At 48.2% G+C, this 71,350-nt stretch overlaps 1 protein-coding gene across 1 annotated transcript; it reads left to right on the top strand.

Moving 5' to 3' along the window:
* The first annotated feature begins 12,450 nt into the window (after window positions 1-12,450).
* Window positions 12,451-34,606, top strand: Edn3 (endothelin 3). The gene is made up of 5 exons (XM_027946452.2): window positions 12,451-12,568; window positions 13,071-13,353; window positions 29,518-29,694; window positions 30,696-30,773; window positions 33,044-34,606. Exons 1-5 carry the CDS (start codon window positions 12,508-12,510, stop codon window positions 33,078-33,080), a joined length of 636 nt encoding a protein of 211 aa, XP_027802253.1. The 5' UTR covers window positions 12,451-12,507; the 3' UTR covers window positions 33,081-34,606.
* Window positions 34,607-71,350: the final 36,744 nt, after the last annotated feature.

Genomic DNA, 71,350 nt, shown 5'->3' with positions numbered 1-71,350 from the left:
TTGGTTCCTTTGTCACACTGACACAGCCTGTGACTTTGTCATTCATGTCATTTGCAGGTCTGTTGTCTGTGCTCCCCACTAGAACTGAGAGCATCTTAAAAGCTGGGGCCCTGCTTCCTTGTAAGGCTGTGGGGCTGGGTTCATGGTGTTTTTGCTGAGTGAATGAGAAGCAGGGGATTGCTGTCCCTCCCTCGACTTGGTACACAGAGAAACAGATGGTTTGAGATGTCAGATCAATAATGGCAGAGCTCTCTGGGTGTCTGTAGTGCCCTTGGGGGCTGGCAGGGCCTCTGTCCCCCGCACTGGAATCTGTTCTTTCCTCTACTGTAGATTCCTTTTTAAAGGACCCGGGTGTCCCATTTTGCTTGCTGACTGGCTTTCCTGTGCCCCTGTCACCTGCAGGCTACCCTGGACTCTGGCTCTAGGGTCTGGTGAGTTCATGCACCTGCCATTTGCTTTCATCCCCACCCCCAGTTTCTTTGCTCTTCTATTATTTCTTCTGCTCTCCAGGGACAGGACCCCTTCCCTGCAATGCCAGGGGCTGATCACCTTGGTCATCCTCACAAATTTATGACAACCAATGGCCATTCTTTCCAAGGTCATGTAGCTCCATGTTGGGAGCTACACCGTTGCTAGTCTCCTGTGTTGAGCACACATGTGAGTGAATGAATGAGTCCAGAGTCCCCTCAGAACTTGACTGCCAAATCCGACAGCCATTTACCAAGGGGTGAATGTGCTTTTAAATAGTCTAGATTCATGTTTCACATTCCCCCATCTCCTGGGGAAGCCTCAGGCTGTTGGAGGTTGAGGAGCCCTCAGACCCCAGAGATACCAGCTGCACTGTAGCTGTACCCCTCAGCTCCCAGGATATATAGCTACCCTCTGGGAGGTCTGTCTTGCTTCTGAGCAAATGCATTTGGGGGCAGTAGCAGGGAGGATGACAAGAGACCTTCACATAGTCACAACATTGCCATGGGTCTTTATTGATCCCACCCAAATGATCTGACCTCTGCTCCCGAGATGGTGCCCATGATGAGTCAGCTCCAGGTAGAGTCAGATGCAGGTCCCCAAGGCCCGAGGTCTCCTACCTGCTGCTCCAGGAGGGGATGGAGTCCCTTCCGTTTAAGATGAACCCAGGCGTTAGAGTGCATCTTGCCAACAAACACTCCTGGTTCATGTCTGCAGATGTCAGCTCAGTTGAGCAAACTGGTTTGGTGAACTTCGTGCCAACACCTACCAGGTGCTGAAGATGCTGGGGACATGAAGATGACAGTGGCATGCACCTGGCACTCTTGGATCTCCCCTCCCATCAGAGGGGACATGGAAGGACAAAGCTGTGTGACCGTGGAGGAGGACACATGAGAAAGTCATGAAATGCCTGGATTTGGCATCAGGCAGACCTCACTCCTGGCCCCAGCGTCTCGTCTCTTTAGCTTTATGACCTAATTCCCCTGCTTCAGCTCCCCAGGCAGTGAAAGGGGACATAAGAGCCCCTACCCTGTGGGATACACATGAAGTGACATGGGATGAGGCACAGGAGTGCTCACTGGAATTACAGGCCATGACTCCTCTATGCCTTGGCAGAACTCACTTCCTCTGCCACACACCTGGCTTGAGAAGTTAAACTGCTGCTCCTGTGCTGATGTCACCCTTCATAGCTTCAGGTGGAAAGCTGCTCCTCAGAGCTCTGTTGGGAGCCAAAGTCCAGTTCTTTGAGGTGTTTTGGAGGTGAGTTATCTTCGAGGGCTGCCTGCAGACACCTCCAGTCTTCTTGAAACAGATTCTAACATTGTAAATAGTTCTTTGGCTTAGGCAAAAGGACTGATTTATTAAAATTAGTGTTGCTGTAGACGTGCTGGGTATCTGGTAGTGCCCAGCTACAGCTCTGGTCAGCAGGTCAGCAGGTTATCCAGGAGCTCTTGCTTGAGGAGCAATGTCCCTGGGTGATGGGAACAGGGCTGGTAGCAACTGCAAGGCACGCCCAGACAGCCCTTTGGAACCAGTATAAGACAGGCCTGCATGGCTACACCCTCACCTGGTGAGTCCAGCCTGGCCTTCGCCCAGAGTAGAGGGGCACTGGGTGGAGAGCCCAGGCCTGGGCCTGCCTGGAAGTAGCCCCATTGGAAAGCCACATGTCTGGGCTGATTTCCCATTGGCTGCTCAGCCCTGCTCATTTGCATGACAGAATGTTCCCTCTCTGTGGCTCTCTCCATCTCTACCCACCAGGTGAACTTGGAAGGGGCTTCTCTAAGTTGGGTTGTCCTATTCTAAGGCCCTAGACTTGGCCTTCCAGCCATGGGCACCTTTGGCATTTTGCTTTGACATTTTGCTGCCTTCCTGCTAAAGTCTAAGCTCTTAGAAGGCAGGGACAGTGTCTAATCACAGCTCAGACACCAAGGGGCAACTCTTCAGCATCTGTGGAGGAACACTGAGGAATCCCAGGCCTTCCACTTGATCATTATTAGCATTGTCACCATTGTCATTGTAGCAAAAATGACAGCTTATATTTGTAGAGTTATTTTGAGGTATATACTATTGTACATATGTCATTTCACTTAAAATCCCCCCACAATCCTGTGAACCAGCAAGGAGGTGTCATTATTGTGACCCTCTTCCAAGGAGGAAACTGACTTGGAGAGTGGTGCATGGCGTCTTTCCCCATGGCACCTGCACCTGACGCTGAACTGCAACCTGTGAGACAAGGCCGCTCTCTCTCCTGTTGTAGTCCTGGTCACCTCTGGGACAGTATCCCTCTATAAACACCGTGTCTCCAACTCCTCCCAGCAGAAAAAGGAGATTTCCAGCCAAGAGCTGAGGGTTTGGGGCACACAAAGTATCCAGTTAGATGGCTGATGAGGGTTTCTGTGTTTTCACTACATTTAATTTTATGATTGCTTTCTATTTACAGCACACAAGACTGGCTTCCATTTGGGTAACTGCTGCTGTCTCTTCTTATGGCAAAAACTTCAAAAAAATAATGTTACGGAGTAAAATATCAACAGTAAGTAAATGGTGGTGGGGGAATGCCCAGCTAGGGCAGGAGGCCTGGGGTGGGAGTTAGTGACTGCAGTGGAGGCCCCAGGGTCCCAGGACTTTCTTGAGCTTGGCCTTTCCCCCACTGAATGCCCAGCCTCTTCCACCACTCTCCTCTGGTTGCCTCTGTCTCACATTCTTCTCTAACAATTCCCTGGCTTTCCAAGTGCAAAGAGGACTGTCACACTTCAGTATGCCCTGGGCACCGAGCACAGTGCTGGGAGTTGCTGGTGATTGATGGATTCCTCTCTCCTGGGCTTGGCTGATCCCTGGCAGCATCTGGCAGGCAGGAGTCATGGTTCACAGCAGTGAGGAAAAGGCTTGGAACTTTCTTATCACTAGTGTCACCAGGCACCCCTCCCTTCTGGCTGATGGTCTATGGTGACCACAGCAGGGAGGTTGGCCAGGGGCATGGAGCTGCTGAGAGCTGTTGAGATGGCTGGAGAGTGAATGAAGGGAATGAACCCGTTCAGAAAATTTGATGGGCAGGAGCCTCTGGTAAAACGTATACATTTATAATTTAACTTACTTTGTAGCTTAACTTCTGTTAAAACAAAAACCCTAGGAATGGTGGCGGTCCACACAAGCATGTCACATTATTTCAAAAATGTTAATGTTGCAAGCATCCCTCCAAGACTGTGCCCCATGTACATTGGGGTGAATCCCCTGGTTTGGAAGCCTCTCTGGGAGAGGCCTTCTCTTTCACCTCTTGGGGTCTCCACTCACGTGGCATGGTGTCCTCCCCGCCTGCTGGGCTTCCTCAACATGTTTATTCCTGTCTTCTTCATGGCACTCACCCAGATCTGCCACCAATTCGATCCTTCATTTGTTTTGCCTTTTTGTCTTTGTGGCAATAGGCACAGAGGTGCCATCTTGCTCTCACTTTCAGCCAATCACCAGACAGGTGAGTGAACTCAGGTGAGTGAACTCAGTACCTAGAACAGTGCCCAGCTTCAGTAGGTGCTTAGTGAATAGTGAACAAATAAAGGGGCCACCGTAGAACCCCTTCCGATGTATTTTCATGGAGACTCCTCTTGATATCTCTGCAAACTAAGTCTAATCCTAAGATTTAAAGAAAAAAAAAAAAAGCCAAACCACTTCCATTTCCTCCCCAATCCATCACCGTGCTCAGGCAGGAGATTGCTGTCTCAGTGCTCCACGGCTCGGAGAAGGTATCAGGTCAAACCCTGCCCTCCCTGGATTTCTGAACTTGAGTTATGACTTCCAGACTTTTTTGCATGACTCCTTTGTTTAACTTGCGTCCTGCTGAGGCGGCTTCTCTTGCCTTTTTGAAGGAAATTGTTTTCACACGAGAAAATGTGGAGCTCATTAAAAACCCGATTGTGAAATTTCTTTCAGAAGAAAAAGTGTTTGTGCCACTGCTTGAGAAATTCTGCAGAGTCCGATGTCCAGTCCAGGTATTAGAAGTCCCAGGTCAGGCAGCCGCTTCCCGGTGAGTGCTCCCCCACCTTGCCTGCATCCAGATGGCTTTCCTGTCCCTGTCCCAATCCTTTCTCCTTACTTCTCTTCCAAGTCTGAGCTGTCCCCCAGGTGTGAGGGAGACCTAGGTGGGGAGGAAAAGAAGGAATGTGGGCAAGTTCAGTATCTTTTTACTCTGATCCTGGTAACAAAAGTTTGAGTGGTTCCAACATAAGGAAATGAAGCCAGATGTTTGGGGGAGGGAACCCACAAACTTCAACAACAATGTATCACCTATATACTCCATAAATGCCTCTATTTTAACCACAGACTCTGAAGTTTGATATCAGCAACTTAGGTGTGGAGTGCAAATTCACATTGGACTCAGCCAACCTTTGTTTACAAGTGGATTCCTCAAGCTCATGATATCATTTTAGGCCTGTTGTAGGACCTCATTTCCTACTCGTGGTAGATTGCAAGTGATTCTTCAAACCTTCCTTAGCATGCCCTTTACCTTGTGACCTGTGTGCCCTCCTGAGTCACAAGAGCTTGGTCAAATGATGGTCTCAGACAGGCTTGTAAAGGGCTGTCCATTGGGCTTTATGGCTCTGAAGTCCCTTCTATTGCCATGGGAAGGACATTCTGGCTGGTCTCCTGGAGATGAGAGATACGTGGAGCAGAGAATTCTTCTTTCTATCAAGGCCACCCTGAACCACCTATCAAGGCCAGCAGCCAATTACCAGACAGGTGAGTGAACTCAGTGACCATCACAAGGCTATCTAGCCAGTAGTGACATCACAGGGCTATCCAGCCAGCAGGGGCCTTGTGGAGCATCACTATGTTTTGAGGGTGTTTGCTATGCCCATGGTTGTGGCAATAGATAAGTTATGCACCACTCTGAAAGAACTTCCGATCTAGGGGGAGAAAAATGTTTACACACAACTAGGATTTCTGCATCTGCAGCCAGTGCTGGGTAACATTGATTAAATGTTTATTTTGTTTTGGGTCCTACATTCAATGCATTACCTACATTCTCTCATACCAACCCTCCTAGGTATATAACTATCATTATTTCTATTTTACAGATGAAAACACTGAGAGAGGTGAAGGGCTTGCCCAAGGTCACTCAGCTCAGCAAGTGGGGGAAGAGTGAAGATTTTAATCCAGGTCTGTTTAACTTCAAAGCCCACGAGCATTACCATTATGTTTTGCAGCAAGTCTTAAGTATTTGAGCAGCAATGAGGTTCACGACATATTCCTTTAAGACAGACAAATCAGGTGGAACTTGCTAGAAGGGATAGCATTTGAACTGGCCTCTGAAGTGGTTTTGGGCAGGATTCCATGCAATGTGGTAGGAATAGAGAAGTGCTTGAGTGCTTGAGTGGATATATATATATATATATATATATATATATATATATATATATTTTTTTTTTTTTTTTTTCCTGTAAACAGAGCAAGGTGTTCAACAGCTGCTGCAGTCAAGTTTCCAAATCCAGCGAATGGTCGCATTTGGTGACCTCAGGAACCCACTGCTGGACAAGACTTATAAAGATACAGTTAGTGAAAAATTCCCTTGATACTAGTCGAGGCTACTTCAAGGAGGTAAAACAGGCAGGTGTGTTTTGTGGCATGTTGACTTAACCTGTTCAAAAGCATCCTCCCTTTAATCTGCTGGGATGCCTGGAATTCCCACCTTGTGCTGAGGCACTAGCGGTGCCAGTTGAGTGCACACATGCTCTTTGAGATAAGTTGAGAGGAGGGCAGGCGCATGTGCCTGCGCAGGGATGCCTGTGATCTGGGAGCCTTTCACAGGGACGGGAAAGAGGAACTGGAAACATTGCCAAGGAAAATGGGCACCAAGCATGGGCTGAAAATTCCAAAAACAAATCTCAAGACATTTCCCCCAGGGCTGGTGCTGATGAGAATGGAATCTCTGTGCCCTTCCATCAGGAAGTAGCCCCCTGCAAGCCTGTTGCTCCGCTCCTGCCAGGTAGCCTCAAGGGTCTGGTCAGCTCTGCACCTGATGGGTACCGAAAACATGGCTTCAGGGCTGGGGGATCCCCTGCCCCCAACCCCCTGCAGAGTTTCTACCCCCCACAGGATGGGGTTTTGGACAAGCTTTCATGTCTCACCTGCTAGAATTGTCGCCCTGAGGATCGCCACCAGGGCAGCTGCTGCATGGCACCTGCACTCACATGGCTTTCTCTACAACCAACAACACCACGATAGGTTGAGATCAGCCATGTCAAGATGGTTTTGAGTGAAAGTGGGAGAAACTTAATTTGAGCAAAGACTGGCTAACAGTGACAGTCCGGCAGAGCCATGCCAGATCCAGGGATTCATGACGTAGTCCCACCTCACTCCCAACTTCTCCCTTCCAATTCTCCTTACTCTGATGGCTCCATTGGGAACCACAGCTCAATGGCTGCTGGCATCTCTGGATTTCCGCCTGGTCCTCCCAGCAACTCCATGGAGAGGCAGAAGGTCCCCTCTTCTAAGTCCCACAACCAAATCTCACTGGTTCTGGCTGGCAGGACTTTGGCTGTGTGGCTTTGGCCCATCCCTGGGCCACATTTGAGGTTGTGCTAATTTCCTGTTGCTGCTCTAACAAATGACCATCAACTGGTTTAAACAATACAATTGTATTTTCTTACAATCTGGAGGTCAGAAGTCTGGCAAAGCAGCTGGCAGGACCATGTTCCTTCTGGAGGCTATGGGGAACGACCCACTTCTGTGTCTTTTTCAGGTTCCAGAGGGCCCCTGCTCTCTTTGGCTAGGGGCCCCTGTCACTCTGACCTGTACTTGGTTGTCACATATCCTGCTCTGACCAGGCTCCTGTTTGTCTCTTGTGAAGACATTTGTCATGACATTGGGGCCCCCTAAATAATGCAGTATAATCTTGCATGTCAAGATCCTTCATCACAGGGCTGGGGTTGTGGCTCAGTGGTAGAGTGCTCACCTAGCATGCACAAGGCACTGGGTTCGATCCTCAGCACCACATAAATGTAAAATAAGATATTGTGTCCACCTAAAACTTAAGAATAAATATTTAATAAAAAAAATCCTTCGTCACAGCTGCAAAGTCCCCTCTGCCATATTAGGTGACACTCTCACAGATTCTAAGAATTAAGATGCAGACACTTTTGGGGGACCATTATTTTGCTTATCTCAAAGGCGATATGATGTTCTGATTGATTAGTCCAGATTCACAAGTCTGACCCTGGAGCCCCACCGAAACCGTGTGGATAAAGGATGGGAAGGGGTAGCTCCCTAGGGAAAGAGGTGGCTCATCACCAGACATGCAGGGACAGGACATCCAGGAGCCAACAACAGCCAATGTCCAGAACAGAAAACAGAGAAAAACTGGGGACTCTCTTGAACGATTATTGTTAGACTCGCTAACAGATTTCTTTTGGGGGTGAGATGGTTTCTTTTAGGCCTTGACAGGTAGTTGGCAGAGCTTAAGCTCAGAATGCATCATGATCATTTTATTTCACCAGAAACTTTCATTACAATTAATGTCATTTTTTAAAGCAATGAATGTGGAGTGTGGTGCCTCCTCCTGTGACTCACAGTGAGCTGCGTGCTGATCGGGGTGCATTGCTAAGACAGGAGAAATGTGGAAAAGCACTTAATTGTTCTTGTTTCTGAGGAAGTTCAAAGCGTCCGATGGTCAGGGTGGGTGGGAGGAAGAAATTCTGGGACAATGGAAAACTACATACTGTATTGTTACTGCCCCTTAAATCCCCTAAACTTAAGAGAAAACAATCTTCAAAAGAGTCATAAAGCACATGAAGGGACGACTTGCAGGGACGCTTAGCTGGGCTCAGCTGCAGCAGTCTTCACGGCTGGGTTTTGAATCAAAATATCAGCGCGAGGCACAGTCTTGAAGTAACAGACACACATCTGCCGACCCGGAAAAAGTGGATGAAAAATAAACTTGGTGACCAAACCATGCACGAGGCCGGGGCTCACAAGCATCCTATCTGGTTCCTCTTGGGGCCATGTTGCTCAGCAGATGCAATGAAGGAGATCAAGGAATGTTGGCAGGCTTTGGTGGAGGAGAAAGACTATGGTTAGTGTCCTCTGTAGGAGGGACTCCTGGTCTTGGCTCCTCTGCATGACCTTCCATCAGAGACGGTGGGAATAGTGAGACTCCACCACGGATGGACAGGTAATGACACAGGAACTGCACCCAGGAGAAAGCAGGAACCATTGTACATGCGGAATCCGAGCTCAAGGGGCAGCCCTGTCTAATGGTTACGAACTCTGTCCCTGGAATGAGACAGAGAGGAATTTGAATCCATTTAACAACTGTGCAATAGCAGGTCAGTTACTTTAAAGTTTTTGAGTCAAACAATGATTAAAATCCTTATCACCAGCTGGTCACCGAATCAGTGAATTATGTTTCCTTTGTAGGCATCTTTGCCTGGAGTCCATGAGAGCCGGGAATGTTCTGAAGGCCAGAGTTTTCCAGTGGAAAGTGATGGGATCTCAAATAAGCTTAAATAAATGAAATTATGAGTTACCATCAATCACTCAGCTGGATGCCCAAATGATGCATTAGGACCCCAATCCAGACTGCATCTCTTGACCCCACTTCTCTACTTTAGGTTTGTCCTCAGATGGGGCCTTTCTCTCAGGATGGCCAGGTGGCCATCCGTAGTTTTAACTATATCGTCTCTCTCCTCAACAATTCCAGTGAATACAGAATCTCTTTCTCAAGTTGCAGAGGAAGTCCTGAAACTGATTTCTATTGGTCCAGCCTGGTCACGTGCTGCCAACTCAGTAGCCAGGAGGGTAGAATAGGTCCCCAGGCTAAATGTCAGTCACCAGCCTACAGTGAAATCCCAGACTTCAGAGGCACTGAGGTCCCACCCGAACTGCAACCATGGCTATGTGGGCAAAGGGTGGGTGGGTCCTCCAAAAAGAAGACGGATGTTAACTATAGGCCAGGAGTGGGCACTAGGTGGGAAAAGCAGTCCACACCCTCCTCTGTGGCTCCAAGGTGGTGGCCAACAATTCAACAAAAGCAGAGCTGGAGGAGGGAGCAGCCCAGGGGCTGAGCCATCTGCCTTCCTCCCTGCAGCCCACCAGGTAGATCAGCCCATTCTCTGACTTCCTAAGTCAGCACCAATGAGGTGGAGAGGAATGGCTGCCTGTTTCCTCTGGGCCTTTCCACACTACGGTAAAAGTCACCAGAAAGTCACCCCCAGTTTAGAATTTTGAAGTTCATCTGTACCTCTAGTTTGCTCAACTTTATCACCCGTGTCTTATTAATTTCCACAGGCCCTGAGGGTTATCTTCAAGAACAATGTGACTTCCCATCCTGGTGCCCGTTCTCCTCTGCCTTAGGGACACTGCTATCAAAACAGACCCCCGCCCCCACCAGCTTAGTTCAATGCCCCTACCCTTCAAATCTACATGCTCCAGGTTTCAATCACGGGAAAACCAGTTTTTTGATTTTTCCTAGTCTGTGACCACCTTTACCATGAATTTTCATATTTTTAATTTAGGTTACTTTTTTGACGTAAGAAAATTAATTTAGAAAGGAATTTCTATCTCTACCACATGAGGAAAGTCAAATTACTTTCCATAAATAAAAGATAAACATAAAAGTAAGCGCAATGAAAACAACACTACAAAACCCTGGCTCATCCCCAGCCTGCTGAGGGCTCTAAGCTCCTGCCTGCGGCCCCACTCCAGTAGGAGCTCATCAGAGATGTCAGAGTTACCCCAGCTGGACATTCTCCTGAGCCCAGCTGGAAGGATTGAGGAGGGCAGGAAAGGGCGCAGACCCTCCTTTCTTGTTGGGGCTGGACTTCACAGTGGGCACTTGTTCAATCATGGTGTCCAGGTCACTTTCAGGACCAATCAAAATTCTGCCTCTTCTGGTCATCCAGTGGGACACACTCTGTCTCTGTGCACTGTCCTCTGGTCTTAATACCCAGTACCTTGGTTCTCTATCCTTAAACTTCCTTATCTCACCTACATCAGAGATCCCAGGGCAGGGCCCACTCCAGCTGGCCACACCTATGGAAGCCTGAAGGGCTCATCCAAGTTTGCTGCCTTAGTGCCAGTGAGGACGAATGCTCTAGACTCCAAGAGCCGAGGCTGGCCGACCCTGCGTCAGGACGAGCCAGGACACTGCCACCTGCTTTCCTCTTTTTAGCTAACTAGTGAATTTTCTATTATTCCAGTGTCTTTCAGTCCAATAAGTTTTTTATTTTGTAGGAGACAGACATTAATTCCAAGGAAAGAGATCTTAATAGTATATGGCCTGAGTGTCCTTCTCGTGTTTATCTGATGCATCCTAATCCCAAGGTGATGGTGTTAGGCAGTGAGAGCTTTGAGAGGTAGTGAGGTCATGGGTGGAGCCCCTCCCCATGGGATTAGTGCCCTTTGGTGGAAGCCCCCAGGGAGAGCTCTCACCCCCTCCCCTCTGTGAGAATGCCATGAGAAGCACCATCTGCAAGCAGAAAGTGGCCCTCACCAGGAGCCACACCTGCTGACTCCTTGATTGGACTCCCAAGACCCCACACCCTCCTCTGTGGCTTCAAGGTGATGGCCAACAATTTACCACAGAGTTGGAGGAGGGAGCAGCCCAGGGGCTGAGCCTTCCTCCCCACAGCCCACCAGGTAGATCAGCCATGGCAGAACTGGCTAAGTTCTTCTTAGGGAAATTAATTTGCTTACATCAACAAGTTCACTCCAGCTGAGTGTTAGCCACCCCCATTATGGCATATTGTTGTCCTCATCCAAATGAACAAATCCTCAGTTGGAGTTCTTCAATGCTGGGACTCCAATTTTCTCACCTGTTCCCAGTGGCTGGCTTTGGCTGTCGGCTGCCAGGCTGTTTCTCTCCGTGCAGGTTGCTCCGTGGAGTCTCTCTGGAGGGCTGGTTTGGCTTCCTCATGGCCTGATACAGAGCTCAGAGTCAGTGTGTGGAGGCAACAGCCAGCTGGGTAGAATTCATAGTGCCTTCTAGGACTTGCCTTAGGTTACCTCTTCTGGGTTAGAGCTTTTAGAAGCCGGTCACTGGGGCCAGTGGGTGAGCAGGGCTGATATTCAACTCCACTGGTTATCAGAGGAGGGTCAAAAGATTTGCAACCGCAGGTGCCCTAGAAATGAGAGGCCCTGGGGTCCCTGATGTGAGTACTGCGATGGAGCTGGGGCGACCCTCTGGTAGTGGGCCTTGGCAGTTAGGAAGGAAGCAAGGGGCTTCCCTGGGCCACTCATGCTGGGTGGACATTTGCTGAATGAGGGAGCATGGCCTGTGCAGGGGTGGTGAGCAGTGCAGCTCCCTGGGACCACGAACCGCTACCTAACCGCGAGTCTTTGACCACAGCCCCACCTACCACTCTGAAGTGTAGGGTGCCAGCTGCGGTGACTCGGTGCCCATGAGTCACGAGTGTAAAGTACACCCAGCCCCTTGGCAAGTCCACCCTGTGCAAGGGTAGGGTGTCATTAGGTGAACATTGAGAAATGTTTCCCTTAGACCCTGAGATAAAAGATAACACCCTTTATGCGCAGCCTTTTTATCATCTTATTGCTCTTGGGGTGGGGGGCTGCTATCTGGGGCTGCGGGTCTTGGGACAGCAAGCTGGCGGGGAGTGCGAGTACAAACTTATGCTCGCGGTGGCCTTCCGGCAGCTGTCCCGGCCCCCACCCCACCCACCGGATCGCGCCCCGCCCCCGCCCCTCTCTGATTTGGGTGCGTCTAGGGCTGAGCTCCAAGCGGACTCCCCCAGTGCCTACGAGGCGACCCCCGGTGCGCCCCGGGTTCAAAGGCCCCTCGCCGCAGCTCCAGCCCCCTCCGGGGGGCGGGGAGGCGAAAGGGGTGGTGCGGAGCCAGAAAAGCCCGAGCCCACAGCCTCCAGCCCTGCGCAGGGATGGGCAGCGCACTCTGAAAGTTCGTGACCGCAGCAGCCAACTGTTGGCCGGAGCCTGGGACGCAGACAGTGATCCGCCCAACTTGAAAGCGGTGCCCAGCCCCAGTACCCTTTCTCGGCCTCAGGCGGCCCTCCTCCAGGCAAGGTGCTTCGGTGCCTGATGGGGTTCATGGAGCCCGGGCTGTGGCTCCTTTTCGGGCTCACAGTGACCTCAGCCACAGGTAAGCAGGCGGGGCTGCGCGCCTCTCCTGGCGCGAGCGCACACAATAGGAGCAGGGCGGGGGTGGGGGGTGGGGGAGTAGGGGGTTCTGTGTTGCAGAGAGCTAACTGCATCCCTGGAGGTGATTGGGAGCAAGCAGGCTGGAGGGCAGAAGCGGCAAGCAAGGACTACTCCACAGGCTCCGGAGAATTAGTCAATTTTTCATGAAGTTGGGAACTTTTCAGAAAGTTTGCAAACTAATCAGACACTGTACAAAACGTTTGCAAAGTTTTCAGAAAGTGTAAAATGCGTGCAAGTTTTCAACCAGTGTAAATAGCTTGCAGATTTTGCAGAGTGAAAATAGCTTGCAAGTTTTTCATTATGCACTAACTTGCAAACTTTTCAGGAACTGTGCACATAGCTTTGCAAACTTTTCAGAACTTTTCGTGTAGCTTGGAGACCAGAGAAAGTGCAACTAACCTCTGTACCTGTAGCTCAGGAGCCCCTCAATCTGCCTCCTGCAGGATTCACTCCTTGCCTTCAGCCTGGGGGCTCTGGCAGGACTGGTGTGCCCCAGCTGCCCCCTGCAACCAGATCTGAGGGTGACTGTGAAGAGACTGTGGCTGACCCTGGTGAAGGGACAAATCCTGGAAGTCCTGGGCAGAAGCAGGGGCCCGGTTGGTCTGGAGAACAGGCAGAGGGTGGCCCTGTGCACCACCGCCCCCGGCGCTGCACGTGCTTCACCTACAAGGACAAGGAGTGTGTCTACTATTGCCACCTGGACATCATCTGGATCAACACTCCAGAGTGAGTTGCCCTGAGGTGGGGGAGCACAGTCTGGCCCAGCTCACATTGCACATCCCTAGGAGGACCTGTCTCACCACAGTCTAGCCCCAGAGGCTGCCCTGGCACAGTCCTAAGCTCCTCCTGAGATCCCTTGCCAGCCCAGGGCCTGTCTGTAGGTCAGACATCCTTTCTGAGGGTCTGGCCGGTAGAAACCTAATATTAGGTTTGTGATCCCATGGAAGGTCAGCATCTCTCCCCGGGGCAATGAGTGAGCCAAGGGGATTAGATACCTGAGAAGTCTCTCTGAACCAAAGAACCCCCTCAAAGTTTATTTCCTGCCTCAGGGGCTAAGGGGGCTTGTCCCTGCTCCTGAACCCACCAGGCTCCAAGGGGTTTAAAGTTCCTAGAGAGCTGCCTGATGCTCACTGGGGAGGGTGGGGGCGGGAGGGGGGGTGGCTTGGAAGAACCTGCCCCTCCAGGTAGAATGGGTTCCTCTCCTCCCCTGCCCTCCTGGATGCCAAGGGAGGCTGGATGCAGCACTACCGACTTCTGGGCCATGGGTCTTTCACAGGTTGGCTCATGTCCCAGAGGGCCTCCTTTTCTCAGTCTTGAAGAACTCTTAGCTAGCACCCAGCAGGGTGGGACCACCCTACAGGGAGGTGCGCACTTCCCCAGGCAAAGGGAGGATTTGATGTCTCCCTCATTCTCTCACTGAACACAGCATTTGGAAGCCCCTGCTGTAGATACCATTATGCAAACAGTAGAAAGGGCTTGACCTTGACTTTGCTCTGGCCACCACCTCCTGGATATGGCTCTCCGAATCTCTAGAATCTGGGCCTTGGACTAGATGCTGCTAAAGCCCATTCTCCTGGTGTTCTTGGGGTCTCAGGGGCTTTTTCTTGCACCCTGCTGGGGATTCCTGGCTGAGAACTTGGACATGGTTGTGAATACAGACCCTTGGCAACAACCATGACTTTGCACTAAGTTTGAAGGCATCTCCATTCCTGTGCCTCATGGTTTCCTTTATTCCCAAGCCTATTAGCCCTGAAGCCCTCTAGGTGGTATTTTGAGGGGCTCACTTACCCACCTGGACACTTCAAGGATGGAGTGCAAGTGTGGGTAATCTTGAGTATTCCAGTAGCATTCAACCAAGTAACAAGTCTTCTAGCCCCATCCAGGTAGGCCTGAGAATCACCCCACTAAGCCAGAATGGCAGGTAGGGCTGGCTCCATTGGTGAGCTACCTGGATGCTGGCACAGGCCAGAGCTTAGAAGGGCCCCTCCCCAACTGAGGCTCTGCTGTGGCTCTCACAATGTTCTCCATCCTTTTGGACCAAGGGATGCACATTGGCCTTTGATTCTGATTCTCACAGATTCTGTGACTGATAAGCTGATGCAGCTGAGAGCATGATTCACTTGTCTGGCTATGTCTGCTGAGGTTCCTGTACGAATTGGACCATCAGCCCACAATAGGGAGATGGGAGGATAACAGAGATGCGTGTCTAGCTGTCATCGATCACCTTCTATTCTCAGACAGTATCAGGGTCCCCTTTTCTTAGAGCCTCCATAACCCTGACACTTGTCTTTTCTGATTCTTATCTGATTGGTGTCATGGTCCAACCGGATTAGCTTCACAGAATCAAAAGCACTGAGTGGTGGGTGGTGGGACTGAGTCCTGGTTTGGCTGGAATCCCAAACCATGAATCTAGAAGGAGAAAGAAGAAAGTCAGTAGAGAGAGAGAGAGAGAGAGAGACAGAGCAGGGGAGAGCACTTGGAGCCCACATAGTTCTTTCCCGTTGTCTAAGTCCAATTCCTTGAGCACATTTGAGAGGCTCCATAAACACCTCATGCTGTTAGAAATCCTGTCTCAGAATTTCAAATTGTCTTGTAAGACAGGCAACTTGGTAACTTTTTCCCCAAGTTTGATTTACCTCTTCTCTGCTCCCCTTCCTCTGATTCATTCTAAACATCGGGAGAGAGGGTTACAGCCAGTGTCCTCGTGTCCCGTGAGCTGTCCAGAAAACAAAATGACAGTAGCCAGACACAAGCACGCTTTGAAATGAGACAAAATGAAATGTTGGAGGGAAGATGTTCCTGTGGGCTTTCTTCCTCCTGCCTTTTCTTCTTTGCTTCTTCCCTCCCCACTCCCTTCTTGAAACCCCGTTGATGTGTAGATAGGTCCATTTGCTGTATCTCAGTCAAGACTGCAATTTGAGAAACCGGGCTCCAGTGATGGGGGTCATTGGCCTCGAGGGATGTTGAAGAATCTGAAAAATCACTGGAAGATGCTGAAAACAGGGGCCTACACTCAATGGGGTCTTTCCCAGAGTTGCTGTCCCAGTCCTGCCTCTCCAGGGTCCCCATCCCTCTTCCCAAGTAGACATCTGGGTCTCACCTTCCAGACTTCTCTGCCAGGATGTGGCCTGCCCCCCATCCCTGCAGCTGCTCTGGAGCCAGGAGGAGCCTTGACTCTTGGGCCTAACCAAGAGCCTCGAATGGTGGGTGCCTTTGCCTTTGGTGCCCTCGCTCCGGCCCCTTGGATTACATGGGATAGAGCTTAGTCCTGCTGTGTTTTTGGAGGACATTTGAGAGATCTTCAGAGAGGGATCATTCAATGAGTGTGGTCATCTGTGCCATCGAGGCCCTGAAGCCCTGGCAGGAGTGTGTTGAGAATTACCCATTCTGCATCTCCCTGTGGAGAGTTAACTCTAGGTTGGGCTCAGAGACTCTTGAGAATCTTCCAGACAAAAGAGCTGAGCCCCCCTGGTTCTCCTATTTCCTGCCATGGCCTGGGTGTGGTCAGCCCTTTCTGTCAGCACCCAGCATGATGCGGAACTCAGTTAATGCTGGCTGGCTTTGGCTGAGCCCTGCCCACCGCTGTTCTTTCTGCTTGCACTGCTGCTCTGGTTTTGGTCTACAGCACTCTCTCCCCCATGAGCTTTCCCCATCCAGGGCATGTGGCTCTGTTCAGAGAGCCTGCCTGTCGCTCAGTGGTGTATGGGAAAGTGTTTTTCTGGGATGCATTTCCTATAACTTCCATCATATTCTCCCCAATACCCGTGACCCCAAAGAAGAAGCAAATTTGTCCCTTGGCAACTGCACTTTGTGGCCCTACAGAGGCAGCTGAGATCACAGCTAAACAATGAGGACAGTGTCATTTTTATAAGATTTTGCTTGGCCATGTTAGAAACCCCAAGTCCCTACAATTCCCAAATAGTCCCTACCACGGCCTACAAAAATAAAACCAAAAATTTTAATTGGAGAAAAACACATAGCATCTTATAGTCATGGAGCATCTGTGAGAAATAAGATTATATGGGCAGAAGTGGTGAGCAAGACCATGTGCTTAGTGTGTGCTTCTGTCTGTGAGGCTGGCCTCTGTGAGTGTACTTGAAAGCATGAGCATCTTGCCAGGGAGCGCAGGACTGTATCAGGCAGGTCCTTCAGAAAGACAGAACTGACAAGATGTGTGTGTGTATGCACACACACACGGAGACAGAAAACTGCCCTATGTGGACAGGAGACAAGCAGTTCTGAATTCTGCAGGACAGAAGCTGGAAATTCTAGCAGGAGCTGATGGAACGGTGTTGGGATGAAAGGCAACCTGGAGGCAGAATTTGCTCTTCGGGGCCCCAGATCTTTGCTCTGAAGGCCTTCAACTGATTGGATGAGTCTCACCTACATGATGGAGGGTGATCTACTTTGCCTAATCTACTGATTTTAGTATTCATGATGTTTGAAAAAGACTTTCATGTGCCAGGCGTGATGGTACACACCTGTAATCCCAGTGGCTCAGAAGGCTTGTGGCAGGAGATTGTTGGTTCCAGCCAGCCTCAGCAACTTAGCAAGGTCCTAAGCAACTTGGCAAGACCCTGTCTCAAAATAAAATATACAAATGGCTGAGGATGTGGCTCAGTGGTTAAGTGCCCCAGGGTGCAATCCCCACTCTCAAAACAACAACAGCGACAACAAAAAACACAAAAAAGAAAAAGACGTTCACAGTAACATCTTGATTGGTGTTTTATCAAACACTGGACAACATAGCCTAGCCAAGTTGACACATAAAATTAACCATCATAGGGACATAGATCTTCACCATGCCCTATAGCAGCCAGCCCCTCTGAGCCTCTAAAGAGTAAAAGCCAGTCAATCAAATGATGACTGAGGTTCAGAACACCCAGCACAGAACCTGCTGTGTGCATTGAAGATAGGGGCCATCGGAGTCCCTCTGTGGACACACAAGGAAAGCACTGTGATGCTGTGATAGTGACCATGTTTTCCAAACAAAAATCTGAGCCACCTGACTGGCAAATAGGAATGCATTTGTGAAAAAAAGCAGGGCAGGGTGTTCAAAATCATGGCTTTGGTGGAAACATGGGATCTGTAACCTCCATTGCAGTCCTGACTCCAGTATCCAGGAGCTCTGCCCTTGAGACATGGCTGTGATGGTGGCCTTGGGGTGGGAGGTGCCATCAACTCTCTGCATCCCCTTTGTAAGATGCAGACACCAGTACAGCTATAGGACAGTGACCCTCAGGTCTCCTTGAGTTCTTTGGCCTGGTCATTCCCTCTAGGATGTCCAGCCCGGCTGCCCTAGGTGCTCTGAAGCGAGCCACATTTATTCAATCTGGCAGAAGTAACATTTGTTTTGCATTGGTTTCCTCCCCAAAGAAGTCAAGAGTAGAATAATAAAACTAATAATTAACAAAACATTTGGATTTACATTTTATGTATTTACCACAAAAAGGCAGCATCACCATAAATTCTAGCCTTGCCTTCTGTGTTCTTTGAAAAAGGCATTTTAACACACTTCCAAGAAATGACATTGCAAATTTTAGAACTTCTTAGTGGTGTGGGTGGACTGGGACCCCAGCATCTTGCACATTGGATCCCAATAAAAGTCATCCTGTCAGGCTGGGGTTGTGGCTCATGGTAGAGTGCTTGCCTAGCACTTGTGAGGCACTGGGTTCAATTCTTAGTGCTACATAAAAATAAATAAATAGAAAAAGGTATTGTGTTCATCTACGATTAATATATATATATATATTTTTTAATCATCCTGTCTTGTGTGCCAGGCCTGGTAGGATCACTGCAAGAGATGCAGCTCTTTGAAGCAGAGGGACAAGTCTTTGTGGCCATCACAGTTTTGGGAAAGTGTCATGAGTGATCTGATTCTGATAATAGTGGTGATGTGGGTGTTGAGCACACAACAGCGATCTTCAGGACAATCCTTTGGCAGTAGGCTGGTGTCTTGCCCAGTTTGCAAGGGGCTGAGTCCCTTGCCCACCGCTACAGAGCCTGAGCCTGGCAGTCTGACTCTGAGATCCAACCTCTCAGTGGCTCCTGCGGACCTTTCTCCAGCCTGGGCCTTGCTGCTGTCCTAGGTGATCCCCCCATCCATGCATGCATCATGTTTTTATGGGGTGCTTTGTTGGGGTAGCATTGGGCTGGGCTCTGGGACCAAGGATGGATCAAAGACACAGTCTTCCATCCTTGACCGCTTCCGGTGGTTTTTGTTCTTTGTGATAGTGATAGTTAATATATTTAGATGCATTTATATTTATAAATAATAGCATCATTTCTCCTTTGCAAGATTATCTTTATGGATCCGAGAGAGAAGGTGGTCTCAAGCCCAAGCCTTTGGTCCAACATGTGTCTTGAGGTGTATCCTGGAGATGCAGTGTTGACTGAGTTGTGTGACTCCCCTTATCTCAGCCTTCCTGGTGGCTCTCATGGATAAGAGTGTGCCTGTCCAGCAAACTGGGAAGCTGGTCCCAATGGCAAGATGCTGGGATACAGAGGGTGCTTGTCTGAGGGAGAAGTGGGAGGAGAGGAACTCAAGGCCTACCTGCTCCATTCCTGGGGTGGGATTTTACTTTTCATGACTGTTTCTCAGGCCCTAACCTGTGCTCTTGCTGCCTTGTGCTGTCCCTAATGCTGAGCAGGAATGGGAGATGAGTCTGCTCAAATCACACTGACCCTGACCCTTTGGTTCAAAGATTCATGGTGTTTAGAGAGAAGGGGGCCTTGGGCCCCTCATCCAGATTCTGGCAATGGGTGCAGACCCGTCGTCATGGGTCAGAGCATAGACTCTGGGTTCAGATCTGGTATGGAGTCCTAGGTCTGTCACTTAGGAGCCTCAGTCTCTCTGCCTGTATAGCAGGGGGATTGGTGGTCTCCTATGAGTGAAGGTATGATGGTGACACCATAAAGTACCCAGAGAGCGGTGAGCACAGTGCTTTCAATCTGGTCAACATTCAAGGTCTGCAAGATGCTGGCTATGACGATGCAGCACAACCCCAGGTGGCAGTGGCCCTCTGGGTCAAGCTGGTCCTCCTACCCATCCCATTCTGCACTTGGAGGGCACCAACGAGCAGAATATTCTCTCTCAAATGCTGCTGAAGCCAGCCTCAGAAGGCCACCCAGTCAGTCCTCTTGGAGTGCCCCAGAGCAAGCCTGTACCCTGTCATCATAGTCCTCCAGGCTACTCTGAGGCCTGGCACTCAGTGGAGTGGCATTCCATTAGCTTAAGCCTTGCAGACCCTGGAGAGGGCCACCTGGCTGCCTCTGTTGCTGATAAGAAGCCTGATAAAGGCACCTGAGGCCAAAGGTTGCTCCAGGTGGGATGGATCAGTCCTGCCATTCCCGCCCCTCCTCTGCAACTTCCTACTGCTTCTCTCTGGCCTTGATAAGTAATTGGAAGTTTGAGGAATGGGACATGGTATTCCCTGAGTTTACTGGTTCAGGCACCCCCTGCCAAATCCAGGGGGGTATGGGGAGTGAAGGGGTAATTCCAGGGTGTGCATCAGGCAGTGGAGACGACCTGAACAGTATTCTCTGTTTAAACTCCTGTGGGCACATCTTTGGAGGGGCTGTCCTGTCTTCTCACGTGGGGTGAGCCTAGCAGAGTAAATAGGGGGCTTCCATTTGCAGCTGAGAACCCCACGGGGTCCTGGGACCCTTATATCCTCTCTTGCCTATCGTTGCTTGAAGTGGGAGCCACAGCCAAGGAGTCACCAGGAAGTGTCCCCAGGAAATGCTGTGAACAGGGGGTTATGAGAAATGATTCTGTGATGCACTTTTGGAAGATGGTGTTGGCCTGAAGCCTGCCACACTAAGCCCAAGGTCCCGTCAGATGGTGAGTCTGCTCACTTTTGACTTTGCTGGTTAGTTTGTTCTCCTGTACCTATGTCTGTCTCCTCCTTGGAAATCTAGCACACTTCTGGATCTTGGTTTTTGAGTTCAAGTAGCATAGTTCTTAGAACATTTGATAGCAAGGTGCTTTAAAATGTGAGGGCCTTGGGGCTAAACTTCAGAGATTGTTGAAAAGGTCAGACCTCACAAGGTGACCCTTCTGTTGGATTCCCACAGATCGAAAGCTCCAGAGGGAGCATGAGATGTGTGAGAGCAAAGAGAGGCTTGACTGGAATGCAGCTGACCCCTACTTGAGGCAGGAAGGCAGTTTGCATTGAAGCAAGAGAGCTTGGTAGGAAAAGGTTGTGACCCTGCGTGACCCTGCCAGAGCGTTTGGATTTCTACTAGATGAAAGGGATTTTGCAGTTAGGAACTTGGCCTTAAATCTGAAGGCAGATGAAAGTCCCCTGACATCTCTGGTGTGGTTTATTCCTGCAAGAATTTAAAACAAAGGAAGTAGGGAGGCAAACAATGCTTCCCTTAAGGAGGCTCCGCAGCGTGGCTGCAACCACCTGGCTTCAAAATCCAGCTCTCCCTCCTGCGTGGACCTGCAGAGTCTCAGTACGTCCAGCCCATCTCAGACTCCAGGGGACAGGGGAATGCAGCAGCTCTGCTTCACATAAGGAAACGACCTGTTCTCATTCCATGTCACATTTTGGTGGAAAACAGAGTTTCTGAAGACGAGAAACACAGACACGCACACACAAAGGCCCAGGCACACATGCATATCTGAGCCCACATTTTTGCCCCCTTCGGGATAGAAATCAGTTGTACTTAGAAGAAAAATAAATGCAGAGGATGACTGGGGACAGTGGACAAGGGCCACACTGTGGAAGGAATGCTTGGTCTGACATAGTTTGGGGTGCTTCTACAGCCTGCTTGCCAGGAGCAAAAAGGCAGAGGGGGCATCTGGTTATGCCCTCTGTTGCCCTTGCTTGGAGACTTGAAGCCAAGTACTTCTACAGAACTCGGCATCTCTCTGGAGTGGAAGCAGAGGCCTGGATTTCTTTTTTGTTCTTCTCAGGAGACTCAGTGGGAGGCCCTAACACACAGTGACTCTGGAATATGGCAGCCTGATCCCCAGCCCAGTAAGTTAAAAACCAGAACAGATTTGCTTCATGAAAATTAGTAAGAATCATGCAGAGACAGAGGTGGCTCACCAGTAGACATGGGGATTTTGCCCCACAGCCTAGGAGGTGTGGCATAGCTTGGCCAAAAGTCAGAAGCACGTAATTGAGAAAGCAGAGGCCTGTGCATCTTTTCTGGATTTTTATTAATCTGCTCTCCATGGGTTTTGTAGTACCAAGAATAGGGATTGGTGAGCAAGGGACTCTCTGGGACAAACTCTCAGAAGTCCCCAAAGCCTCTTTGGGAAAATAAGAACACTCTAGTACAGTATTTCCAAAATTCCAAAAAGACTGCAAAGAATAATCTTCAGAATCTCAACATTTATAATAAGACCTTGAGCTTCACCCTAATCCTGACCCTGGCTTCTTGGAGAGAGAAGCTGCTGTATCGGAGTGGCCAAGACGGTCTTGCACACAATCAGACAGCAGAGGAGAATATCTTGCTCCCCTTCTGATGGCAAGAGCAAGTCTGAGCACCAAGACTTTTTATCCTGACCATGGAATCTCCTGACAACTCACCAGCCTGGCCTCTTTTGCTTCTTGCCTATTACTTATAGGGATATGTGATTGTGTCTGTATTTCTTTTTTATCCCTTTAAATACTCCGTCCTTACAAAAATACCTGCTCCCTGTTTTACCCCGTCTGTTTCCACTGCTGGCAGCTACTTTGAGGCCCATCTGTCTGCAGCTTTGCATAAAGTTATAATGAGCCTGGGCTGGCCAAGTGGGTGCTCATGTCTACATGCAACCTGGAACTCCTCAGGGTCACAGGGGGCTGGAGAGAGAAACTCGAGCCCAGCTTGTTGCTGCACTTGGATAGTGCAGATGGAGGAGCCAGCCAGACTGGAGGAGCCCTCTGATGGTTTTGTTTCTGCCTGTTGGAGTTTGTTTCTCTATTGCTTTTCCTTTGAGCTGTCACTCTTGGAGATGTCTCAGCACAAGACAAAACCAGGTGTTTTTCTGTTCTTTCCTTCTGCCCTTGGTGCTCCTCCAAACATTCCTTCATGTGTGTGCCCACACTCAGGAGGACTGTGTTCATTGAGCCTGAGGACTGTGAATTCTGTGGCTTTGGGGTTATTTTAGAGCCCAATCATATGGTAATTATCCAAAGAAGAGTGTAAACAGTTTGGGCAGGCCAAGCTGCCGTTCTCTTGCTGGAGTGAAGGTATAGGTCCTTCTGCAGTGGCGATGCTGGTGATGGTGAGGGTGGTTGGAATTCTCCAGGTGGAATTCAGAGCTGGGTGGAGCCCTTGAAGGACCCATCAACCCTGTCACCAGCCTACTCAGGACTTCCAGAGAGCAAGTCTTCAGTTTGGACAGGAGCTGGTGCTGCCTGCTGAGGGTGGTCTCTGTTTTTGCCCTGTGGTTCACCCATTGGTGGGGGTCTTCTCTGTTCATTGCTGGGTGCATGGGGTGGCACCAGTTATTACCAGACACAGTTCCTCCACTCCCAGGAGTCTAGAGACTGTGCTCCTTGCAGGAAAACTTTCGAATATGGGTCAATTGAGGGTGGAAAGGTAGAAATCCACTCAATCAGCCAAGAACTCCGAGATGGGATGGCCTAGAAATGGTGGCAAATTTAGACCCAAGTTTTTTCTTCACTTAACAGATATGTATTACTGAGATGCTGGGATGTTGCTGGGTGCCCACCATAAGCAGACATTTAGGTGCAGAGGCGAACAAGGCAGCACCAGTCCCGGATTCCAGCTGGACAAATCCCTGCACTGATGGCCCCAGAGGATGGTGCCAAGGCCGGGCCCCGCTGGGCCACACCCACGGCACACCCTGGAGGTTTTCCTGGAAGGAGCATGAGCTCTAAGTCACTCAGAGCGGAGGGACTGTGTTGGCAATGACTGGTACTGCCATTCACAGGAACGGTGGCCTTGAGCTCTAGGTCTGAAGTCTAAGGGCCAGTGTTCAACAGTCCCTTTGAAAACATATATGATTCTATTAACATTCCCAAATGGTCAAGTCCTGAATATTCCCAGAGTTTTTGAGGGGGTGAGGGGTGGAATGCCTTTTTGAAAAGTAATCCCTTGACCCACAGCACGTTGCTCACAGCTTCCAAGATTTCAGAATATTCTAGAATTCTTGGCTCCTTCCGAGGCTGTGGGAGATAGACTCTCCCCTTTGGGGGTGGCCGGGTGAGCACTGGCTTCTTCCACCTTCAGCTGTGAGGGTTTCTGTGGTGGAAGTAAAGCTGTGGACAGCCAGCATGCCACCCTGATGCGCGACCCTGCATGTGTGCCTTCTGCCTGTACACTGAGGCCACCAAGGAGCTGGTTTCCTGGCCCGGTTCCTTTCCTGGAAGTTGGAGGGGGGCCTGATGCCTCACAGAAGGCCTGGCTCAGAGAACACAAGCATTTGATGAGGGGAAAGGAGTGGGCTCGGTGGAGGACAGGACGTCTGAGGTGGCCCACCAAGGCTCTGGGAGCTGGACTCAGTGCCTCTTGGGATGGAGGACAGCCTGAGCCCTAGTGGACATTTCACAGTGGGCACATTTCACAGTGGAAGGAGAGGGCTGCAGCCAGCTTGGCTTGCTGGGTTTTGACTCTGTACGTGCCCTTTTTTTTTTGGTATTGTTTTCAGTAAAGAAAATCTCTGCAGACCTGAGACCATGGTTGCCTTCTCATGAACGTGGGGTCCAGAGGCAGTTAGAGCTCACTGGTCACAAGCAACAGACACCTCATCTGGCTAGTAATACATGAAAAAGGCTTAATGGAAAGATACAGGATGCCCTCAGATTGGAAGGAAGAAGCTCAGGCCCAAGGAGGAGGGGTCCTGGGACAGGACAAGGGGCTTTAAGGGTTCAATCCAATGGACGAAGCTGAGTGGGGCCGCCTGGCAAATAGTAATTTGAGTGTTTTCTGACCTTGAGTCTCTTTATTCAGGAATCTTGGGAGAGAAGGTCTGACTGGCCCAGCTTCGTCACCTGACCAGTCCTCAGGTGGTATTAGTGAGGGAATGAGGCAAGTTGGTGGTCAGTCTCAGGGACCTCACACAATGGGGTCTTCTTCCCAAAAGAAGAATGGGAGGCTGGATTCTAAGAGACGAAAATAACCAACATTGGCCTCAGCTGTAGAGAAGCCCTACTGTAAGTCTTTAAGAGCGGGGTCTTTAGCTCCTGAGCATTTTCTGACCCCCAGGCATTCAGAGTAGGTGGGCACAGGGATCACAGGGCTGTGATTAAGCATCCACTGGCACTGACTGGTGATGTTTCAGAGGTGGTGAATGAAGGTGACAGACACAGTCCTCCTTGCCCAGAAGGACTGAACTTGGGGAAGTTGGTGAGTGGTGTCTTCTAAGGAAGAACATTGATGAAATCTGCATTCAGGCATGGTTAGAAAGCATATTAGGATCTCTGAGTTGCTTCTCCAGGGGGTGGTGGGAGCTGGTGTCCAGTGACCTTGGTGCCTGGCAGCTGGAGTTTCTTCCTGACTATCTGCCCCTGGCCAGTCAGTGGTACCTGCATTCTGCACACAGTGGCTCCTTATCACCTTGATTTTCCACTTAATAAGGAAAAATGTGCATCAGAATAGGCAGATCATCAACCTGACCCGCATCTGAGTGTGAGGAGAATGTGCCCCACCTGCTGCAGAGACAGTTGGCCAGAACTTGGGCTTTTTAAATTAAAACTGCAATAACTGCATTTATAAAGAGAGGAGTAGCAATCTTGTCAACAGATCCTGTCACCTGTCTGACTTGCTTATGTGGTTGTTAACCGAGATGCCCATGAGGACTAGACACATGACAAAATGAGTAGGGGAGGACTGGAATAATCCATCAGGAGAGGTAGGGACAGGGACAGAATGGGGTCTTGCGTCAGTGGGCTCCAGGCGATTGCTGATGTGTTGGGATCTGGAGCTGGGTTCAGCATGGCTTCCGGTTATTCAAGATAAGTTAGAAAATGGTTGACTGAAGCTGAGAAAATGCTAGCTTTCTAGGCTGTGTATGGGACAGAGCTGTGTGTGCACAGGGCCCTGGTCTGTCTGGTTCATGGTGATGTTCACCAGGACTACTCCAGTGAGCATGCTGAAACTTTCAGCAGATATTTGTTAAATTCCATTTAATGACAGTGGAAATAAATGGAAACTGGCTTCTTTGAGAGGAATGACAGTTGGATACACTTTGTTAAGAATTTAAACCCCTTGCTACTTCCTACCTGGCCTTTGTGAACACCTGTGTCTGTTCTGAGAACTCCAAGCACAGCAGCCAGTGTCCTGATCAGAGAGATGGAGATCGATAAGTCCTTTAGGAAAGAACAACACAGAGCTTACGAACAGAAAATGTTTTTGAAAAAGTCAGTTTGCTTATTTAAAAACTTCTTGTAGAGACAAAGTGCTTTCCCTGTGCTACAGATGAAAGATGAATATGGGAGTTTAATAGCATTTGTATGTGATGTTTGGGGAAACTTGGCAAGTGAGGAGCACTGTGATTAATCACTCTGAAACCACCACTAATCAAATAATGAATGTTCCAAGCACATAAGCGGAGGGATAGTGTTGCACAAATACACAGGGCACTAGACATTGAATGCATGGGTGCACTGAGGGCCGGTAGTGTTTTCATTATGTCATCTCCTTACGTTTTTTATGGAGCTCTGTGTTATATCAGAAGCATTAATGGATAGAAGAGCTGCCTATCTCTTTAAAGAATTGTATTCTAAACCCCGTTGCAAACAGCAGGCTAACTTAGCTGGGTAGAGATGCTGGTCCCAAGATCTCAGCCAGTTTACCTTCATCTTCATAGTTCCACCATTAGATCTTCCCTGTTCCCTGTTCAGGAAATGGTGACAAATGGCAGCTCTCTACCTGAAAGGTGAGTGCATTAGACAGGCAGTGGTGAGTGACGAACCTGCCAGAAGGAGGTGTGGCAGAGAATGACCTTGCTGTGCCTTATGGCCTTTGGTTCCTTACTATCCTTCTTTATTACTTAGTCACACATCTCAAACACAGGCCTGGTAGATGGAATTTTTCTGCTTGATGAAACTCATGATTTCCCAGGCCAAATAAATAACTATAATCCCTAACTTTCATGCACTGTCAAGCCTTTACTAAGTATTTTTCATGTAGTATCTCATTTCATTTGTCCAATAATCCTTTTATGAATCAGGGAACTGTTGAGAGGGTGGAGTGATCATCACCTAAGTGCTTTACAACTTAATAATGGAATTACCAGGTAATCTCTCTGCACTCTGTGTACCTTGCATGTACCTGTACATACTGGCTTGACATTTTTCTTCTGTTTTCATACCCCAGTAGCATGTGAATTCCTGGAGACACAGACACAAGTGTGCCTTTCACACTGAAAATAACACTATGTGTGCAGTTGTTACTTAACAGATGGTGGAGATACTTTGTAATGATGTTTATGGTTATTGAACTCATTCAGGTGGAAAGAATCCAGTCTTGCCCAGACTAGAGCTGTGCCACAATTGGCTACCAGTTGCTCATTCAATAGTTTTTATTTGCCCAACCTTGTGGTAGGTCCCTGGCTGGCATAAAAGAAGTAAAAAACCTGCCTTGCCTTCTGGAGGAACTGGTAAGCAACTCTTAGACCTGGTTAAGGAACATTCCTGACCTGGTTCTCTGAGTTACAGGGCCACCTGGGACCCTCCTTTGGACACACATCCCCCATCTCATTGCAGAGAATCTGTGGGACCGAAAGCCATATACCCCTTCTTCCAGACCATGTCCCCAAGCCCATTTCTGGGGTCTGCACAGGTATTTTCTAGGTTCTGACAGGACAGAACAGGGCTCAGGTCCACATTCCTATGCCCATGGGGGTGGTCAAGTAGCAGCTGCCTACAGGGTAGAGCATGGACAGAGCTTGGGGTACAGCCTGGGGTGTCTGTGTGGGAGTAGGTTGGGCTCTCTTGGTTTGGGGTGGAGTAGGAGGAAAGAAAAGCTGCCAGATCTCCTTGGGCTGCTGTATTTTAGCATGGGATCCAAGGAGTCCCCAAATTTTAAATCAAGGCTGGACTTCCAAGGTGTTTTACAGCCACATTTGTCTAGGTCAGGGGATAGAACTCTCATTTAATAGCTTATCTGTGGATGGATGGGAGATGGGCCTCCATTTTGAACTCATGTTCTAAACTTCAAGTGTTTGCTCTGGTGGGCCCCACTGAGATCTGGCCATCTCCTAAGAGCCTCCCAGATCGTGGGGAGGGGGCGGTGCTTCCCTGTAAACGTTCTTTGAAATTGCCAGGGTGTTTGCTCAGTAGAGCTTCGCCTAGGCTGCTGGGAAGTGCTAAGCACATCTCTATTAACAAACACCGCGTTGCTTTGTTTCCTTCCTTAAAACACTTCAGAGTGTTCTGCAGCCGCCAATGCATAATCAGCTGACAGCAATTTCAAAATTGCAGGTCTCGCTGTTGATGGGAAAATGGGAGCGTTGTTATTCCTCGTGTGCCGTTTTCACCAAGAAATGGGGGTCTGGATTTAATGTCAACACTTAGAGATTTAATGTGGTCCTGTTACTGGAAAAACATACCTTCAACCAGATCTGGACTCATGACAATGGCCACGTTGTTGTTTTCCTCCCCTCTGCACTTTTTACATTTCTGAGAAGAACAGGATTTGAGAGAAGGTTCAGCGCGTCTGGACCCTGCCCTCCTCTGCTCAACAGCTGGGTGGCCTCGGTCAGCAGGGAGCCGCTGCTCTGCTATTTCTCAAGGCACTTGGGTGGGAAGGAGTTGGGGTGAGAACAGAAAAAGAATAGGGCTGGCGGAAGCCTCAGCCCTGGTCTCCAGCCTGCTCTGAGCATCTGGTCACAGTGGGGCAGCCTTGCTGTTTGGCCTCCTACCCTAAAAAGGCTCCATGGCCTGCGTTTTTAATAAAAAGAAATCCAATTAGGTTTCACTTTGAATATGCAAGGAGGATGTCAGGTGACCCTTTGAGAAACCAAGGTGGCTGCCCTTTGGGGACAGGCAGGAAAACCAAGACTCCTTGGAAAAGAGGCTTTGGCCACATTTGTTTCTTTGAGTCCCTGGTAGCTTGCCCCTGACCGTGGCCCATGGTGCTGATGAATTGCACACATGTCTGAACTTCCCCCCGCTCAGCTGGAAGGCTTCTTTCTTCTCTAGGGGTGACGGTTTGGGTACACTGAACTCCAGAACCAGATTTAAATCTTTGTGGCTCTGAACGCCACCCCCTCATAAAGCTGACCCTGGACAGAAGTGGTTGACAATTCCAGACGTCTTTGCTTCACAGTGAGACTCTGCCAAGGCCAGTTCCACCCTCAGCCGCCCTGTCAAGGCCATGGCAGTGCCTCTCAGAAGGCAGGGAGCAGCCCTTCTGATGTTTGTCTCTCTGAGGACGAGTGTTCAGAGGCCAGGCTGTTCTTGTTCCTTTGTGGCCTGCTGTGCACACAGGAGAAGTCATCAGTAGCTCGGCCACCAGGGGTGGCCCTGGGCAGCCACCAGGGCCTTACAGGTATGGAGATCTTACATTGGCTGGTGCCCAAGCCCAGCAGCAGGTGAAGGGCGCAGATGGGGACCAATACGTGGCTCAACCCCAAAGTCAGGCACAGAAGAAGAGCCTGCAGGCGGGGAGCGCAAGCGTCTTAATCACTTCTCAGTCTTCCAGGCGAAGCTTCCAGAGGTGGGGAGCAGAACACCTGCATGTTTGGTCTGGAAAGGACTGAAACCCCTCCATGAGGCCTCCTGCTCTCCCATGTGCCCGAGCCCTCCAGGGGCTGGGCTGCTGAGACCATTGACCTTCCCTGGTCCTCTTGACTTTCTGTCCCCTTGGCCCTTCTTCCTGGGGGTTGGGACGGCCCAGAAGTTTCCCACCAGTAGGCCGCAGCTCATGCCCCACACCAGGGACCCCTGGCACACTCTCCTGACCCTCCTCTGTGCTTTGCAGACGAACTGTGCCCTATGGACTGTCCAACTACAGGGGAAGCTTCCGGGGCAAGAGATCCTTGGGATTGTCCCCAGGGAGTGTGCAGCCCTCGCTGGGGATACATTCACGCTGTGCTTGTGTGGGGATAGATGACAAGGCCTGCCTACGCTTCTGCACACAAACCCTGGACGTCAGCAGGTATGACTCCCTCCAGTAGCGCTCATTCCCAGGTGCACGTCACTGAGGGATGAGGCCAAGCCAGGGGCTTCCTGAAGGTAGGTTGACTCAGCCCTGGCTGCTGTGGTCCTGGGACCAGGGAAAGAAGAGACTGAGTCCAGAGGCTGTGGGCACTCAGCTTCCAAAGGGCGGGTGGTGTGGCTTCCTCAGCACTCAGTGCCCTGGAGAACCAGGCCCTCAGGCCAGGGCTCAGTTGTCTGTCTTCTGGCCTGAGCAGCACTTTAGACAAATCAGAATAATTTTTCAACATAAAAGGTGGAAGAATTGACTGCCTGGCCCTGCATAGTTTTAGCTTCCTCGCAAACAGCACGCGTGGCCTCAGGTCTCACTGCTCCACTTTCCAAGGGGTGTGAAGGATTCATTTGCCTGGGTTACATGTTCGTTGTCTGGAGGCCCTTGAATTCGAGACCCTGTGGTCTGCTCTATCCTCTTAGAAAAGCTCGTGCATTCATTCTAATAGAGTCAGTGAGCAGACCCCAGACTCTACCCAGGTATTCATGAAACAGTTGCTCCTGTTAACAGTCTTTACTACCGTTTCTCTTCACTTTGGGCCAAGACTCAACCCAGCTGCACATAGCAGCCCTTCAACAACCCTGCCCATAACTAGTGAGGGGTGTTGTGACTTATGTAAAAGCAGCCTGAACAGGGTGCCCCCAGGGCAGGGCAGGCACCAAAGCAGTGGGATCCCAGGATCTGCTCTCCAGAAAGCTTGATGTTGACTCCATTTCCTTCCCTTTTCTGTGTTTTTGAACATCTGATGAGTAGCAGGGCTGAGTGGATGCTGTACTTGGTTAGGCATCAGCCCATGAAGCTCTCAGCCTCCAGAAATCATGCCTGAGATATGCTCCTTGGGGCACATGCTAAGGGCTTGTTGGCAGGAAGAGGAGGTCATCATTTGACACGAAGAAATCAGTCACTTGGAAATTCAGGTTGATTCATTCAAACCAGCCTTCTCCCCACAGAAATTCCAGGACAGCAGAAAACCCAGACGAAGAAGAGAAAGAGAGGGCCAGAGGGGCCCGCGGAGGCCTGCGTCAAAGGTGAAGATGGGGGTGCGGCCCTTCATGGAGGAGAGGGTGTGTTGGGGGGTGGCCAGTGGGACCCCAGAACTTGGGGTGAGGGCTCTATCCACAGACTGCTTCAAACAGTGCAGCCAATCTAGCAGGTTCCAGAGAAGGGTGAAGGACGATAAGAAAGATAAGATTCATGGACTCAGATTTGAAGATAAAGCTGGGATCAGGTGGAGTGCTGCTCTCTGATGGAGAAGCAGGTCTAAAGAATTACACCAGCAACCTTTATTTATCTATGTCTCATTAATCAAATTAAAGACTCTGCAAGCATTATTCTTTGTATTCATGAAAGTTACAGAGTTAGCAACATTATGCACTTATTCTACATTTGCAATGTGCAATGTTAGGAGCTTTGTGTAGCTCTCAAGAAAGTCCATTGTTACTGTTATGCAGGCAGGTTCAGAAGCAGCAGAGCTGATGAAACATTGTGGTTATCTAGCAAGAAAGTTCCTTTATTCCCAGGAGCTGAGTGTCTGAGATCAAGGTCAAGGCTGATAAGACTCTAGCACAGTGCCTCCTCATGGAGGACATTACCATAGCAGCTAGGCATCCTGTACCTTTGCATACAAACTTTCCCAGGCACCAAGTATGTCAGAGCCAGGAGGTCATCAGAGATCCCAATCTCAGACACTGCTCTTCCATTCTGTGGCATCACTCTAATTCCATTCTGTGGCATCACTCTCCACAAGAGACAACAGTGATTTTCCGCTGGTGAACTCTGGGGGCGGGCAGTCTGAAGCTGTGGACAGTCATTGTCCTTCAGGACCTTGGCTGCCTGTAGTCTTAAGAGCCAGCCTCTGCATCCCTCTCAGCTCCAGGGCAGTGATGTCCGGTGTGGGTTTTATTGGGCCTGAGAAAGTCAGCTGATCCTCAGGGATCCTGCAGGCTGGCCTGCTCAGGCCAGTGTCTCCCTCTGCTTTTATAGCAGCACGACTCCCCCCACCCCACCTCCAAAAAGCACGTCTCCTTTGCAGCAGCTGATCCTGGACAAAAGTAAAGTTCAGCTTGGCAGCAGCTCCAGATTCCCTAGTTCATTTTATTATTATTTTTTAGCTTGCTTGTCTTTTTTGTGTGAGAAATCCTGAGGGTTTCCTGCAGCCAGACCGGGTTTATTTGTCATTCTATCAATCAGAAATCATTATTAATGACTTGCCTGCACATCTGCAATGGATGGTAATTTATGTTCATAATGATAGCCTGGAGGTGGCTTCGGTGCCTACGGGGACTGATCAAGGGAAGTCAAGCCATGCTCAGGATACAGGAGACTCTCTAAATTGGTGGCAGATCACTTTCAGGGGCCCGGAGAGGGATCTGTCAGCATCCATAATAAAAATGGTGAGGGAGGAGGGGGGCGGAGGTGGTGGGGAGTCCCAGAAGAGTGAGTCAGACCCCAGCAGGCTCCCACTTGGCCTCTTTGTTCTTTATCCTGTCTCTCCCCCCGACCCCAAACCAAAACTTCTCTCTGTGGGGATGAGTGTGATTAAAATCACCCACCCGTGAAACCATGTATTCATTCACTCTTGCCTTCATTCTGCAAAGGTTTGTTGAGCACCTGCTGCAGGATGGGCACTGTTCTAGATGTGGGGGACATAGCAAGGGGACCAAGGAGAGGGACTTCTTTAAGAAACTCAGATGTAGCAGGGAGTGCAGGTGAGAGGAGGGGTTGGAGAGTCAGCAGGGATAGGAGGTGTTGGGGCAGCTGCAAGTTATGGTTGATGGACAGGCACATGATCACCGACCAGGTGACTTGGGAACAGAAGGAAGTGAGGGGTGAGCCACAGGGCTGAGTGAGGGAGCTATGTTTTGGGCAGAGGGAATAGGAAGTGCAAAGGCCCAACAGACAGCCAATAAGGGAGCCCTGTAAGAAGCTTTCCTTGGGAAGAAAGGCAGTTACCAAGCCAAAGTCCTGTATTCTTGCAAGATTTGAGTTGGTGACGTTTATATCCATTCTCAGAGTAGTAGCTTCTACCATCCTCATCTGGTGATCAGCCCAGATGGGACCAGGCCATAGGACCAGGCTACGGGAGGGCTCCTTGCAGCCAACCTGTGGTACTATTCCCTCCACACCTTCCCACTCAGATTGCAGGCTGTGAAATGCCAATAAGCTCTGGTGAGGGGGGTGGTTCATGCCAGGGAACAGCTGGAGACGGGCAGGAGGAAGTTACCTTTTCCAGCTTGAGAAAGCCCTTATTCTTTAGTAATACACCTCTGTTTTCTTTTTCCCCCTTTGCTCACGATAGGTTGAAGTCCAGGACAGACACAACACAGAGCCCTTAGGTGGCCGCCACGGATGCTTGCTCTCCGCGTGGACTTCCTCCCTGCCTTCCCTGCCTGCTCACTATATCATCCTGTAAGGAGCCGTTGCTCTCCACAGTTAACATTTCCACCTCTTTAGGGACAAGGGGTGAATTTGTCTGGGGCAGAAAACCCACCCAAAGAGTCCCCAGTTGACAATACACCCTTACTCCAAGAATGCCCCAATCCAAGTGACCCCAGTTTCCCTAATGGGTAAAATGATCCCAGATGTGCCTGGGCCCAGACACCCTCAGCTCTTGTTTCAGGCAGGAAATTGTTTTTGGAGAGGCATGGCAAGCTGGAAAGTCACTCACTGGCTTTTGACATGACTCCTCTTGGAGAGTAAGTGGATGCCAGGCAGGCTCTTTGCAAATGTAAACATGTGTCCATCTTGTAGTAGATGTGCAAGGCCGGTGTGGCCAGGGCATGTCAACCTCTGAAGGCTGCAGGCTGAATTAGGAGGCGAGGAGTTGGGGTGAGCCTGGGCCAGAGGTACACAGTAGTTTGAAGCCTGTAGGACTGAGACAGAAATTTTTAGCCGTGCTTGGTACCCATCAAAGTATGTATCAAGAAAGAAAGAAAGGAAGGAAGGAAGAAAAAAAGGAACTCTGATGTTTGTGAGAAGAAAAGGAGAAATTGACGTCTGATGGTTTTGAACTCTGGGCTCCACAGAGCTCATTCTTGGTCCATAGGCTGGACGTCATGTCCCTTTTAGACACTAGGCCCATAGCGGCAGAGTTCTCCAGCTTGGTTTGCAAGAAGCTGGCTGTGGAGTCAGTCCCAGCTCCAGGTTATTAGGAGGAGTATTTGCTTTCATGCATAAATGTGGATCTTTGGAGAGTGGCTTCAAAATAAGCCATGAACACAAACTGCAAATTATGTAAATTCCTATTTATCTATATAATTGGCAACAACTGGGAATTGTAATGCCTGGTGGTTCAAGATCTCTGCAGCTGCACCCTCTCTGCTGTGCTGGGCTCACAGTGAGAGAGGGGCTGTGACTTGGCCACGAAAAGCTGTCTACTTGGGCAGGTGGGGAGGGTATCACTCCCAATGGGCCGTAGAACAAGGAGAAGCTACCTGTGAGTAGGGGCAAGGGCACCTTCCAGGGAAGTTCAGATGTCTCATGGTGGAGTGCTGGCCTTGTCTGGACACGAGACTCTGGGGGAGCCTCCATCTATCCCTTATTCTAGGAGTAAGGTGCGTATCCATCATGAGAGAGTGCAGGAGACCAACTTACTGGAGGAATTCTGTACAGTTTAAGAGAAACAATTATTTATTGGGGAACTATTCTCTCCTCCAGCTCTTTTATGGGATCTGTTAAAAGTAAAGTCACTGTACATATATAGATTTTCAATTGTGTTCTGAATCCAAACTCATATTCCTTAGAGCTTGAATTACGTTTTTAAGTGTGCATGTGCTGTCTGGCACTGTACAAGATGGTATCTGGGAGAAGAATTCACTCATCGTACGAACACTCAGTAAATACTAACTGTCAAATGCATAATAAAAACCTAAAAGTTTGCTCTGATTTGTGGGTTTTTCCTTACTGTTGTTATATGCATGGTTACACATCAACTTTTCATGGACCTCTGGAGAGGCTGGGAGGGAATTATAGTTCGGGAAGTAGAATCCATCTAAAGTCAATTATGGACAAGATGAGGGGCTGCTTGGATATTAAGGAAGGAATAGAGTTTGGGGAATCATCCCAAGAAGATAAAACATTCGAGGCAGCCAGGAAGAAGGAGCCTTGGGGAGAGTGTTGGCGCCTTCCCCTGGTACCACTGTGCCTTCATAGTAATGGAGAGCTTTCTTCTCTGGCCCTGCAGGATGCCAGGGAGGGACACGAGAGTTCTTGCTCGGAGATCCTCAGAATTAGCTGGAGGTGACCTCTGTGGGCAATGTGTTTAAGCCTTCGAGATTATAAAACATCTCTGGGGGTTGGGCTGTTTCTTCATTTTCCCTTCTTCTTTTTCTCTCTTCCTTTCCTCCCTGTCTCCCTGTCCCCTTCCGGATCCAGACTTGAAGACCTTCAAAGGGAGAGAATGGGCCAAAGACAAAGACCCCAGACCAAGAGCAAAGAGGATCCTCTGTTCTGAGTAGTTTGATCACTATCTAATCTGAGAAAATTCAAGAGCCTCTTGTTTTAATTAAACTCACTTTGGAGAGTTTTGACTTTGATGAATGGAGAAACTTGGGTACTTATTTATTCAGCAGGATGTGGAGTATCACCCAGCAGGAGCCATGGTGTTCATCTGAGGTACTAACAGGGCCTAGAATCCTCCCACCGATTGAGATGCTGTGGAGGCGAAGAGCAAAGGAGGGCAGCCTAAAAGTTCCAGAAGCTTATGGGAGCAGCCTGAGCTCCAGAAGTGGTGGGCTTCCCTGGCATCTGGGTGGAGCAGTAGAGGGACAGTCCATGGAGTTGTGAGCAGGACCAGCTGCAGATATTTCAGGCCCCAGCTCAAAAGGATCAAGGATTTTAAGATGGCAGCAGCAGAGCAATAAACCAAGTGGGGCTCTTCTGAGCCTGCATCCCATTCACCAGCCCAGGTGACCAGTCAGGGAAGCTTAACAAAAAAATTGTAGATTGTGGAATCCAGAGACCTGGCTTTGCCACCAACTCCTATGGGAACTGGCTTTAGACTCTCCTAGTCTTCGTTTCCTTATTTACAACATGGGTGTGATCCTGGTCTGGCTACCTCACAGTTTTCTCAAGATGTTAAATCTCCACAGCTTCAAACTTTGCCCCAAGCCAGTTCTAGTTCCTATTCTTACTAAAAGTTTCTCGTGGAAGCACATGTTGGAGTTTAGAAAGTACTCCAAAGTAATGAAAGTACTTTCGATTATAGAAACCATTAGGATAGTTGATCCCCCCCCCGCCCCCCGAAAAACATAAATTCTCCAAATCCCCAAATTCATATCTGTGGCTTCTTAAGTATCCTAAAGCTCAAGCAAATCAAGTTACCTGCTATTCAGAACATTATCAATGCACTTGGGCCCTTCTGTTCTTGAAAATGCAATTTCCTTTCTCTTTGCTGGCAGAATGCTCAGAATCATTGAGATCTGGGAGGTATTTAGTGCAGGGAAATTATAAAAATTAGTAGCTGTCAGAGCCATAGTAAAAGAACACAATCACCCTTCTGCTAGGTGAGCCTCCATCTTTCTGGCACTCCAGAACGTTGTACTGCACAAATGACAAGAGCCAGGTGATAAACGGAAGAGGCAGAGTTATTAGGAATTCATGGCAGAGGAAAAGAATCCTGTGGGACTCCGTGAACATGAACTTGGAGCTCCTTTTTCTCTGCCTTCCTTTTCTTCTCTTCCTCCATGTTTACTTGGGCTGATATCCCTCGTGAAGCCATATAAATCCCTACTTATCTATGTGATTGGCAGGAGCCTCCAGGATCAAGTTTGGCTCTGAGCATCGGCTCAGCCTTCAGCACTACATGCAGGGCACTGGTACCCTCTGTGAGGTACCATCACTGCCTGTTCACAAGCTTCCTTTTACTCTTATGAAGGGGTATTCTCAACAAGGGCTCTCTCTGCCTCACACTCTAATTTGAATTGCATAGCAAATGTCCCCTCTGGCCATCCTGGTTTTGAATATGTGCCTTCCCTGGAAAGGGGTGGAGACGCACCCAGATCAGATCTGTGTCTAGTACATGCCCTGCTCAATAGGAGTTATCTTGCCAAAAGGAGAGTATTGGCCCAGTGTGGGACTGGGGAAAGACTTCTCAGGGAGGGGAGTAAGAGCTAGCCAAGCCAAGCCACATGGGAAGGAAGCTCAGGTAAAGGGTGGAGCCTGCACAAAGATCTAGAGATACAGCAGACCCCAAGGGGCAGAGGGAAGCCAGGGCATGGCTGGAGTACAGCCGGGACAGCAGTGAGGGGCATGACCATGGCTGAGACACAAGAGCCGTAAGCTGACCCTGTGACCTTTGAACCACCTGAACAGGCTTCAGATGGCTCCCTGTTTGCAATGGATGAGAACCAAAGGGTGGCTGACTGGTCTGTTGAAAGGGTTCTTTTTTTTCTAGACATGCCCCTGGACCCAGGCTCTAGGCACCAACTCACACAGCAGGTGAGTGTGGTGTCGAGAGACCATAGGCACCTGAGCCCTCCTTGCACATGAGTTCATCTCACCTTGTGTCTGTCGGGGCTGGCCCCCACACCACAGTTGTTAATCAAAAGTAGGTTGAATGATGGACACACATGCCCAGATTGAGTCGGAAAAGTTTTTTTTATGTAAATAGTAAATATTTTGCTATTCAAGTATTTTATTATACTATGTTACTATGAGTGAACATTTCACTATTTTTGTATAAGTCAACACTTCTGACACTTTGCACCAAAAGGTGCCTATTGTAACTACCCTCCTTTTTTACTAGAGAACAGTCATTGTCAATGTACCTGATGGAAGTGGCCGTTTTCCATCCAGCCTGGCTTATCAATGGTCACTGGATAAGTCTGGCCAGTGCGCTGTCAATTGCCAGCCCCTGCCGCAGAATATTCCCTGGGTAGTGAATTTTCTATACCTCTGTTTATCTGCAAATATTTTTACTTTGGAATTTGTCAGTGATAGTTTTGCTGGTGACAGAATTGGAAGTTAACAGATGTTATCCTCCATTGTTTGAGAGGGTTATTGTGTTTTCCTCTGGTATCAGTTAGAAAACTTCTCCAAGAACAATTGCTCTGTCTTGGTGGATCATTTGTCTTTTCTTTTTGGTGACTTTTTGTTTTTTCTTTCTCTCTTTATCCTTGGTGCTCTGCAGTTTCAGTGGAAAGTGATTAGTCAGGGATTTTAATTTTTCCCTTCAATTTGTACCAATTAGAACAGTTGAGGGGACCCTCTCTTTTACTTCTTTTTTAAAAAAACACTTTTTAATATTTTTGTTGTTGTTGTTGTAGATGGACACAATACCTTTATTTTATTTTTCTGTGGTGCTGAGGATTGAACCCAGTGCCTCATGTGTGCCAGGCAAGCACTCTACCACTGAGCCACAGCCCCAGCCCCTCTCTTTTTTACTTCTGAAAGACTTTTGTTCTTCTCACCCAGCATTCTACTCTGCCTGTCTGTGGCCTCTCCTAGTGCCTTTAGTTGAATTTCACTTAAAGTACATATTTTCTTCATTTCTCCTTTGCCTGTGTATTTTAATTTTGTTCCCCTCATTGTGAGTATGAGTTCAACATTGAAAATCCAGGCTGTTGTTTGTAGATATTTTAGGTTATCTGGGGAGCAAGTTTTCCCATAGAAAAGCTAGCCCTTGGTTGACCCATGAGTGGTCATTACTAGGAGCTTTTCGTGTGCGAGGAGTGTCCAAGGAGCCCAGGTCACAGGTGAGGCACTCTCATTCACCAAAGCGTGTGCCCTCTTTCTAGTCTCTCAGTAGAACCCACGATCTCAGTGCTGACACAGGCCTTATGTTCAGATTATCCAGAGCACTGAGAGCCCTGGCCGCCCCCAGCACAGAGCGGGGTTTGTCCTAACTGTACTGATAAATTATCTAATGCAGGGGACAGTGAGGAATTAAGGCTGAGGTAATACATTTATGAAGAAGATATTTTTAATTAAAATATTCAACAAGGAAAAACTTCACATGACTCAAAAGTTAAAACTACCAAAATCCTACATGTGGAAGTCCCACCCCCACACCAGCCCTGCCACCCTATTCATGTCTGTCCCCAGACAGTCACTTGAGTTGCTCTCTAGTCGATGTTTTCCTGTTTCATGTCCAAATATGAGCAAATGCTAGCACCTAGCCTAGCTTCTCACCACTGGCCTACACAAAAGTTAGCATGTGACATTGTTATTTTCTGACACTACTTCTGTCGTCGAAGGTGTGTACGTGATTTTTATTTATTTTTTTCCTCCCCGACACCAAATACGTGCTGTTTTTCCACACCAATTCTCCAACACCACTGGGTGTCCAAAAATTCAATTTGATTCTGATGTTCTCTGCCTGGAGTTAGTGTCAGACCCTGCTAGTTAAAATTTCACACCCATAATGCTGCTCCCACTCAGACACCAGCCACAAGCGAGGGCCCCATGTGACCCACCTTTTTGCCCAGTTGACTACAAACTTGGGAAGTTCCACAAGCCACCCCCCATTCACTGGAATGACTCCCAAGGCTCAGGAAAGTGCTCTATGTGCGAGTGCCATGGCATGAGAGAGGAAAGAATTTGGGAGCAGCCACGTGGAGTAGTTAGGAAGGTCCAGGTGTATGGACTGGCTTCCCAGAACTGCAGAATATTCCCCAGTGAGAAGCTGCTTGAACCCCAGTGTCTAGGGGGTTTCATGACACAGGCATGACTGATGAGATCGTTGCTCATTGGTGACTGACCTTACCCCAGAAGTCCAGGAATGGAACAGAAAGTTCTCACTTGCTAATCAGGGCCTCGCTGGTGACCACTCCCATCCTAAAGATATCTGTCCCACCAGGAGTCATTTCTTGAGCATATGCAAGATTGAAACTCCAAAAGTTTCAGGAGCTCTTTTTTAGGAACCAGGAACAAAGAGAAAATATTTATTCTTTATTACACCACAAACACACCCTTGTTTTGGCATCTTGCTTTTATGTATCTAGGAGGTTCTCCCTGTAAGTGCAGACCTTAGCACATTCATTTTATGATCATATGGTTTCTTGTGGGTGGATACAGCAAAGTTTATTCAATAGGTCCCTTTTGATGGACAGTGGGGCTACTTCCAATGTTTCTCTATGACAAATAATACTACAGTGACTAACCCACGATGGACATTTCATACCTGCATGGGTCAATCTGAAGGACGGTTCCTAGAAGTGGGCTCCGTATGCTGGTGGGTGAAAACACCTATGAAGTCCCCTTCACAGATTGAATGTCTGTGATGAAGCTTATAATGATGTCACTGTTCTGGCCGTATCTGATTAAACTGGGCTGTACCTGGAAAGGCTGTCCTTTCCTTTTTGCCCAGTTGACTACAAAGGCTGTCCTTTCCAGGAGTTTAGAAGTACAGTGCATTAGTGAACCGAGGCTGAGGGATCGCCTCCAGAAGCAACGCTTCTCTGCCTCCTACACAGAGCACAGAAGGAGACTCGTCCTTGGTGACAGAGAGCAAAGGAAGCCAGACCTCTGAAGAGAGACAAGAAAGCATGCGTCCAAGGAGGGATGGGAAGGGGACTTTCTTAGCTCGTGGTAACATTTGGACTCTGGACCAACTCTTTTCACACTTGGATTTGATGCAATAATACAATTTCCTCTCAGCAAAGCCCTCCTGGCTGCTTGAGTTCATGTAATTGGGTAACAATTCTGATGTGGGCATCCTCCTGTAACTCACTATAAAATCCACTAATTACTAGCTTTTATTGCATCAAGTCCCATTGCAAAGAGAAAGCCTTGTCCCCAGCTGCTCCCATGCAATCCTAACTCTTTTGTGGCTGGGCCAATCTGGGTCACATGTCCCATACCAGCCCTTGGGCTAGGAAGTTACAGTGCAAGGACTAGGCTGGACTCTGATACTCACTCATCCCTTGGACCCAAAAGAAGTCCAGATGTTCTTCCCAGAAGGGAAAATGAGGGACAGAGACCACCAAATTCCCACTGCAAGTGCCTGGTAACCTAAGAGCCTGATTAAGAAATCATTCCTGACATGAGTTAAGGGGATCAAGGGATTCTTGAGAGGAATCTTGGGTCTCATTATTTTGCAGCCTTCCTACAGGATTCACATCCTGATGGGCCTCTCCAGACACTTCCTTCTAAGTGTGTGTCTTCCCAGTGCTTCTCACTAAAAAGGACCAAGGACCTTCATGTTCTGTCGTCCAAGAAACAGTCTAATGCTGGAAGTGGGGGCAAGAGATCATTCAGTGGGAAGAGTTGCCTTCTTCTTTGGATAGTGTTGGAGAAGGCCGACTCCCAAATCACAAGGCAGTGCACGTCAGCACCAGTATGTGTGATGTCATCACAGGGCTGACCAAAGACTGTTTTCTGTGACCATATTCCCATCATTCCCAAGGTCACAGGTCTGGAGTTTCAAAGCTGAACCTTAACTGTCTTAAGTATCATTCACTTAGTTGCTTGGATCAAATACCAGGGGAAATATTTTCCGAGTAATTAGCTGATTTACCTTGGGACGTGGGATCAAGGAGCCCTGCTTAGAGGTATATGTTAGAGATAAGGAACCATCAGTATACACTGGAATTGCTATTGAGTATTCTCCAAAGTTATTTGATAACAGAGGTACTTCCTCTTGGCTCAGGCGGTTTTAAACATGACCTTTGCTTAGAACCAGGGTGGATGAGGTCTAAGAATTTTCTCCTTTTCTCTTGGTAAATATTAAGTCAGAGTTCAAAAACCAAAGCTAAGGCAGGGGGATGTAGCTCAGTGGTAGAGCACTTGCCTAGCACGTATGTGTCTCCTGGGTTCACCCCCAGCACGGAGGAGAAACAGTAATAGAAATAAACACCATTTGTAGAATCTACTATCAACCAGGTTCTCTTGAGATACAGTGAGTGTGGTCCCTTTGTGGCCTCAAGGCCCCATGTAATGTGGCCCTTGCTCATCTGTCCTAAGATGAAGGCCAGCCATGCAGACTCCTGGCTGCTTCTTGAGTTCCTGTTCATCTCATGACCTTCACTCAGACCATGTTTTTGTCTAGGATGTTCTTTCCTCACACCCCTACTCTCTGGGCCAATTCCTGGGCCATCCCTGCCCAGTCTAGCTGAAAGCGTTGCTGTTCTGTGCTCTATAATCCACATCACCATCATGCCAATTGAGCAGTCACCCGATGCTCCAACCTCAGAGCAGAGCCATCACAAGGAGGGGCAGGCCAGTGGTCAGGGGGAAACTGGACCTTCCCATGAAGCGCAGATCAGCCTTACTGGGAAAATGTTCTTGCTGACTTCCCACACCCAGGTTTCTGCTTGTGCCTTCTGTCTGACACCTCCTTAAGGACCCTCCCACGTCCTACCCTTGAAGTCTTCATCCTCAGCAAATCCCCAGTTTGGCCTCATAGAGAACCTAGAGAATTGGCCTGGGAGGTTCCTGTGGGGCAGGGGTGAGGAAGGGAGAATGAACAGCCAGGGGAGAGGAGGGCCAGGCTGGAGGCCTCTCTGCTCGCTCATCCCTAGTCATCGTGTGTATGCCCACATCGTCATTATTGCATATTACTTGTCCCCTCCACTACTCTCTCCCAAGGGTAAAGCTGGTATCCATTGTTTGCTTGGCCTTTGGCTACCTACCATGAACACTTATTGACACAAAAATGAGCCCCACATGGTCCTTGCCTCCAGGGACCCAGAGTCTCATGGAAAAGCAAGCAAACAGACCTTGCTTAGAACCAGGGTGGATGAGGTCTAAGAATTTTCTTAGGTGACTAACGGGTGCCACACAGCCCATAGAAGAAAGAGCTCCTCTGCTGGACAAATGGACACCTGTCCCCAACAAGGCTGTGCTGCCGGCCTCAGGGACACTCATCACACTCTGCCATCTGATAAGTGCCTCCTCACTCAGACCAGCATCCAGCTTTCTCCTCCAGGGCACTCACAGCTCCAAAGCTCTCAACTCCTCCGTGTGAAAAATGAGGAAACTTTTCTAGAGCTATTCCAAGACTCCTGCAGGCCCTGGGCACTGTCATTTTCAGAGGTCACAGCCCATGGCACGCTGGACACTTGCAAATGCATGCATATCCCATGCTAGACTATTACTTATGGGAAAGGAAATCTTAAAACTCTTTGAAAAGTTCATTAATTTATTTTTCAAAGTTCTGGGAATTGTGGCTCTATAGAAGGAGTAAAGATAATGATTTGAATTTTCTTACAATTTTTAAATTTCAGAATTTATTAGGGATAAATTAATCTTGGATTATATGTGTTAAATTTTAACTCAATACACATGATTAAAATAAATAGTTACAATTGACTACTTACCAGAATCCTGGGTTTTGCGGGGATTTAATGAGGCATTTATTAATGGTTATGCAAGATTGTTCTCTTTGCTTTGTTTTATATTTCAGAGCCAATAGAATCCATGTGTTTCAGCCCGAAAATACAGGCCCTTGAAGGGCTCCTAAGCTATTGTCACTTTCCTACAAGGACACATCTGAGCTGTGGAATAGTCTTGGGCCACCAGTGTTGTTCCTTCCCATCATGGATCCAGATATTGCCTAAATTTTCATAGTCAATTTTGAGAGAGAAAGCAAAACACTTTTGTATATTAGCTAGTGCTTTGTGGTAGATAATCTCTGAATTCAGTTACTTACAAAAACAATAACTCCATCCCTAAACCCAGGGGTCTTTGCAGTGGTTCTGCTTGGCTGACCTCCTGGGTTTGCTTGTGGGTCTGCAGGCAGCTGGTGGCTGGACTAGGGAGAGGCTCACCTAGCATGGCCTTGGTTGGGTGACAAGGCTGTATTTCACAATCACTCATCTTCCAGTAGGTTAGCCAGGGCTCACCCCCATGGTGGAGCGATGGAAGAGAGAGAGAGAAACATGGGGTATCTCTGGGGCCCAGGTTCTCCCACATTCCATTATTCAAAGCAAGTCACAAAGCAGCCCAGATTGAAAGAGCAATCTAGATAGCGGGAGCCACAAAGTCATCGTATGAGGGTGTGGATATAGAACGAGGGGGAGAATCGGCGTTAACGTCTTCGTATTTATCATAGTTGAATAGCAACTCTAAATTTTGTGTTTCATATTTCAAAGAAAATTTTAGGCCTAGCAGGGCTCTACGCAAATTTCATCTATTCCATACAATGCAATGAATGTTGCCTTGCTCTTATGTCAAATGACAATTATGCGAAACACACATTTGCTAAAATTACGTTTTCCAAGCTTGGGTCATGTGGGATCAGTGTGCACACACTGCCCCTGGTGTTTCATTGGGTGCTTTGATGGCTCTGAGCAAAACCCTGGGCTCCAGGTTGTGATTCTGAGATTCACCAACTGTTCTACTGTTGTTTGAGCAGGTGAACTAACCTCTGTGTGCTCCAATTTCTTTAATGGGTCCCTCAGCACTGTGGGACCTTCCTGGTCACTGAGATGGTGAACGTCAGGGCTTGTCCTGGTGCTAGATACATGGAACACATGCAGTACACATCAGTCAATATTACAGCTCTTGTCCAGAGACCAGCGCCAAGTTGGTATTGAGGGGAAATGAGCTAATTGATGATGCAAGCCAGTTTTTTTCCAGGAGAGAGGAGTGAAGAGGAGGTAAAGACTAGAAGGCAAGGAATCTTGGCCGGCATTTGGGGGTCTTTGTAGGAATCAAATTGTTCCCTGATCCCCTGCTGGTGTCGAATGCCTGGATTGTTCTGTAGCTAACGGTGAGTAACCCAAGACAGTCCAAGGGTGGGAAGAGGGCTTTTCCCAGAACTTAGAAACACTTCTTTCCACTGTTTGAATAATAAAGTCCTGATGACAGCCAGGGGCAACAGGATATTACTGGAGGGGTTCCAAGCCTTTTTTGAACCAGGCTGGATGAAGAGGCTGGATAAAGCCCCTCTTCTGATGGACAGTCCTTTCTGGAAGACAGATGGGACATAATTGCAGAGGAAGTGGGGGCCTTGGTGGGAGAGGATTAGATTGTCTCAGGGAAAGAATGGGCTGTGAAGCAGCCCTCTGAGGACAGTGGTAACATTTGAAATGGGACACTGGCTCGTGAGGAGGCTTTTAGGCATGGGAATTCCTGGGCCCAGATGGTGGGAAAATCCTCAGGAAACCTTGGGATTTGGGTCTCTGCAGCTGGGCAGCAGCTGTGGTCCTGGAATTGGAGCCGGCCACAGGTGGCACCACCTGCTCCAGTTACCAAGTTTCTCCCAAAGTCCTCATGGGGGCCCAGCCTTCTCCCCACTGAATTCTGGGGAACATGAGGGAGGAATGGAAAGAGACCATTTGTTGGAAGGATTAGGGAGGCGGCCTTCGGCCTGGAAGCCTCCCAGAGGCTCAGGGTTAATTACCAAAAGGCCCGGAGCAGCAGATCCTGAGCCACTCTCACTGATGCCTCAATTAAATCACCCTCTGACGTCAACTTTTATGCACCTGGAGCGCCAAGTGGGCAAAATGGGGATGTGGACTCCATAAATTCAGAGTTTATAATTGTTCCGACAGAGCGTAGATTGGATCTTCTTTTTGAATTATCTATGAAAAAGCAAATTAAGAGCATGATACTGAGAGCAGGAGACATGCCAACCCCTCTCCTGTCCTTCCGGACCATCTGCTTTATGTAATAAATTAATAAGGTCATTGCCAGCGATTCTTCTGGTGGACGACGTTCTCTTGGTTTTTGTCACGTGGAACCGCAAATGAGGTCATACTCAGCAGCACTTAGGGTCAGGATGGGTAGTCAGTTCTGATGGTAGTCAGTTCTGGGGGGAAGTGAATCCTGTAGAGGAGGCCCTGGGGCAGCCTTAGCAAACAGAGGTGTTCATCATGGAGGGGTGGGGGCTGGAAAGGAAGAGGTGGGAAAAGAAAATTCATATGTAGTTGGACTGGAGTAAGGGGTTCTGGTGTGGCATTGCACAGTATGCGACTATGTAATAATGCGATGTTATTTCAAAAAGCCAGAAGAAAGGATTTTGAACATTTTTCATAAAGAAATGATAAATGTTTGAGGAGACAGAGATGTTCAACCTGAGTTAAACATGACAGAATATATGCATGCATTGAAAAATCACATGCTACCCCATTAATATGTACTAGTTTATGGTTATGTATGAGTTAAAAAATAAATAAAAAATAAAGCGAGAAAGGAAGGTCTTACAAAAATCTGAACTCTATTGAAACTTCAGCTTAGACTTTCCAGTCTCCAAAATTATAAGCAAATGAATTCCTGTTGTTTTAAGTTAAAAAAAAAAGTAGATGATGATTGGGTTTGGCCTGAGAGATTTCACAAATAAAAATACAGGAAACCAAATTAAGTTTAAATTTCAGATAAATAACAAATAAAATTTTAGTATGAGGATGCTCCATGCAATAAATAAGACACTGTTGAGAAGTTATTCATTGTTACTCTGAAATTCAAATTGGCAGTGTCCTATATTTTGTCTGGTAATTCTAAATTGTGGGGATGCAGTTCCTTGAAGCACAACAGACACCTTTCTCTGGCATGGCTCAGCCCTTTATTTCCCTAATTTAAAAAAAATATCAATTTTTGAGTACTAAAATTTATTTTGGAATTTTCTAAACTTGGCAACAATACAAGGAAATTGTCATTTTCACGGTGTGCGGGTAGATGTGTGAGCTGGAAAGATTCTTATGTAAACAGTTTGTCAAAATGATTGAAGAACTTGAAAATATTCATACTCTAAACTTTTGATTACAAATATACACATTGCAACGTTACCTAAAATAGCAAAATGTGTGGAAAAAAACAGCATTGTTTAAATGATAGCAGTAGTCTAATATTTCCCTAGATTTTCCAGCTAGAAGTGACGTCCCCTGATCGCTGTCAAGGAAGCTTACTTGGAGTCTGGCAAGTAAGCCTTTCTTGACAGTCTAGTCTGGTGGACATTGTGGAGGTGACGGTTCCCTGAAGAGTCTGTCTGCATGCCCTGGCCTTGCTGCAGTTCAAGTGGATTTACAGACCATCAACAGAGGGTCTGAGGGTCAGAGAAACCAGAAGTTAGAATGTTCTTTTGAAATCAGAGGAAAAAAAATGCATGTTGTAACAATAGTGAATATCTCCAAGCAAGTCTGTCCTGGATTAAGTCCATCTTTGTACTTTGTAATCCTCCTTATGGACGGAGGAAAGGGAGAAGTTCTGGGGCTGATGACCACTGCCACATGGCCCCTGGCAGTTGGGGCACCTCTTCAGTAGCCAGGTCACCTGCATGTTCTTTTTCTCAAGGATGTTTGGGAAGCAGAGGGAAGGACAGTGTCCTGCAAAGGTTGGGGGAGTTCAAAGATGACTCTACCTATCAAAATGGTCTCAGGGACCCCAGAAATTCTACCTGTGTGAGTCAGGGCAGGCGCAGACCGTTGGTTTTATTAGCACGTCTCCTTCCATTGCACATGTGGGTCAGGGGCATTCAGAAGACTCATTGAGATGTAGGAGCAGGATTTCAGGTTTTTTTGAGACGGAGGCAAGTGAGCACCACCTCACCAGGGGAATCTGGAAAGGGAGGCCTGAGAACACCAGGCTGGAGGCTTGGCCCCTCTCCTCCAAGTGACTGTGGTAAGTTCTTTGACTGCTCTCGGCCTCGGTTTCCCCATCTGTAACATGGGATGGCTGTGAGACCTAAATGGGTACAGCAAATGGGTGCTTTGAGCAGTATGTGCCAGGCACATGTCATCAGCTGAGCTGAGGAGGAGGAAGAGAGGAAGGTGAGAAGGGCTTGGTGTGCACTCTCGCGTCTGCCAGGAAACACACCAACCCCACCACATGTGCCCCTCTCATGTAGAGAAGTCACCCGGGGCTTCTAAACCTCCACAGGAGATCCTGGGGGCTGAAGAAGGGCTCTTTGCACCTTTGGAGTGTCGCTGTGTCAAGCTGAGTGTCCTGGAGTGGCCGTGTGAACTGCGCTAACATGCGAGTCTAGGCCTCTTTGGCGAGCAGCATCTGATCCCAGTATGGTAAGGCCCTGTGCTTGCCAGGGAGTGGCTGGGGAGACAAGGACGATGAAAGGAACATCTTTCAGCCAGTCCTTCAAACGGCTCCAGGACCCTCCAGCCAGAAGGGCCTCCTGTCGACAGTTACATGAGAACCATTGACCTGGAGCTCAGCCTAGGGCTCTGATGAAGGACCTTCTAGAATCTGTTCCTGTGGATACAGCCCCAGAGAGCCTGCCGCAGGGCCATCAGAGCTCTCAGAGACAAGGTGTGGAGGATGCCCAAGGATGACAAGCTATCCCAGAGACCACAGCAGTGTGGCGAAGGGGCCCGAGGGCTGGCAGAGGGGCATGGAGCAAGACCTGGTTCTGCAGTCCATGGCTGTGTGACCCAGGGCAAGTCACTCCGTTTCTCCCTGCAGGTTCCTTATCTGTGAACTGAGCAGGGGTTAAATGAGGCGATGCATGTGAGGGTTTTGAAAGCTGGCACAAACTCCCTGTTTTTATTGTGCCTCAATATTGTGGGAAGGTAGCAGGAAGGCTTCTTGGGGAATGAAAGCCTTGAGCAAGGACTGAAAGGCTTGCCCAAGTCAGGGAGGGAATTTCACACACAGGGAACCAGCAGCCAGAGAGCAGGACACATGTGCCTAGAATTAGGGGTGGGGAGTTGTGTGTGTGTATGTGTGTGTGTGTGTGTGTGTGTGGCTGGTGGGGGATGTGACCATCAGATCATGGTAGGAAACAACAAGAGAAAGAGGATTGTGATCATGCTGGGCCTCATGAGAAAGGCCAGGGCTTCTTGTGCAGACGTGGAGGAGCCAGGCCTGGTTTTGAAGCAATGGGGGGGGGGGGTGTGATGGGCTCATGATTTAGGAAGAGGCTTTGGTTTACATGGAGGCCGCAGAGACCCAGGGCACTGGGACAGTACCCCAGCCAGGCAAGAGGTGACAGGGGCTAGAAGTAATTCTGGAACTACAAAAGGGAGGGCTGCTGTCCCAACCAGGCCTTCGGGCCACCACCAGCATGCTGGAGGGAAAATCCTACCAAGGAGAGATATATGGCTGGCACCATCTCTCCCATCTCCTGCCAGGAGAGTTTGACAGCTACTGAGCTCTGGTGCGCACAGAGTGGTCTTTCCCAGAAGGCTCCAGAGCTTCTGCTGTACAGAGCCTCAGAGTTCCTTTCTCAAATAAAGTGCCACTGGGCACTTCTTGCCACATCAGGCCCACCACCTGACGGGTGGCTGTGACTTAGGACAAGTGGCTGGGCAGCTGGCCTGAGCTCTGTCATGTGGCCTCCTGGGCTGGTTACACCCTGGTGAATGGATGTAGTGTGCGGAAAGCCCACAAGCACCAGGTGCTTTGGAATGTCATTGGGTCTCGGTGGCAGCATCTGTTCTGCCTCTAGCCATTTTCATCCATGAGGAGGTCAGCTGTGCCTGTGGGAAGCAGACACAAGGCGCCATGCTTGGAGACATGGTCCTCCCTGATGGTGGGTGTCCATTGTGCTGTTAGGTTGCCACGTCTGGCTGAAATCTCATTAGAATCCTACAGGGACTACAGCTATCTGTATAGCACAGATGAGGACAACAAGGACAGGAGAGGAATTCAGTTCTAGATGGAGCTGTTGAGGCCATACTTTGGTCCTGTGAGGTAAAAACACACAAGCTGAACTTCCTCTCTGCCTGCAGACCAGGGTGCTCTGCCTTGGCACCATGGACAGTGAGGGTGGGGGCATTCGTTATGGGGGCTGCCCTGGGCACTGAGAGTATTTGGCAGCATCCCTGGCCTCCACCCACTAGACACCAGTAGCACCTACCAGTTATGACACCCAAATGACCCCACACATCAACACATGTCCCCTGGGGGACAATATCAATGCTGGTTGATGGCCACTGCAAAGTCTCCTCTGAGACTCAGAGTAAACTCTCAGCATGAGTTCCTGTTAAAATCAAAGCAAGTCACATGTGTCCAATATACAAAGGCACAGAGTAAACATTTCCATATGAAGAAAATAGGGGCATACAAACAAGGGATGGAACCAAAGCAAGACTGAAATCTGATTGGCAAATAAGTCCTATAACTCTATGTCCAACATCTGGAGCATATGGCATCCTGATGGTCTCTCCAAAGGGCTTGTATAGCTTTGCCCTAATGGCTTTGCTGGTTGCAGCCCCAGGGCCTCTCACTTGGTTTGTCTCTGCTTAATTCCTTTAGCTTCCCTTGGTGGATAATACTAGCATTTTTTAATCTCAGGGGTCTTCACTGCAGCATTAACTGCCTTCTCACATCACCATGCTTCACTCTCTCAGGGGTGCCCCCAGGACTCCAACTCTATTGCACTTTGCCTAGCCTCTCAGCCTTCTTTGAAATCTCAGCAGAAGCCTCGAGGACCCTTTAACTCCAGCATCCTGCAATCCTGCAGAGCCAGCACCATGTGATTGACGCCCAGGTCTGCCACCTTCTCTACTAGCAGCCAAGCCTTCAGGGACCTTACAACTCTTTGAGTGCCTGGGCAGCTGAGCATATTGAACAAACTTCCCAGGCCCCCCTGGATAAACAGGGTGCCCCACTGGTCTCAAGCAAATTTTTACTTTTGCACCCTTGATGGGTGTGGTCTTTGAGTTCCTGAGATGCCCTCTGTAACGTGAAGTAGTAAACACCCTTAGCCATGAGTCAAGGAAACAAGAGGGTGTTCCAGAGAGATGAAGATCATGGACTTTGGGTGGAGGGAGGTCTTTTCTCTTTTTCTTGCCATTGGGGATGGACTCCAGGGCCTCATGCACACTAAGTGATCCTCCACCATTGAGCCACCCCAGTGCCGTGGTGCTGCCTCTAACGGCTGTGCAAGCTTGGACACCTCACTAAGTGTTTTAGAGTTTCATTGAGGGTAGAAGAAAACATTTGACCATGAACTCGAAGATCAGAGGCCATGATGTGCCTTTCCAACACAGAGGCCCTCCCCAGGGCCAACCGTGGGTCCTGCCTATGATGACTCTCGATCAACCCAATCTGAACTCACCGGAAAACATGCACTCAGCAGCCACAAAGAACCCACTATGTATGAGCCAGGTGCTTTATACACGGGTGTCAGTTAAGGCTTCCCAGAAAGACCCCAAAGGACACACATCCCTGAGAGAAGGAATTGGCAAGTCTGAAACCTGCAGGTCAAGCTCGTGGCCTGGAATCTTGGGCAGGACTTTCTTGTTACAATCTTGAAACAGAATTCCTTTTTATCTGTGAAACCTCAATTATTGTTCTTAAGCATTCAGTGGGGTGGGGCAGGGGGTGGTGGATGAGCCCATTCACATTAGCAAGTGTGATCCCTTTAAAGTGGTCATGAGTGTTCATTTCTACAAGATACCTCCACACAGCATGTGGGACAGAGTAGGACCAACAACTGTAGCATGGCCAAGTGGACTCTTCCATGAAACCTCACACACGCTGCCCTGACCTTTACAAAACAAAACCCCTGGTGAGTTAGATTTTATGGGCCAGGGTCTGCCCCTTCTCTGTTTACCAGGACTCCTCCCTGGGACATGAGCCCTGTGAAGTCCCCTCCCTTGGAGGGCAGACAGTGCTGAGTAAAATGGGAATTCACTCTGCGATTAGGCTCCATTTACTTGGCCAAAGGATTTGCAGATGAACTGAGGATAGTAATCAGCTAAAAGAGAGATTATCTGCAGGCCTGACCTAATCCCATGAGCCCTTTAAGTCTGGGTCAGAGGTCAGAGACAGAAGTGAGAGTGATTTAAAATGTGAAGAAGATTGGCCTGGAGAGAACCACGGTTGCTGGTTTGGAGATGAAGGGCCCACCTACCCAGCCCTAGAGCGCGGACAGCCTGGAGGAGCAGAGATGCCCCCCAAAGACGCCCTGTAGGCAAAGACACGGGAATATAGCCTGCCTCCGCGAGATCCGGAACGGGCTTGGAATCAGATTTATCCCCAGAGCCTCCAGAAAGGAATCAGCTTGGTCACTCTTTGATGTCAGCCTCAGGGGAACCTGCGCAGAGAATCCAACACCCACCTGGGCTTCGGGGCTGGGGAACTGGGGGTTTTCCCCTAGGTGCTGTTTCAAGCCACTAGGTCTTTGTCAGTTCATCCTGTGGCACAGACAGCTAAGCAGGGCCCAATTCACAGGCCAGGACAGGGACTCTGAGGGGCAGAGGGACTGGCCCAAGTACATTCATTCTATGAGAAACAAAAGTGGCGCGTCCACTTCAGGTTGCAGTATTTAGGCTGAAGTATAAATTGGGAAGTAAGAAAGGCAGCCGGAGGGGAGCACGGTGGAGAGTTAGGCAGCATCACCATAGCCTGTGGACGTGGCAGATCCAAAGCCATCACCTGAACAGCCCTTGACCCACAGGAGGTGGGGAGGGTCGGCCTGACCAACTGAGAAACCCTCAATTGCGAAGCAGTAACTTAGGTAAAGAAGCGAGAGCCGTGTGGGTGCCAGAGTGCATGACCCCAGAGGACTTTCCTGCCACAGAGAGCTGAGGGAGGTGCGGGCAACACACATACACCTCTTTAAATAACCCACAGGGGACGGTAGCACCTAGGTGAGGTCTGGGAAGACTGTGTAGCACATGGTACTCAGCCATAATGACCCAGGGATGGGATCTTGTGCTCCGGAGAGCTGCTCTGGAGTGGCTGACCTCCAGGCACCCCATCTTGCCCTGTACCTTTTGACTCAGCCCATTCTTTGAGTTTGGAGAGGTGAGCATGTTTCTCACAATTCTAGCGAGGGCAGCTTTAGAGGCAGGTACCCAGAACTCCTCACATGGGTCCCTGCCCTCGGAAGTCCCTACACTGGGCTTATGACTGAGCTGTCACTGTTTAGAAATCCTTCAAAGGGCTCTCCAGGTTTTGCTTTGCATTGGGCCCTGCAAATTCAGAAGCTGGCCCTGCATTTCTGAGAAAACCCAGGTTCTGCTCAACAGAGAGTGGTGAAGGATGAGGTCCCTGTCCTGGCCAGGGGGTGTCCAGTCTGGTCAGGAGACAGCCAATCACCAGAAATGACTGCTATGAAGAGGACTCTCACAAGGCACACCATACCTCCTCTAGACCTGAAGGAAGAAGAAAACAGAAGCAGGATCCTCTCCCTGATGGCCAGGTAGGAGGCAGCTAGGCCAATTTGAATCCTGTTCCTGTCCTCTGACTGCTATGTCCACAGGTCCTGCTTCCTCCTGCCTCAGTCTTGTCTGTTCCAATGCCTGCGATGCTTTTCCCTGCATCTTCACCACCACACAGAGTCAGCCAGCTCCTCATCCCCTGGGGTGAAGCATCAGTAGAGCTGCTGTCCCCCTGATTAGGTCAGGTGCCCCATGGCCTACCATGGAAGGAGGTCACTGAGCAGCTGCTTGTGAAAAGAAGGCAGTCATTTTCTACCTCCCTGAGGGTGGGTTGGCTGCATAAACTATCTGGAAAATTCTTCTGCATGAGAGACCTCTCTCAACTCCCCAATTCATTTATTTATGCAGTTGATTAGTCGGGTGGTCTCTTGGATATATGTTCTCACTCCAGGTTATGATCTGATAATATTTTATGTGTCTTCTTGTGCAGGTCCTTGGCTTTGACCACTGGGCACTCTCTCCTTGGCTTTTGTGTCCCTGTGACAAGCTCTCCACGTGTGAGTGGTTGCTCTCCTTAGTTTCAGCATTTCCTCATGGTCTGCACACGGATGTGCCAAGATTGCCATATATGTTCGTGTCCCAGTTCTCCATAAGCTACCTCTCCAAGGAGCCTTGGTCCTGAGACAGTCAGCGGCCACCATGATGGGACAGGGGCTGGGACAGTGAAATAAACCCCGGGGTGCAGTAAACTATGGCCCTTTCACCAGGTGCTCTGCCCTGGTGCTCTTCTCCACTGATCAGCACAGGACCCTGATCAAACCACAGAAGCAGAATGTTTGCACAAGATGAAACGGCCCATACATGTCTAGTCACACACCTGCTTTGCAGTAGGTGACACCTCTGATGTGTGGGTCCCGATGGTAATGGTGGCCTGGGTTACTCCTCAAGGACCCGAAGGCTGCTTTTGCTGGAAACACTGACTCTGCTTGAGGCTGCAGGTGTCTCATGGGTGACTGGAAGGGGATCTCTGTCTCCACGTCACATCTGTCCCCTTCGAGGCCTTAACTTTTGGGACAACTTCTGACTGCCTGCGTGTAGACGTGTTGGCTGCCTGTGGAGCTGGTGCATGTCTTCCACCCCACCCTTGTGAGTTTTCAGCAGCTAGCACAGCCCAAATACCCGAAGTCCTTCGATCGCTCACACAGGATGCCTGGACATGGGAACCACTCAGCAAGTCGATGTGATGGCTCAGGGGTTCCACAAGAATAAAGCACCTTTTGGAACCCTGTCTTCGGCCAGTGGGAATCCCTAGACCCTGGCCCAACCCAGGAAATCAATACAAGCTCACCTCTCCTCCCCGAATCTTTGGCCAGAGACCCCTTAATGGAGAACCCATTTAGCAAACCAAAGAAGCTAAAGATTTGGTCCTTCATGGCCACCAGGAGACAGCCCAGTTCTGCCAATGTTGTTGAAGTCTGAAACTCAAAGAAGAGCTGCCCCAGGCTGCCTTCAGCTTCCATAGGGAATTCCTCACCATGGGCTGCCCTTTCCAGGGGGAACAGTCTTGGCAAGTTTACTGGACCAGGTCATCGCTTTACAGCTATCTCAGCAACCCAAGCCAATCAAAGCAAATAATCATCTCTGCAATAGTCAGTCCAAGACCCATGTTGTCCTCCCCCTCTGCCCTCACCCACACTGTTCCTTCATTTGCTGCTCTCAGTGGAAGCTAGCAAAAATCTCATCCTGTACTTGTACCTTTAGTGCCACCTACCTCCTCACTAGACAGGGCTCCATGGGATAAGGATGTGTCCACTGCACAGGTGGCTGAGGCTGTGGCTCCAGGGACAAGCCTTTGTGGAAACTGGGGTGGTATTGTTTCACCTCCATAAACCTCAGCCTTCTTATCTATAAAGTGGGGGAATAGTAGTCCCCAACTCAGATATTATAACAATTTTAACTTTGGAGATAATGGATTTGCACATTAGAATTTGATAATCACTGCTTCATTATTGGTAATCATCCACCCATTTTCCCTTTCTCCATTCCTGCCTTCTTCACCCATCCACCCATCACTAAGTATCTTCATCATGTGGCTCTAGGAGACTTTTGGGGATACCCAGTGAGTCTTCCAAGAAGTCCTTGGTGATCGTGATGAGACAGGTTAATCAAATTAACACCAACATTTGCACCTAGTCCAGTGAGTACGGCAACAGGCATTAGAGCCCAGGAGAGACAGGCCCAATCCTCCTGAGGGCAAGGTGGGCGGCAGGGCCAAGGGAGGCTGGTAGAGGCCAGTTGGGGTAGGGCTGTGCTGGATTGCTGAGCTTGGACCCAACCCAGAGTCTGCTGGAAACTCTAATTCAGGCCATAGCAGGTGACACTGAGGTTTAAAAGTGAGAAAAAAGCAAATGAGAATAATGGCTCTATCTCCTCTGGAATATGTAGCATTTCACAATCCTGAGGGCCTGGAATGGTTGCAACTTGTTCTACCTAATGGAGCGTGACAATGATGGCGTGGTGCTTCTCTGGACATCTTTCACCTGAAGGGGTGCAGATGCTGCACCATCGTCTCCAGACAGGAACTGTTCATCCTCCTGAGTCTTGGCATCAGTGTGCGACTGGCAAAGGGGTTCAGAGCTGGCACCACAGGAATTCATCTAAGTTATGAATAATTTGCTCCCAGGAGATGATGGCAGAGCTGATGGCATGTTGCCTGGGGGTGAAGCCCGTCCCTCTGTCCTCCAAGAACACAAGCCATCTGCATGCCTGAGCATCTCTAGTTAAGAGACTCTGGGGTCTCCTGCTTTAATCCCAGTATGCCCTCTCTGTTCCTGCCAATAGGGGAGCGGGTCATTTCTTTAAAGAGTCTCACAAGCTGGTTTTCCTTATATTTTTCTCTTCCCCCATTTCCAGCAGCTCCCTGGGCCCTTCCACATCCCGTAAGCCCCAGGCAGGTATGTGTCACACGTGCCCAGGTAGAAGTCACCTGTTGGAGCTTCTCCTCTTCCATCAAAACAAAGTCAGTGTGAACTGGCCATGGGCGTGTGAACCCCGGACTGCTAGCCTCCATGGAGAATGGGGAGATCTGCTGACATCTCCATATGACTTGGCACAGTGGAGCAGTGGGTACAGCTGGGGACCAGCTGAGCCTTCAGCCTATGCCTTCTTGTTTACCTGCCACTGTCCCTACTTGACCATGGACATTTATGGCACAAAGGTTGGTGTCCGGGTAGGCTGGGGAGAAAGGGTCAAGGAGCCATTTAACAAAGATGGAAAGGAGAGAGAATGTGCAGAGCCGTGTGCTACTCACTCAGGGACAGCTGGGCTATAGGGGTGTGAGCTGAATAGAAGCTGAATAGGTCTTGTGGCCTGGAGCAATGGCATCCCTGTGGGGACTAATGTGGACAGGTGGACTCATTCAGAAGGATTTCTACACATGGGCATGTACTCAGACCTCAGCAGCCCTGGGGGAGACTCATGGCACATTTGCTGGCCAAGGGAAATGTGGAGGGGAACTTCATTATAAGCTGAGCTAGAACCGTGGTGCTATGGTTTGGATGTGAGGTGTCTCCAAAAGCTTTTGTGTAAGACAACAAAAGAACACTCAGAACACTCAGAGGTGAAATGATTGGGTTATATGAGTCTTAACCCAATCAATGAATTAATCTCCTGACAGGATTAACTGAGTGGTAACTGAAGTGGTATGTAGGGTGTGGGTGGAGGAGGTGGGCATTGGGGGTGTGCCTTTGGGGTATATATTGTGTATCTGGCAAGTGGATTCTCTTACTCTCTGCTTCCTGTTTATCATGTGAGATGCTTCCCTTCACCACACTTTTCTGTCATGATGCTCTGCCTCACCTGGAATCCTGAGGAATGGAGCTGACTTTGTATGGACTGAGACTGATGAAACCATGAGCCCTCCAATAAAGTTTTCTCCCTCTAAAGTGGTTCTTTAGAAGTCAGGTCTTTTGGATTCTTGAAGGTTTCAAGATGGCAGAATATAGAAGGTAGCTTTCCTAGCTGCTCCAGGGCATGAAACCAAGACAGCAGATAGACAACTGGACTAAGAATTGCCTCCTTCACTGCAAGAGTGGAACCTAGGGGAAATCACTGGGGTGCAGGCCTCCAGTGAGGACCAGCAACTGCTGGGCTCTGGAAGTGTGCTGATTAAAAATCTCCAGGTCAACTGGCATTCAGCAAAGAATCTAGAGCAGACCTAAGCCTAAACCCTATCACCAGGCGTTCTGAGTACAAGATCACCTCTCTCACTCCAGCAGTCCCAACTTGAGGGTGGACCAAGCATCACACTCCAGACAACCCCACCTAATAATGCTGAGAATGGAAGTGGAAAAACTTTTGAACCCCAACAAAAACAGTTCTTTGATTTTTTATAAAGATCTTTTTTTTTTCTTTTCTCTGTTTGTGACTTTAAAGGTTCATGAACATTTATATATATTAATTTTGTTTTTTATCAGCTCTAGTATTTTTGAAGCCAGTTACTTTTCATAGATCAGTATTTTGTGGACAAGACTGTTCAATTAGATATTTCAGTTTTGTTTTGTATTCATTTATTTTTATTTAAAAAAATTTTTACTTTATACATATATTTTCTGTCACTTATCTGTTTCCCTTGATTCTTTCTGTCTTTTCTTCTGCTAACAGCCAATTGCTATTGTTCTTTTTTTCATTCTACCTTTAATTTTTTACTTCTATCTTCTCTCCTCCTCCCTCATCATCAAATCCTACATCACTTGTGTTCTCTCCCTATCCATTATTCAAAATTGTAAACCCTTTTTCAAACTTACTGTTTTTACTGTAGGCAATAATTGATCAGATCATTATGTTTATTATGATAATTAGCATTGTAGACACCATAGCAGGAACTACTTGGTTTACTGCTGTATATCATTTGCATTGCTTGTTGTTATTTGTCTTCCCCTAAACACTGAGGTACTGAAAACCTTCAGGAACACTATAAGTCCACAGGATAGAAACTCTACTACCTCAGATTCATACTGGTAGATGGGTAGACATGCAAACAACATGAAAAAGCAAGGGAAAAAATTGCCTCAAACAAACCAAGATACTCCAATAACAGAATCCATCAATACCACAGTGGAAGAAATGTCAGAGAAGGAGTTTAGAATGTACACAGTTAAACTGGTAAAGGAGGATGCAAAGAGTAAAATCAGAGAAAAACTACTGGAAGTAAGAAATTTCTTCAATAAAGAGGATTATAAAAAATTAAGCCAAAGAATTACTGAAGTGAAGGAATCAATAGACCAAACTAAAAATTCAATAGAAAGCATCACCAGCAGACCAGACCACTTGGAAGACAGAGTTCCAGTCAATAAAGACAAAATACACAATTTGAAAATAAAATTGACTATGGAGAAAAGATATTAAGAGACCATGAAAAGAACTTCCAAGAAATATAGGTTAACATGAAAAGACCAAATTTAAGATTTATCAAAATAGATGAAGTCTCAAAGACACAAACCAAAGGAATGTACAATCATTTCAATGAAATAATATCAGAGATTCTCCCAAATATGAAGAATGCAATAGAAAATCAAATGTAGGAAGCTTATAGGACCCTGAATATACAAAATTAAAACTGACCTACACCAAATCACATTATTATAAAAATGCCTAACATACAGAATAATGATAGAATTGTAAAAACTGCCAGAGAAAAATGACAGGTCACATTAGAGGAAACCAATCCAGATCTCCGCTGATTTCTCAACCCAGACCCTCAAAGCCAGGAGGTCTTGGAATAATATATACCAAGCTCTGAAAGAAAATGATGCCAGCAAAGAATACTATACCCAGCAAAATTAAGCTCAAGAACTGATGATGAAGTAAAAACCTTTCATGATAAACAAAAGTTAAAAGAATTCGCAACTAGAAAACCTGCACTACAAAACATACTCAATAAAATATTTCATGAAGAAGAAATGAAAAATAAAAGTGAAAACCAGCAAATGGAGGAACTACACTAGAAGAATAGTTAGTCAAAGGGGAAACTAATTCAAATTAAAAACTAGAAATAAATCAAAATAGCAGGGAATAAAAATCATTTCTCAATAATAACATTAAATGTTAATGGCCTAAACTCATCAAGCAGAAGACTGACTGGCAGACAGGATTAAAAAACAAGACCCAACAATATGCTGTCTCCAAGAGACTCACCTCACAGGCAAACACATTTAAGACTGAAGGTAAAAGGATTGGGAAAAAAACATATCATTCACGTGGATCTTGTAAACAAGCAGGGATTTCTATCTTCATATCAGATAAAGTAGATTTCAAGCCAAAGTTAATCATATGGGACCAAGGAGGACATTTCACACTGCTTAAGGGAATTATACATTGACAAGACATGATATTTGTAAATATTTATGCCCCAAACAATGGGGCATCTATGTATATAAACAAATACTTCTCAAATTCAAGAATCAAATGGACCACAACACAAATGATACTGGATGGCTTTAACACACCTCTCTCACCACTGGATAGATCCTCCAAACAAAAACTAAATAAAGAAGCTATAGAACTAAAAAAATGCAATTAATAATTGAGATTTAACAGGCATATATAGAATATTTCATCCATCAATGGCTGAATATATTTTATTCTAAGCAGCACATGGATAGTTCTCTAAAATAGCCCATGTCTTGGGCCACAAAGCAACTCTTTGCAAATGAAAAAAAAAAAAAAAAAAAAAAACCAAACAAACAAACAAAACCAAATAGAGACAATATTTTGCATTCTATCAGGTCATAATTGGAATAAAATTAGAAATCAATGATAACATAAAATATAGAAGCTACCCTAACACCTGGATACTAAATAATACACTTATTGAATGACCAATGGATAGCAGAAGAAACTAGGGATAAAATTAAAAGAATACTTAGAGGTAAATGAGAATAGCAACATAACATATCAAATCTCTGGGACACTATGAAGGAAGTGCTAAGAGTCATTCATTACATTGATCTCATTCATTAAAAGAAGAGAAAGTCACAAAATAAATAACCTAACATTACATCTCAGAGCCCTAGGAAAAGAAGAACAAATCAACACCTGAAGCAGAAGAAAACAACAAATAATTAAAATCGGAGCTGAAATCAATGAAATTGAAACAAAAATTCAAAAAATCAACAAAACAAAAAGTTATGTCCTTGAAAAAATAAAATAAAATTGATAAATCCTTAGCCAAACTAACCAAGAGAAAGAGAGAGAAACCCAAATTACTAAAATTCACAATGAAAAAGAAAATATCATAATAGACACTACTGAAATACAGATGATAATCAGAAACTATTTTGAAAATTTATAATGAAATTAAATTGAAAATCCAAAGAAACTGACAAATTCCTAGAGACATATGACCTACCCAAATTGAATCAGGAAGACGTAGAAAATTTAAGTAGATCAATTTAAATTAATGAAGTTGAAGATGCCATCCAAAGCCTACCCACAAGAAAAGCCCAGGACTGGATGGATTCTCAGCCAAGTTCTAACAGACCTTCAAAAAAGAACAAACACCAACCTTCCTCCTATAGAAAAAGAAGGATCCTCCATTAAATAGAAAAGGAGGAACCCTTTCAAACTCATTCTGTAAAGCTAGTATCTCCCTGATATCAAGTCAGACAAAGAAGCCAGGTGCAGTGGTACACGCCTGTAATTCCAGTGGCTCCGGAGGCTGAGAAAGGAGAATTGCAAGTTCAAAGTCAACCTCAGCAATGGTAAGACACTAAACAACTCAGCGAGACCCTGTCTCTAGATAAAATACCAAATAGGACTAGGATGTGGCTCAGTGGTTGAGTGCCCTTGAGTTCAATCCCAAGTACCAAAAAATTTTAAAAAAAGGAAAGAAAAAACAGACCAAGACACATCAAGGAAAGAAAACTTCAGACCACTATCCCTGATGAATATAGATGCAAATGTTCTTAATAAAATACTGGCAAATCACATACAAAAATATGACCATTCATGTTCAAAGCACTAGAAAAACTAGGGATGGTGGGAACACACTTAACATTGTAAAAGCTATATATGCTCAACCCAAGGCCAGCATCATTCAAAAAATGGAGAAAAATTGAAAGCTTTCCCTCTAAAAACTGGAACAAGTCAAGGATGCCCTCTTTCACCACTTCTATTCGACATAGTCCTTGAAACTCTAGCCAGAGCAATTAACAGAAGAAAGAAATTAAAGGGATATGAATAGGAAAAGAAGAACTTAAAGTATCCCGATTTGCCAATGACATGACTCTATATTTAGAAGCCTCAACATACTGCACCAGAAACTTCTAGTACTCATAAATGAATTCAGCAAAGTAGCAGGATATAAAATTATCCCCCATAAATCAAACACATTCCTATACACCAATGATGAATCAACTGAAAGAGAAATTAGGAAAAACTATCCCATTCACATTAACCAAAAAAAAAAAAATACTTGGAATTCAATCTAACAAAAGAGGGGGAAAGACTTCTATAATGAAAACTACAGAACACTCAAGAATGAAATTGAAGAAGACCTTAGAAGATGGAAAGATCTTCCATGTTAGATAGACAGAATTAATATTGTCAAAATTGCCATACTACCAAAAGAGCTATACAGGTTTAATGGAATTCCTATTAAAATTCCAATGATGTTCTTCATAGAAATAAAAGAAATAGTCATGAAATTTATTTGGAAAAATAAGAGGCCCAGAATAGTCAAAGCAATGCTTAGTGAGAAAAGTGAAGTAGGAGGCATCACAATACCAGACCTTAAATTACACTTCAGAGGTGTAGTAACAAAAACAGGATGGCATTGGCACCCCAACAGAAATGAACACCAATGGTACAGAATAGAAGATACAGAGATAAACCCACATAAATAAAGTTCTCTCATACTAGACAAAGGTGCCATAAACATATGTTAGAGAAAAGACAACCTCTTCAACAAATGGTGCAGAGAAAACCGGAAATCCATACTTAGCAGAATGAGATTTAACCCCTATCTCTCACCCTGCACAAAACTCAACTCCAAGTGGTTCAAGGACCAAGGCATTAGACCAGAGACCCTGTGCCTACGAGAAGAAAACTAGAACCAACTCTCCATCAAGCCAGCTTAGGAACTGACTTCCTCAGTAAGGCTCCTAAAGCACAAGAAGTAAAATTAAGAATTAATCAGTGGAATAGCATCAAACTAAAAATCTTCTTCACAGCAAAGGAAACAAGAATGTGAATAGAGAGAATGGGAGAAAACCTTTGCCAGTTGCACTTCAGATAGAGCATCAATCTCTAATACATAGGAAGAGCTCAAAAATTTTAACACCAAAAAAGCAAATAACCCAATCAATAAATGGGCAAAAGAACTGAACGGATACTTCACAGAATAAATACAATTGATCAACAAATATTTGAAAAAATGTTCAACATCTCTAGCAAATAGGGAACTGCAAATTGAAACTAAACTATTTCGTCTCACTCCAGTCAGAATGGCAATTATCAAGAACACAAGTAACAATAAATGTTGGCGAGGATGTGGAGAAAAAGGTCCACTCACATTTTGTAGTTAAGACTGAATATTGGGGTAACCACTCTGGAAAGCACTATGGAGGTTCCTTAGAAAACTTGGACTGGAGCCACCATTTTACCCAGTTATCCCACTCCTCAGTCTATGCCCAAAGGACTTAAAATCAGCACACTATAATGACACGGACACATCAATGTTCACAGCAGCTCACTTCACAATAGCCAAGCTATGGAACCAACCTAGATGTCCTGCAAGAAATGAATGAATAAAGAAAATGTGGTATTTATATACAATGGAGCATTACTCAGCCATAAAGAATGAAAGTATGGCATTTGCCAGTAAATGGATGGAATTGGAGACTGTGATGCTAAGTGAAATCAGCCAATCCCAAAATACCAGTGTTCTCTCTGATATGTGGATGCTAACACACAATGGGTGGGGGAAGGGAAGAATAGAAGTGCATTAGATTAGACAAGGAGAACGAAGGGAAGGGAGGGAGGACGGGAACAGGAAAGACAGTGGAATGAATCAGACATAATCTTCCTATGTTCATATAAGAGTACATGACCAGTGTGACTCCACATCATGTTCAACCACAAGAATTGGAAGTTATGTTCCATGTATATCTGATATGTCAAAAATGCACTCTACTGTCATATATATCTAAAAGGAACAAATAAAAAAAGTAAAAAAAAAGAATGTATGTTAATATGAAAAAATAAATGAAAATGTTGAGTCTTATTAAAAAAAATAATAAGTCAGGTCTTCCAGTCATAGCAGAGAAAAAGCTGACTAAAACATGGCTGCTGCTTGTCCCTCCCAGGCTCCCCTCCCCTATGTTGCCTGTGGCCCATGCCGGCTGCGCATTCTGACTTGCTGACCTGGGAGGCAGCCGCCTCTCATCACACTCTACCCCAATGCCCAGCCCTGGCATCATTGAGTCCCCTGTTCTCTGTAAGTGTAAGATCTAGGAATGCAGATGGGCCCGGAATGGGGGGGACCTGCCAGGAGGAGACTGTCCCTCTCCATCCCCAGCTCTCCTGCACCCTTCTGGACCTGGAAGCTCCTCCTGCAGTCCTTGCGCTGCCACCCCACCGGTGAAGACAGCAGGTCTCTGAAACCTTCTTGCTGGCAAGGCCAGGATTCAGATTCCAGGCTGGGCCAGGCCTGATTTTCATCCACACAGGGACAGTGTGGCTGAGATGCAGAGGTGCCAGGGCAGGGGAGTGTTCATGCCTCTGTCCCAGTCCCTGGCTGGGGCTGGATGCAGCACAGCTCCTCTCTGCTCTCTGCCTGGAAGGCCCCTGACACCCCAGCGGCTCTTTCTTGCCTGAGCCTAAATATCTTTTTGCTTGATTTTCTAAAATGGAATTGTTGTTTTTTTTTAAATTAAAAAGCAAAATTAGATCTATGCTTTTGTGATAAAACCCATTTCTTCCTCAATTAAGCATAAGTGTGCAAAGGTTCTGACTGCTTCTCACATGCAGCTGAGGTTGGACCGTGTGCTCTGGGCAGGTTCTACCTCTTCCCAGCACCAGGTCTGTGGGCCATGGCGGGCCTGGTTCCTCTGTTCCAGGGGAGCCCCTGTCCTCTGGGGCAGGCCTTCCTCATGGCCCTTCCTAAGAAGAGAGCTCCCCCTTCCGCAGGTCTAGTCACCACGCCTCACCTGTCTGCTGTTGCTGTTGGGTGTCCTGCAGTCAGCAGTCATCCCGAAATCACAAGCGCCCAGCATGCCCTCGCCAGGTAGTGCAGAGGGGTCCTCTGAGAAAATAAGGGAACTGCAAAGGGTGTTCACGGCTCTGAAACTCTAGCTCTGCTGCTCCTTGTTATGGGACCTTGGGTGGCAGCCACTGCACTCATGGAGGCTCAGCTGGCCTGTCTGAAAATGTGACAATGCTGATGTGAGTATGTAGGGGCTTCATGCTTGGCAAGAGCACATGGCGTCCACGGTTGGTGACTCTACTCAGTATACTCAGTGTTATTAATAATAGTGTGCAAGGGAGAAAGGAAAATAAGCCCCAGGGCCCCCATCCTCACGGGTGTTATCTGCTGGCTGCAGGGCTTGGGGGTGGCCCCCAGAAAATCACAGGAACATTTGCCAGGTAACTTCTGGGATCCAGGAAGTCAGAAGGGAAGTGCTGCTGCAGCCTCCCTGACCCCTGCCTTCTCCCCCTCCCCACCCAGCCACCATGAACACCTTTCCAGGCCAGTCCAGGCTTCCTCTCCTCTGATGACCATTGTTCCTGCAGCGGATGCAGCCCTCTCCCCATTCCCTCAGCTCTTCCTCTCCCTGTACCTCTTCGGCCCCCACCCTGCTCCTTTTTGCTTCCTTTTTTCTCCGCCCCCCCCCCCCCCCCCCACCGCTCCCTGTCTCCACCTGCTCTTGGGCACCACGGCCACCTCTGAGGAATTAAGAGAACGATGCAATAGCAGGGCTTCTCTAGGAGGTAGAGGTAGCTCTGGGCTGCCAGCAGGGTCCTGGATGGGCTTGGAGCTGCTGTGGAAATCCAGGGAATTATGGGGTGGCAGTTTTGGGACTGGACCCCCTGGGAACTCCCCCAAGGCCATATCCGGGATGTGGCTGGGCAGTGGGGTGAGGTCATCAGCAGTGCACTTCATGCTGACCAGACACAGGCAGGCATGTCCCCTGGCCGGCCTCCAGGGGGAAGGAGGGAAGCTGCATGGAGCCTTTCATGGCCAAGCCCTGGTGTCCTGCACAGAACCTCAGTAACCTGTCCCATCCTGGGGGAGGAGCATGATGGAGACACTGATTTTGTGTACAACCGATTTCAGGTCCTGTTCCTCCAGCGTGGCTGTGGCCCATCCTTTGACCTCTGTGGGTCCTGTTTGGAAAGTTCTGGCATGGCCAAGGGAACCAAAGCACAGAGAGGACTCAGTGGACAGGCTGGCACACAGCCATGCTGAAAAACAGTAGTTATTTCCATTGTATCATGCAAACAAGGAAACGGAGTCCCAGGGAGGTTATGGGGTTGTCTTAGTCAGCTTTTTCACGGTTGTGACCAAAAGACCTGACAAGAATAATCTTGGAGGAGGAAGTTTATTTGGTACTTACAGATTCAGGGGTCTCAATTCACAGATGGCCAACTCTATTGCTGAGGCCAGAGGTGAGGCAGAGCATCAGGGTGGAAGGGTGTGGCAGAGGAAAGCAGCTCAGGACATCACAGAGTGACTTCTCTTACCACAGATAAACAATATACATACCAAAGCCACACCCCACCTTCTTACAGTGACCACTGGGTTAATCTCTATCAGGGGATTAATGCACTGATTAGGCAAAGGTTGTCATAACCCAATCATCTCTTTCTTGCATTGTCTCACACGTGAACCTGGGGCAATGGAATCAGGGAGCATATCCTACAAAAACCTTCCGAGGACATCAACAAAGGAGCACCCAGAGCAGTGACAGGAATCACACACCCCGTTGCCACTGAGGCAGTCTGGATCCTGCACTGCAGGCCAAGGAGCATGCTCCTTGGTGGCTTCCCTTCCCAATGGGTTCTGTCCATCTGTACACATAAGTGACACTGTCTCCAGTACTGCTGTGGTGGGAGGCAGGGACAGAGCTGGAGTGTCCATCTGGCCTTAACTGGGAAACTGCTTTCTCCCTACTGCCCCATCAGAGGGCTGAGAGCCCTGGGGAGGGCCTAAGAGATGTGTTCATCACAATACCTGATACTCAGCAGGCAATTAACACAGGTTCTTGAGTGAATGAATGAATGAGCTGGCAGGTCGGGACCACTCTGTCCTTCCCTACAGGCTTGTGGAAGATAAGACCATAATAAAACCTCATGGAAACAAAAAATGGAGTCACCTAGCAGACATGGGTTCAGGGTCTAAGCTTGGAGCACAAAGGGCCCTGGAGCCAGGGCAGGTGAAGGAGGGTGAGCAGATTGCTGAAGGCCTGGGATCTGAGTGCTTTTTAAGGATGGAGAGAAGTACCTGTAAGCCGCATGGTTGGGCACAAGCAGGTATCTTCTGGCAGTTAGCAAATCACCAGCTCATCACTGAGAGCTTCGGGAGCTTTGAATGACAAGATCCATAAGGGTGAGAGTCTACCCTGCGTCCAGCAGAATCCCGGGAGAGGGTGGAGACATGGAGGCTGAAGTCCTGGAAAGGCGGAGGCCTCTTCATTCCCTAGCCAAAGCCCTCCTTTTCAAAAGGTGCTAAAATTAATGAAAAAAATATTGAATTCTCAGCCTTGGCAGCAGAAGGATAAACACAGGTGCATTTTGTCACCGTGATAGATTCAATGGGCATTCATTTCTAACAGGCAACATCATTTGAATGAAGACAGCAGCCATCCGTTAAATAAATAGTTGAGCTGTTGTAGGCTCGGATGCCAAACTGGCTCAGAACACAGCCCTGCTGCTCACCGATGGGCATCTGTCAGCTTCTGAACTTTGGTGTGTGTGTGTGTGATTCATTCTGAGCCCAACCTTGGGGAAGAAGAAGGGGTCTGCTCCTGGATTGAGCAGGAATTCCACAACACGCAAAGACTTCAGAGCTGGTCATGGAGATTTCGAAATTCATAATTTTTTTAAAGTATAAAAAAATAGACCCTCATGATAGTACAAATGTTAAGACAGAAGGAAATACAATACACCTGCTGTGTGTCTATGAGTATGTATAGCTTACTTTTAACAATGGCAGCAGGATCCTTCTGTGTGCACTGGGATGCACTGGTGGACCTATTTGGATGTATTTCCACAAAGCTCCCATGAGGGGTGACACCCTGTCTGTTTTGGTCACTAGCTCAACACCAGTTTGCATGCATTGTTGAGAGCCACAGCCGAAGGGGCCCCAGCAAACTTCCAGCTGCCAGCTGATGATTGGCTCACAGCAGCCCCAGCAAACTTCTAGCTGCCAACTGATTGGCTCCTCTGCTGTGATGCTCATTGGGCTGTTTCCCCACCCTTTCAGACCACGGAGCTGCTCCTTGGGGGACTTTTTTTGGCTCCGCCCACACGACCTAGCCAATCGGCCTCAAGAGCAGGAGGAGTGGGGGAGGTGGAGAGGCTTGTGGGAAGCCAGTGGTGGCAGTTGGGCTCTGAGGGTTTTTCCTGAGGAGCTGTGTGGTGTGGTGTGTGTGTTCTAAAAATAAAGTTTGTTTCTTTTGACAAGTGGCTCCTGAATTGTGCCCTGCCAGCCTAGGGCATTTGGTGGCCCGGGGGAACAAACCCGTGACCTTGGCGTTATCAGCACCAAGCTCTACAAAGGAATAGTACACCTTGAGGCACCAACCAACCCTGACCTGATCTTGCCCACTTGGCAGCACTCACATCCCAATTCTTTCCTTCCAGGAGATCAGGAGCCAACCCTGGCTCTGCTCCTGTGGAATGGACAAAATCGGACAGGACAGCATCCATGTCCAGGGTCATGTGATCATCAAGTACTTTATTTTTAGAACACACACACCACACCACACAGCTCCTCAGGAAAAACCCTCAGAGCCCAACTGCCACCACTGGCTTCCCACAAGCCTCTCAACCTCCCCGACTCCTCCTGCTCTTGAGGCCCATTGGCTGGGTCTTGTGGGCGGAGCCAAAAAAAGTCCCCCAATGAGCAGCTCCCTGGTCTGAAAGGGTGGGGAAACAGCCCAATGAGCATCACCGCAGAGGAGCCAATCAGTTGGCAGCTAGAAGTTTGCTGGGGCTGCTGTGAGCCAATCATCAGCTGGCAGCTAGAAGTTTGCTGGCAGCTGGAAGTTTGCTGGGGCCCCTTCAGCTATGGCTCTCAACAATGCATATCTGTGCTGAAGGGAGGAACTAACCCCTTGCTAGCTGTGTGGAGGCACACCTCCCTGCGATGCCTCTGTTGGCTGAAACTGGGGGAGTGGATGGTGGTAAACGCTGGCTGCAACAAGCTCTGCTCTGAGGATCCTTCACTCTTAGACACAAACAAATGAGCAATGGGACGGCCGAGTCCCAGGAGCAGAACTGGAGATTGGAGGGCATGCGCTGATCACTGTGACACACACTGTCTCATCGCTGCTCATCCCAGTAGGAAACTGATCCTGGGCTCTTGGTGCAATTTTAGGTCTTTTCCCCAACAGGCTGCAGGCTTCCGTTTGACTCTCCTAGGCCCAGAAGGCTTAGAGCTGGTGAGGACCAAGGCCTCCAAGGCTGGCCTGGCTGGAGGTACACCCAGAGTTTCTGCCTGCTGGTTTTTCCAGGTGTCTGTTACCCCATCTGGAGAATGGTTTGGTGACAGTACTGAGGGATCAAGGACTGGTCCAAGGTTCCATGACCTTGCCTCCCAGCCACCAGGATGCCCAAGGGCACTTAGGTCCAGGGAGCAAACCACGGTCTTGGGATGGGAGTTTGGTGGACTCAGGGAAGGTTCCTTGTGGTGGCCAGGTGCTGGGAGGGGTGTGGGAGGAGCCCTGCCCTTGTGAGTGGTCTGCCCTTGGCAATACCACCTCTGTCACTGTCCTTTCATCCCCTAGACGAGGTGGTGTGTTCGCCTGCTGTTGTGGTTTGGATATGAAATGTCCCCAAAAGCTCACGTGTGAAAGAGTGCAGAAAAGTTCAGAGGCGAAATGATTGGGTTATGAGGGTCTTAACCTCATCAGTGGATTCATCCATTTTGAATGTATCTGTGGGCATAACTGCAGGCAGGTAGGGTGTGGCTGGAGAGGGTAGGTCACTGGGGTGTGCCTTGGGTATTGATAGTATTGATAAGATGCTTTGTCTGCTTCCTGATGACCTGTCCTGAGCTGCTTCCCTCCACTGTGCCCTTCTACCATAAGCCCTACATCACCTCAGACTGTAAAGTCGGCTGACCATGGACTGAGACTTCTGAAACCGTGAGCCAAAATACACATTCCCTCCTCTAAGTTATTCTTGCCAGGCCTTTCGGTCATGGAGACACAAAGCTGAGTAAAGATTGGGCAGGCAAACAAGGGCCCATAGAGGTACAGTAACCTGCCCAAACTCTCACACTTCTCATATTCCTGAGGAGCTTGCTTTTTGCTCCAGCACAAACTGGATTTGAATTCCCGTCTGTTGGTTCCCGACTTTGGAAACTTGGCTCCAGCTGCCTTACCTACAGGTCTCACAGAGGGAAGGTAAATGCACAAGACCCTTGGGCCAATCCAGCAACAGCGAGCGCTCCGACCAACGACGTCCATCAACATGATGCTACGCATGGGGCTGAGCTGAAGCCAGCATCTCAGGCACCCTCAGTCCTTCCCTCGAATTTGAGGCCACAGTGCACAGAAAAGAGGGCTGCTGCTCCCCCTCCACCAAAGTGACAGGTGGGTACGAGGCCTCCATGCAAAGGATGCTGTCACCAGGGCCCGTTGTTGAGCAATTTCATCACCGTCTTGTAACTCCTCCAGTGCATCTGACCTTTGGATTCAAGGAATAATTAATGAGGTGCTTTGGATGGTGCTTCAAGTGTCATGCTTTTAATTAACACGCCAGGCTAATGCCACTGGGTTGGATGTTCCACCAAGTCCACCCGATCAACCAACCTCATTAGGCAGCTCAACTGTATTTTCGATTACTTGGTGACTTTGCTAAATGGGCACCATGCTGTTGTTGGGCAGCCCTGCACCAGCACTGATTGAAGGGTTCAGGTTTACACAGCAGAGGCCAGGCACCGGCTGACGTTGGGGGTGGGTCCCTGCAGCGACCAGGTGCGGGCAGGAAGTGTCCTGGGATAGAGTGGTGTGTCTCACACTTGCCCTGCACCCTTGCTGAGGGCCGTTTGGGCACATGGGGACTTCTGCACTCAGCAGTGGGAGGGTGCTCCCTGCTCTCCACTGTCCTCGGGCTCCAGAACAGCACCAAACACTGCTTGCCAGGGAGAATGAGGGGCCAGGCCCAGGAAGGGGACCTGAGCTGGGTTCCTGTAGGCTTCAGGACTCTGGGGCCCAGCCCACCTTCTCTTGCTTTACAGTGGCTTCCAGCCCTGGGTGAAGAGAAGCAGTAGGAGGCTCATCCACTACCACCTGCACTTGTTTTTATGGCTGAGATTGTAATTCTGAGGTGGGGGAGTGCTCCCTCTGCACAGCAGCAAGGGTATTGATAGTCTTCCATTTCTACCAGCCTGTTGGCACTGGATCAATCTGTTTACCTCATCTGGGATGTAGGTGTAGTAAAGGTCAAAGAAAAATACAGAGTAAGGATGAAGCAATGGCTGTGCTGTGACCTCTCCTGCATAAAGCTTGGGAACACAAGTACTTCACGTTGTTTGTCATCTCCAGACTTCAGAGGTCCTAGGAAGCAGGCATTTGGGTCAATTTTGTTTTCATAGACTGCCCCCCAACACCCAGCTTCCCCTGATGTTAGTATGGAAGTCAGCATTTTAATTGGCAGACTATGGAAGAGAAAGCTGAGGCTCAGAGAGGTTAAAGATCTTGCACCAAGTCACACAGCAATGGTTGGATCCGAGTGCAAATTGGAGTTGGGTTTTGTTTGTGACACCAATCAGCATGAAGAACTCCCGTGAAAGAAGGAGCAAGTGCTTCCCATGCAACCATGAACCAAGAGCACAGCCATAGCTCTCTGCAAAAAGGAGATGTCTGAGGCCAAGAGCGAAAAAGGCCCAGATGCTTGTGGACAACAAAGATGGCCTTGGCTGGCAAAGTCACAGGGGCCTTTGTGCTCCTGAGGGGTGGGAGGGGAAACAAGGAGACTCTAAGAAGACCTCCGTCGGGCAGCCAGCGCCTTTCTCCCTGAATTCTGACTCCATCAGTCTTGATTTGTGGACCCTGCTCTCTGCTTGTGGGGTCTGCCTCCAGCCCACCTTGCCGAGCCCATCAACAGTCAGCACATCTAACTAGACTGGTGTGGACGCTTCTGTTGGCAATCCAACAGTGCAGTTAGCAACAATTAGCCTTGAGAAGAAGTGAACCGGCATGAAAGAAAAAGGTTTGGCTTTTGCCAAGCCCCATAGATGCCCTCTCTGCAAACACCATTGGGACTTTTCTGGACATACCTAATAAGAAGGGGCTGCTGATGACTTGAATCAATAGACAAAGGGGTTAAAAATAAACCCCATTTATTAAGCACACACCTATGCCAGGCTTGGCATTAAGTGCTAGACACTGGCGTAGCTCTGAAATTCTCACTAAAAACCTGAAATGGGTGCTCTG

This window comes from Marmota flaviventris, chromosome 2 (assembly GCF_047511675.1).
Source record: "Marmota flaviventris isolate mMarFla1 chromosome 2, mMarFla1.hap1, whole genome shotgun sequence".
In the NCBI taxonomy this organism is placed as follows: Eukaryota; Metazoa; Chordata; class Mammalia; order Rodentia; family Sciuridae; genus Marmota; species Marmota flaviventris.
The sequence above is the reverse complement of the archived record's forward strand: the minus strand, read 5'-3'. Positions and strand labels throughout refer to the sequence as shown.

Coding starts and splice junctions, on each gene's coding strand:
- Edn3 (XM_027946452.2), top strand. CDS start 12,508: ATGGGGTTCATGGAGCCCGGGCTGTGGCTCCTTTTCGGGCTCACAGTG. Junction 12,569..13,070: donor CACAGTGACCTCAGCCACAG/GTAAGCAGGCGG, acceptor TGCCTCCTGCAG/GATTCACTCCTTGCCTTCAG. Junction 13,354..29,517: donor ATCTGGATCAACACTCCAGA/GTGAGTTGCCCT, acceptor TGTGCTTTGCAG/ACGAACTGTGCCCTATGGAC.